This window comes from Heteronotia binoei, chromosome 2 (genome assembly GCF_032191835.1).
Source record: "Heteronotia binoei isolate CCM8104 ecotype False Entrance Well chromosome 2, APGP_CSIRO_Hbin_v1, whole genome shotgun sequence".
In the NCBI taxonomy this organism is placed as follows: Eukaryota; Metazoa; Chordata; class Lepidosauria; order Squamata; family Gekkonidae; genus Heteronotia; species Heteronotia binoei.
This window is the reverse complement of record NC_083224.1, coordinates 192,622,784-192,693,260: the sequence shown is the minus strand read 5'-3', so window position 1 is coordinate 192,693,260 and position 70,477 is coordinate 192,622,784. Positions and strand designations below refer to the sequence as shown.

The 70,477-nt window shown below is 50.4% G+C and overlaps 1 protein-coding gene across 1 annotated transcript; it reads left to right on the top strand.

Moving 5' to 3' along the window:
* Positions 1-25,460: 25,460 nt before the first annotated feature.
* ISYNA1 (inositol-3-phosphate synthase 1) lies at positions 25,461-49,220 on the top strand. Its single transcript, XM_060232763.1, has 10 exons — positions 25,461-25,582; positions 29,932-30,093; positions 33,637-33,766; positions 35,428-35,621; positions 38,146-38,295; positions 41,279-41,494; positions 43,811-43,975; positions 46,130-46,243; positions 47,135-47,352; positions 48,821-49,220. The coding sequence occupies exons 1-10, from the start codon at positions 25,469-25,471 to the stop codon at positions 49,029-49,031; spliced, it is 1,674 nt and encodes a 557-aa protein (XP_060088746.1). The 5' UTR covers positions 25,461-25,468; the 3' UTR covers positions 49,032-49,220.
* Positions 49,221-70,477: the final 21,257 nt, after the last annotated feature.

Sequence of the window (70,477 nt, the reverse complement as noted above, 5' to 3'; positions counted from 1 at the left end):
ATACAGAGCATCACTGCCCCAGACAGAAGAACTTAAGAGAAGCCATGTTGGATCAGGCCAATGGCCCATCCAGTCAAACACTCTGTGTCACACAGTGGCCAAAAAAACCAGGGGCCATCAGGAGGTCCATCAGTGGGGTCAGGACACTAGAAGCCCTTCCACTGTTGCCCCCCCCCATCACTGCCCCAGACAGAGTTCCAACAATACGCTGTGGCTAATAGTCACTGATGGACCTCTGCTCCATATGCTTATTCATTCCCCTCTTGAAGGTAGAGTTGTCAAGTCCAATTCAAGAAACTGGGGGATCCCCTGCCCCCTCCTGGGGATCATCAAAACACCCTCCAAATTTCAAAAAAGATTGGACCAGGGGGTCCAATTCTATGAGCCCCCAAAGAAGGTGCCCCTATCCATTATTTCCAGTGGAGGGAAGGCATTTCAAAGGTGCGCGGTCCCTTTCAATGTGATGGCCAGAACTCCCTTCGGAGTTCAACGATGCTTGTCACACCCTTGCTCCTGGCTCCGCCTCCAAAGTCCCCAGATACTTCTTGAATTGGAACTGGCAACCCTATGCGAAAGCTCATAATATCCTGCTCAAAGCAGCAGCTGCTCTCTAGTTATTACACAATCTTAAAGGCGCCACTGGACTGCTGCTTTGTTCAGCTGCTTCAGACCAACACAGCTGCCCACTTGGATCTATCTATACAATACAGTGCATGTGTGTGTGTGTGGGGGGCAACTCCTGCTGTTAGTCTTTCAAATAAATTCCGGGCCAGCCAAAAACCGGTTGTTGTTTTAAGGCAAAGTGACTGGCAGTTTGGGTTGAAGGGCTGAGGCGTGTTTGTGGAGTAGGGTTGCCAATCCCCAGGTGGGGGCAGGGGATTGGCAACCCGGTTTGGAGACCCTCCCCCCCCCCGCTTCAGGGTCGTCAGAAAGCAGGGGGAGGGGAGGGAAATGCCTGCTGGGAACTCTGTTCTTCCCTATGGAGATTTATTTCCATAGAAAAACATGGAGAATTGATCCATTTATTTTATTTATTATTTATTTTTATTTTATTCGATTTATATCCCGCCCTACCCCACCGAGGTGGGCTCAGGGCGGCTTACAACACAAAAAGCTAACAAAGTCAATTTAAAATACATTAATAATACATTAATCATTATAATTATGCAATGAAATACATAAAATACATATAAAATACATAAAAGCCCATGTATCTGGGGCTCTGGGGGGGCCCCCCGTTTTTTGGGGTAGAGGCACCAAATTTTCATTACAGCATCTAGTGCCTCTCCCCAAAATATCCCCCAAGTTTCAAAACGATTGGACCAGGGGGTCCAATTCTATGAGCCCCAAAAGAAGGTGCCCCTATCCTTCATTATTTCCTACGGAAGGAAGGAATTGAAAAGGTGTGCCGTCCCTTTAAATGTGAGGGCCATATATCATAGCATAACATCAAAGCTCTCCAGTGTCTGACAAGAACTCCCTTTGGAGTTCAATTCTGCTTGTCACAGCCTTGATCTTGGCTCCACCCCCAAAGTCCCCAGATATTTCTTGAATTAGACTTGGCAACCCTAGTGTGGAGGTCTGTCGAGCTATGCAAATTCAACAGAACTTCCACATCCAGAGTTAGAACAAAGTCGGTCAGGGCCCTTTTAAGACCGACAAAGTTTAATTCAAGGCGTGAGCTTCCATGTGCCAACGCACTCTATCAGACAATGGGAATAGCCAGGCCTTGAATCCAGCAGGAGCTCACAGGAACGCAGCTCCTGAACCTTCTGAGGGCTCCCCCTTTTCCTTCCCCACCTCCCTTGTCCATTGAATAGGAGGTGCAGCTGCAGAACAATCCCTGGATTAGGAGAGCGGGCGGCCAGCCAGCCCCCAGGGCCTTTGCCACACCCCCAGCTGCCCTCATTAACATCTGGAGAAGCCCACACCACCCTTTCGCCAATTCTTATGTGATTTTGTGGGTGGCTTGCTGTGGGTGGCTTGCTGGCCTTTTGCCTGGGAGGGCAGCAGCGGCCAAGGAGAGCCCCGGTTGAGCGAGGCCTGCTTGGACTGGCTGAATTTCTAACCAACCCAAGCAGGCCTGGCTCGCCCGGGGCTCTCCTTTCTTGAGCTGGGTTGCCTTTGGCTGGTGGGGGGGGGGCAGCATATGCTAATGAGTTATGCTAATAAGCTCTACCACCTATTTTTCTACCAAACGACCCCTGGGAATGGCTTGGAATTATATAGAGCGAGGGTGGGCAGTGAATTCACATACAAAACAGTTAAGATGGGTTTTTTTAACAGATTAAAGGAATCACAAGCTTTGTTTCAGGTTACCCGTTTGGGCTCAAGTGGAAGGGGGGAATACCAAAGGTAATGAATATGTCCGAATTAGAGACTGATGTACCCTAAATGAGACCCCAGAGATAGCTGTATATCGGAGGCTGGAGAGAAGCAGTGTGGGAGGAGAGACCTCGGCCTCCATGCACTGCTGGTGAGCAACTGGCTGGCCACTGTGGAGAACCAGATGCTGGGTGAGATGGCCAAGCTGCTTTGCTCCAGTCTGGGCCTGCAATGGCATTCCGGAAGCTTCCTTCTCCTGAACTCACGGTGTGCCTGAGGCTTGGTTATAGCAGCAACTGCCATTCAAAAAGAAAATATGTCGCCATCTTGGTGTCAGGATGGGGAAAGACGTCTTGTCTCCACAGGCCTTCTGTGGCCTCTTTGCCCATCACTGTAGCAAGAGTTTATCTTTGTTTGTTGTTGTTGTTGTAGTACAATCGCACAGTCGAGTCCAACTCTTTGCGACACCCTGGACCAAGTCACACCAGGCCCTCCTGTCTTCCACCCTCCTCCGAAGTCTGCTCAAATTCGTGTTAGTTACATCAGTAACGCTGTCCAGCCATCTCCTCTTTTGCCGTCCCTTTCTCCTTTTGCCTTCTGTCTTTCCCAGCATCAGGGTCTTCTCCAGGGAGTGCTCCCTTCTCATTTAGTGGCCAAAGGATGAGCTTTGCGACCCCCTGGACCAAGTCACGCCAGGCCCTCCTGCCTTCCACCATCCTTCAAAGTCTGCTCAAATTCATGTTCGTCCCATCAGTAACACTGTCCAGCCATCTCCTCTTTTGCCGTCCCCTTCTTCTTTGGCCTTCTGTCTTTCCCAGCATCGGGGTCTTCTCCAGGGAGTGCTCCCTTCTCATTGGGTGGCCAAAGTATCTGAGCTTCAGCTTCAGCATCTGACCTTCCAGGGGACACATCAGACATATTGCAGTGCAAACTCACTCGGCAGCCAGCCGGGATGGTGGGTGACAACTAAGCAACTCTCTTAGTTCCTTTTGTGTATGCTGGTTAGAATCATAGAGTTGGTGGTGGCAGGAGAATCATAGAGGTTTGGAGGCCCTCCCCCCGCTTCAGGGTCATCAGAAAGGGGGTGGGGAGGGAAATGTCCGCTGGGAACTCATGATTCCCTAAGGAGGCTCATTCCCATAGAAAATAATGGAGAATTGATCTGCGGGTATTTGGGGCTCTGGGGGCCCTGCTTTTTGAGGAGGAGGCACCAGATTTTTAGTATAGCATCCAGTGGCTCTCCCCAATATACTTCCTAAGTTTCAAAAAGATTGGACCAGGGGGTCCAATTCTATGAGCCCCCAAAGAAGGTGCCCCTATCCTTCATTATTTCCTGTGGAAGGAAGGTATTTAAAAGGTGTGCGGTCCCTTGAAATGTGAGGGCTAGAACTCCCTTGGAGTTCAATTATGCTTGTCACACCCTTGCTCCTGGCTCCACCCCAATGTCTCCTGGCCCCACCCCCAGATATTTCATGAATTGGACTTGGCAACCCTAGTTGGAAGGGATCTCCAGGGTCATCTAGTCCAACCCCTTGCACAATGCAGGAAACTCACGAATACCTCCCCCTAAATTCACAAGATCTTCATTGCTGCCAGATGGCCATCTAGCCTCTGCTTAAAAACCTCCAAGGAAGGAGAGCCCATCACCTCCCAAGGAGGAAGCCTGTTCCACTGAGGAACCGCTCTAACGGTCAGGAAGTTCTTCCTAATGTTGAGCCGGAAACTCTTTTGATTTAATTTCATCCCGTTGGTTTTGGTCCTACTTTCTGGGGCCACAGAAAACAATTCCACACCATCCTCTTGAAGGTGGTGATCCTATCACCTCTCAGCCGCCTCCTCTCCAGGCTAAACATGCCCAGCTCCTTCAACCTTTCCTCATAGGGCTTGGTCTCCAGACCCCTCACCATCTTCGTTGCCCTCCTCTGGACCCCTTCCAGCTTGTCTATATCCTTCTTAAAATGTGGTGCCCAAAACTGAACACAAGACTCCAGGTGAGGTCTTACCAGAACACAGTAAAGCGATATCACCACTTCACGTGATCAGTACACTAGACTTCTGTTGATACAGCCCATGGATGGTTGTTCCATCCGTTCTGGCTGTGTGTCTTGAGGAGGAGGAGCAGCTAAGCTCTAAGTCCCAACGGAGGTTGCCAGCTTCCAGGTGGGGTCTGGAGACCTCCCAGAATTACAAGTGGTCTCCAGACTGCAGAGTTCAATTCCCCAGGAGGAATCTCCAGGAATTTCCCAAGCTGGAGCTGGCATCCCTGCATCTCAGTCTTCACCTGTCTTTGCTCCCACAATTTTCAGGGGACTTTGCGGGCCCTGTTGCCAAGCATGCAAGGCATAGCCTTGAGGGTGAGAGGTGGACAGGGTGTCTTAAAAAAAAATTAGCCTGCCTTGTAACTCGGCATCTTCTTTGGGCATTTGGCACAATTTTCTGCCTCCTGCTCCATCTCTCTCTCTCTCTCTCTCTCTCTCTCTCTCTCTCTCTCGGCTTGGCTTCACGAACGAAGATTTAAGAAGGGTGCAATAGTCCACGTCTGCTGCAGGCTCGCTGGTGGCTGACAAGACCAATGCGGGACAGGCAGGTCCGGCCACAGTGGCTGCAGGGAAAAGTCTGATTTAGGGTTGGTGCTGTAGCAAGCAGTGCTGTCCCTAGATAAGGCTGCTTGGTCGTTCTCCGGGTTAGCATCAGGCGACCAATACCCTGAACCGCCTACCGCCTGCTCCATCAAGCACCCATTAAAGCACTATCCAGGGCCTTGCAGTTCACTTTGGGCTGCTCAATAATAATAATAATAATAATACTTTTTATTTATATCCTGCCCTCCCCGCACAAGCAGGCTCAGGGCGGCTCACAACACATAAATGCAATACAATAAAATCATACATAGCAATAAAATTATCATAAATCAATTTACAAGTATATTAAAATTAACATTAAGGTGCTATAATAGGTCTTTCATAAATTCAGTGGCAAAAGAAAACACATACAGCGGCACTATCTTAGCTCAGTATGGGTGAAGGCTATTTTGAAGAGGTAGGTCTTACAGGCCCTGCGGAATTGGTCTAAACATCGCAGGGCCCGTACCTCCTCCGGGAGTTGATTCCACAGCAGTGGAGCCGTAATGGAGAAGGCCCGATCCCGGGTGGTCTTCAATCTGGCCTCCCTTGGCCCAGGGATATTCAGCTGGTTCTTTCCAGCTGACCTCAGTGCTCTCTGGGGCTCATATGGGGAGAGACGGTCCCTCAGGTAGGCGGGCCCTCGGCCATATAGGGCTTTGAAGGTCATGACCAGCACCTTGTAATGGACTCGGTACACCACTGGCAGCCAGTGCAGTCCGCGCAGCCCTGGCTGTATGTGCTCCCATCTTGGGAGCCCCAATAGCAACCTAGCCGCCGCGTTCTGCACCAGCTGCAACCGCCGAGTTCGGCACAAGGGCAGCCCCATGTAGAGGGCGTTGCAGTAATCCAGTCTCGAGGTGACCGATGAACTCCAGTGCACCTGGAGGGATGCCTTGAAGAGTACGGTGTGATACGGAAGAAGGTGCACAATGGGGATATTGAAAGGAGGTAAAGATGTCACTAACAGGTGTCTCCTGCCCATATACCATCTTATAATGATGTAACCAGGCATCTGGCAAAATAGGGCTATTAAATATATTTGGTGAACCTACGTCAAGGGTGGCCAGTGGTAGCTCTCCAGATGTTTTTTGCCTAAAACTCCCATCAGCCCCAGCCATTGGCCATGCTGACTGGGGCTGATGGGAGTTGTAGGCAAAAAACATCTGGAGAGCTACCATTGGCCACCCCTGACCTACGTGATGGATCAGAGACTAGTTTCCAGGATAATACTGAGGGGTTTTTTTTCTTTAACTGCCTTCCAAAGTTCCCCCTAAGAAGCCATAATGTCTTCCTGTTTCTTTGTTCTAATGAGGGCCTTATATTGGGCTTATGCAGTGAATAAATAATTTATTTATTAAGGGAAGAAACAAAGAGGTCTAGACAGGGTTTTTAGTTCATCCTTGGTTTTAGCGCTAATTTTACATCTTCAGTGTCTTAAAGTCTGTATTCGTATCTTATGTATATTTTAGGTGGTATCATGTTTTAGTGTATAATAATTATTGTATATTTCCAACCCTCCCAGCAATTAACACAGAACAATGGTCACATTCCACAGCCAGTTTCCTTATCACTACCCTTCCAGGAAGCCCCACCAAACAATGGGCACATCCACAAACCAATTGCCCTTTCATCACACCCCCTCCAGCCTAGAAATAGCAGCTCTCCAGCAGCCCTGGCCCCACTCAATGCACAGCAGCCAAGAAGGTCTGAGCGCCTGCTCCGGCTGCAACGCCACTGAGGATGTTCTCCGCAGCTGAGAACGAAACGTCTGGAAGGAAAACTTTCTCCAGTAGAACACGGCACTTGATCCCGAAAGACTCTACAAACCCTAATATTGTATATTTATATTACCTTTTATTGGTTATGAATTGGACTTTTATGAATTGTTTGCTGGTCTATGACCGTTATAAATAAATGAAATTACTCTCCAGGTGTCTCCTGACAGACCAATTGAAGACCGACAAAGTGTGTGCACACGAAAGCTTGCACCCAGAATTAAACTTTGTTGAATAGAAGGGGAAGACATGACAGACGTCACAATCCTGGGATCCAAGATCACTGCAGATGGTGACTGTAGTCATGACATTAAAAGATGTTTGCTTCTTAGGAGGACAGCTATGGCGAACCTGGGCAGTATAATAAAAAGTAGAGACATCACCCTGCCAACAAAAGTCCATATAGTCAAAGTGATGGTATTCCCTGTAGTAATGTATGGCTGTGAGAGCTGGACCATAAGGAAGGCCGAGCGCAGAAGAAGAGATGCTTTTGAGCTGTGGTGCTGGAGAAGACTCTTGAGAGTCCCTTGGACTGCAAGAAGATCCAGTCAGTTAGCCGAAAGGGAACTCAACCCAGACTGTTCCCTGGAAGGTCAGATGCTGAAGCTGAAGCTCAAATACTTTGGCCATCAAATGAGAAGACTGGAGAAGACCCTGATGCTGGGAAAGACAGAAGGCCAAAGAAGAAGGGGACGGCAAAAGAGGAGATGGCTGGACAGCGTTACTGATGTGACTAACACAAATTTGAGCAGACTTCGGAGGATGGTGGAAGACAGGAGGGCTTGGCGGGACTTGGTCCAGGGGGTCGCAAAAAGTCGGACTCGACCTTGCAACTGAACAACAAGGCCTTAAAGGCACCGTTGGACTCAAAACTTTGTTCTGTTGCTGCACCACCTGAAAACATATGCTAAGCAAAGCTTATAAAAATTGCGAACAGGAGGCTGTCAGTATCAAAAAAACTCTAGTAGTGCCCTCGTCCCTGAAGCAAGGAATCCCACCCACCCCCTCATTCATTCCAGGTGCTTCTTATGACACTAACAGCCCCTCCCAGCCAGGGACCCATGTCTCTAAAGAAACACCGCCTCCCATACTGACAGTTCCACTTGAGGAAGTCCACCCTACACCCGCCTGATCAACCAGGGCCTTTTCAGTGGCAGCTCCAGCTCCGGGAACAGCCTCCTTGTTTGCTGGGGCTTTTAATGGTGTGAGTAAGGTATATATCCTAGAACACTCTGTGAGAGCTTTAACTAATACATATATTGAAAACAAAGTTTCAAGCCACAGCATTTTTCACATATTAATTTGGAATTATTCTACAGAACAGTTTACAATATGCAATGTTTTTTCTTCCTTTGTAGGACTTCCTGAAGTCCAATGCAGGTGTGACGGCAGTTCCCAAACTTTTAATGGAGCATAAACTTCAGGCGCCCTTTTGAAGGAAGGGATTGTATGTTGTTGGTTTTAAATTGCAATGTTTTCAGCTGTGACTCGTGAGCTACCTCGAGCCACAAAGAAAGGCTGATTTTACATGTCTAAATGAAGACAATTAACCTGCTGGAAGTTGTGGCCAGAGCGTCTAAAGGGAAGTCTTGATGCAAAACACTGACCTGAAAGTTCCAGTGGAAGCAAGTCTTCCTGCGTAATCCCTGAGGGCTAGAAGCCGGCTTTCAAACACGGGGAAGCGAGATTCTTGACATTTTTGAAGGAAGGGTCTCTTTCTTCAAGCAGGTCAGTAAAAACAACCAGCATCAACTTTGGCTGTTCATATTTCACCCTAACTAACTTCTCTAGAAACAAAATTAAATTTGAAAATCCTAAGCATAAATGCCTGAAAACTAGAGGGGAGTTGTGAGCGAAGGAGAAAGAATCCAGTGTGAGGATATGTATATGTTAAGAACACAAGAGAAAGCCCTGTTGGATCAGGCCAGTGGCCCATTCAGTCCAACACTCTGCATCATGCAGCGGCCAAAAAACCCAGGTGCCATCAGGAGGTCCACCAGTGGGGCTAGAAGCCCTCCCACTGTGCCCCCCCAAAAAAAACACCTACAGAGCATCACTGGCCCAGACATAAGAACATAAGAGAAGCCATGTTGGATCAGGCCAACGGCCCATCCAGTCCATGTCACACAGTGGCCAAAAAGCCCAGGTGCCATCAGGAGGTCCATCAGTGGGGCCAGGACTCCAGAAGCCCTTCCACTGTGCCCCCTCACAAGCACCAAGAATACAGAGCATCACTGCCCCAGACAGAAGAACTTAAGAGAAGCCATGTTGGATCAGGCCAATGACCCATCCAGTCCATCACTCTGTGTCACACAGTGCCCAAGGAACCAGATGCCATCAGGAGGTCCAGCAGTGGGGCCAAGACACTAGAAACCCTTCCACGGTGCCCCCCCCCCCCCACAAGCACCAAGAATACAGAGCATCATTTGCCCCAGACAGAGAGTTCCGTCTATACCTTGTGGCTAATAGCCACTGATGGACTTCTGCTCCGTATGTTTCTTCAGTCCCCTCTTTAAGCTGGCTATGCTTGTAGCCACCACCACCTCCTGTGGCAGTGAATTCCACGTGTTTATCACCCTTTGGGTGAAGAAGTACTTCCTTTTATCTGTTCTAACCCAACTGCTCAGCAATTTCATTGAATGCCCACGAGTTCTTGTATTGTGAGAAAGGGAGAAAAGGACTTCTTTCTCTACTTTCTCCATCCCATGCATAATCTTGTCACCTCTATCATGTCACCTTTCAGTTGACGTTCCTCCAAGCTAAAGAGCCCCAAGTGTTTTGACCTTTCTTCATAGGTAGGGTTGCCAATCCCCAGGAGAGGGCAGGGGATCCCCCGGTTTGGAGACCCTCCCCGTGCTTCAGGGTCATCAGAAAGGGGTGGTGGTGGTGGAAATATCTGCTGGGCACTTCATTATTCCCTATGGAGACCAATTCCCATAGGGTATAATGAAGAATTGATGCACGGGTATCTGGGGCTCTGCAGGGGGGCTGTTTTTTTAAGTAGAGGCGCCAAACTTTCAGCATAACATCTGGTGCCTCTCCCCAGAATACCTTCCAAGTTTCAAAAAGATTGGACCGGGGGGGCCCCATTCTATGAGCCTCCAAAGTTGATGCCCCTATCCTTCATTATTTCCAGTGGAGGGAAGGCATTTAAAAGGAGTGCAGTCCCTATAAATGTGATGGCCAGAGCTCCCTTTGGAGTTCAGTTATGCTTGTCACAACGTTGCTCCTGGCTCCACCCCCAAAGTCTCCTGGCTCCACCCAAAGTCTCCTGGCTCCACCCCCAAAGTCTCCGGGATCCACCCCCAAAGACCCCAGAGAGTTCTTGAACTGGACTTGGCAACGCTATTCATAGGGAAAGTGTTCCAACCTTTGAATCATTCTAGTTGTTAAGTGCTTCCCACTTATGATGAATGAATAACATACCGTTTGAGTCCAGTGGCACTTTTGAGACCGACAATGTTTTATTGTCAGTTCGGAGAGCCAGTTTGGTGTAGTGGTTAAGTGTGCAGGCTCTTATCTGGGAGAACCGGGTTTGATTCCCCACTCCTCCACTTGCAGCTGTTGGAATGGCCTTGGGTCAGCCAGAGCTCTGGCAGAGGTTGTCCTTGAAAGGGCAGCTGCTGTGAGAGCCCTCTCCAGCCCCACCCACCTCACAGGGTGTCTGTTGTGGGGGAGGAAGGTAAAGGAGATTGTGAGCCGCTCTGAGACTCTTCGGAGTGGAGGGCGGGATATAAATCCAATATCTTCATCTACCTCACAGGGTGTCTGTTGTGGGGGAGGAAGGGAAAGGAGATTGTGAGCCGCTCTGAGACTCTTCGGAGTGGAGGGCGGGATATAAATCCAATATCTTCATCCACCTCACAGGGTGTCTGTTGTGGGGGAGGAAGGGAAAGGAGATTGTGAGCCGCTCTGAGACTCTTTGGAGTGGAGGGCAGGATATAAATCCAATATCTTCATCTACCTCACAGGGTGTCTGTTGTGGGGGAGGAAGGGAAAGGAGATTGTGAGCCACTCTGAGACTCTTCGGAGTGGAGGCGGGATATAAATCCAATATCTTCATCTACCTCACAGGGTGTCTGTTGTGGGGGAGGAAGGTAAAGGAGATTGTGAGCTGCTCTGAGACTCTTCGGAGTGGAGGGCGGGATATAAATCCAATATCTTCATCTACCTCACAGGGTGTCTGTTGTGGGGGAGGAAGGGAAAGGAGATTGTGAGCCGCTCTGAGACTCTTCGGAGTGGAGGGCGGGATATAAATCCAATATCTTCTTCGTCTTCTTCTTCCTTGTGGTTCTCGAACATCTGATGTCCATATCTTGCGGCTCTCAAACATCTGACACTTATTCTAATAATATTTAATATTTTCAACTGTGACGTGAGCTACCTTGAGCCACAAAGAAAGGCAGATTCTGCATGCTTAAATGAAGACAATTAACTTGCTAGAAGTTGTGGCCAGAGTGTCTAAAGGAAAGCCTTGATGCAAAACATTGACTTGAAAGTGCCAGTGGAAGCAAGCAAGTCTTCTTGTGCGACCCTAGAAGCTGGCTGGAGAATGCATTTAAAGTTAAAGTTGCTTTCTTTCTCCCGCCCCTCCTCCCATCTATTTGCCACCCTTCATATATGAACATATGAAGCTGCCTTATACTGAATCAGACCCTTGGTCCATCAAAGTCAGTATTGTCTTCTCAGACTGGCAGCGGCTCTCCAGGGTCTCAAACTGAGGTTTTTCACACCATTTTGCCTGGACCCATTTTGGAGATGCCGGGGATTGAACCTGGACCTTATGCTTCCCAAGCAGATGCTCTACCACTGAGCCACCGTCCCTCCCTTCCTTCCTTGCGGCTCTCAAACATCTGACACTTATTCTATGTGGCTCTTAGGTTAAGCAAGTTTGGCCACCCCTGCTCTAGACAGTGCCGGATTAAACCCTGCGGAGGCCCCTAGGCGGTCAAAATCTCGGGGAGGGGCCTTGCAAATTATCTCAGAGCACCCACCGGCCACCCACGGCCCCGCTGCAGCCTGCAGCCCCTTCTCAAAAGCCCCTTTGACTAAGCTGCGGGGGAGAGGCAGAGAGAGGCAAACTTGGCGACGACACCAGCAGCAGCCGCACCAGCAGGGTTGGCAAGTCCAATTCAAGAAATATCTGGGGACTTTGGGGGTGGAGCCAGGAGTAAGGGTGTGACAAGCTTAATTGAACTCCAAAGGGAGTTCTGGCCGTCACACCTTTTTAAATAACTTCCCTCCAGGAAACAGGGTTGCCAAGTCCAATTCAAGAAATATCTGGGGACTTTGGGGTGGAGCCTGAAGACTTTGAGGGTGGAGCCTGGGGACTTTGGGGGTGGAGCCAGGGGATTTTGGGGCGGAGCCAGGAGCAAGGGTGTGACAAGCATCATTGAACTCCAAAGGGAGTTCTGGCCATCACATTTAAAGGGATCACATATCTTTTCAATGTTTTCCTTCCTAAGGAAATTATGAAGGATAGGGGCACCTTCTTTTGGGGCTCACAGAACTGGACCCCTTGGTCCAATCTTTCTGAAACTTGGGAGGTATTTTGGGAGAAGGCAGTGGATGTTATACTGAATATCTGGTGCCTCTACCTCAAAGAACAGCCTTCCCAGAGCCCCAGATACCCACGGATCAATTCTCCATTATTTTCTATGGGAACAAGTCTCTATATGGAACTTCAGAGTTCCCAGCAAGCATGTCCCTCCCCTCCCCCCGGTTTCTGATGACCCTCAAGCGGGGGGGGGGAGGGCCTCCAAACCGGGGGATCCCCTGCCCCTACCTGAGGATTGGCAACCCTACGCACCAAGCAAGTCTGGCAAAGAGCAGCTCAGTTGCTGGCTGCGCGTGCAGGCTGGGGGGGCTGCAAGCGGGGGGGAAAACTAGGGGGAAAGCCAGCATGCGGCCCCTCAAGTCTTGGGAGCCCATAGGCCAGTACCTACTTGGCCTAATTGTTAGAACCCCACTGATTGGTCTTTTTGTCACTCTCCTCTGACATTAGATTGCCACTTTCTTCAGGCCCTGGGAAGACAGGGCCCCTTTGAATTAAGTTCCCTTGTTGTCACCTCAGAAGCAAGGAAAAGTGTTTGGAAATATTTGTATCCCTCCCTCTATTGCCTGCCCACTTGCTCTGAGCCCACAAGTCCGGTCAAGGCTATTGTTGGTGCTTCCAGTGGAAATGTACCACTTGGCACTGTCTGGCATGGCCCAGCAATGCCCAAATAAGCCAGACAAAGAGTCGCTACTTTTGTAGCTCTGACTTGCTGAGGTTTGGGGATTCTAGCGGGAAAGCTCGTCCTGTTCTCGATCCAAACTGTATGAATGGCTTTGTTGCCGATTTGGGGGGAGGAGGGCCCCCAAGAAGAAGTTGTTCCCAGCCCCCTGAAGAGTGAAAAATTGCATTCAGTTGCTGAGGTTTTCTTTCTTTTCCGAAAGCTGGAACTTGTGACGGAGAAGCCAAAATGCTGATACAGTTATGCTTCAGACTACCAATGTATTTCTCTTTAGCTGTATTGACATACTCACATAGGGATATTGGCTGTTTATCTCATTCCATATACTAAACCCACCTTCCACTATAATTGAAGAAGAAGATAGAAGATATTGGATTTATATCCCACCTCCACTCCGAAGAGTCTCAGAGTGGCTCACAATCTCCTTTCCCTTCCTCCCCCACAACAGACACCCTGTGAGGTGGATGGGTCTGAGAGAGCTCTCCCAGAAGCTGCCTTTCAAGGACAGAGCTCAGAGCGACCTACAATCTCCTTTCCCTTCCTCCCCAAAACAGACACCCTGTGAAGCGGGTGGGGCTGGAGAGAGCTCTCACAGCAGCTGCCCTTTCAAGAAAACCTCTGCCAGAGCTCTGGCTGACCCAAGGCCATTCCAGCAGCTGCAAGTGGAGGAGTGGGGAATCAAACCCGGTTCTCCCAGATAAGAGTCTGCATACTTAACCACTACACCAAAACTATTTTTCTCCAAATGGCAAACTATATTGTATGTTACAAGTTAAAAGGTAAATTAGTTGGATGGGAAAAACTTCTGAGATAGAAATGCCCACAATTTGGCCCAGGCCTGCTTATAACAATAAAACAAAGCAGGAGTCAAGGTTTGCCCTTTAAGACCAAACAATTTTTATTTAGAACGTCAGCTTTCGTGTGCTCTTAAGCACACTTCCTCAGACAAGGGATCCAGCACAGTGAGCAAAGCCATACAGAGCTGAGCAGAGTCATACATAGCTGGTAGGCAGTGGCCCAGAACAATTCAGAGCTATTCTGGGCCACTGCCTACCAGCTCTGTATGCAAAAGAACAGTGGCAGCACAATATATGAAATACAAAAATACAAAAATACAAAATATTGTGCACAAATACTCTTAACTGGTGTAAATAAAGTTCTATTATAATGAAATGAACAGCCTACAACAGTGGGCATACATTCATACAGTATAAATAGAAATAGAAAACAACAGTCTCAAAACAATATTCCAAGGAGGACCCCACACAGTCACAGAGTTTTCAAAATGAGTACAATGACTCAAAAATAAAGTTCCACAGGAGTCCCTCCGTTGTTTGTTGACTTCTAGCCTTTGTTTGTTGACTTCTGAAGGACAAATTCTAGCCTTCACGCAAACCCCGGATTTGATTGCGTTCCGCTGCTCCTGCAGCTTCCTCGTAAGTCAACTGAAAAATCCAGCCAAGTTCTTTCTCAAACGCCCATTTTGATATCTTAATTTGCAGAAGTCAACAAACAACGGAGGGACTCCTGTGGAACTTTATTTTTGAGTCATTGTACTCATTTTGAAAACTCTGTGACTGTGTGGGTCCTCCTTGGAATATTGTTTTGAGACTGTTGTTTTCTATTTCTATTTATACTGTATGAATGTATGCCCACTGTTGTAGGCTGTTCATTTCATTATAATAGAACTTTATTTACACCAGTTAAGAGTATTTGTGCACAATATTTTGTATTTTTGTATTTTTGTACCAGCTCTGTATGGCTCTGCTCACTGTGCTGGATCCCTCGTCTGAGGAAGTGTGCTTAAGAGCACACGAAAGCTTACATTCTAAATAAAAATTGTTTGGTCTTAAAGGTGCTCCTTGACTCCTGCTTTGTTCTACTACTTCAGACCAACACGGCTGCCCATCTGGATCTATACACAGTTATGAGCAGCTGTGGAAGGGGGAGGCGGGAGAAATCCATGCCTTTCGAATACTCTTTTCCAGCTGCTGGGGAAGCAAAGGGAGAGGTGATATTAAGCAGGGATGTCAAACTCATCTGTTAGGTGGGCCGGAACTGACATAAATGAGACCTTGCTGGGCCAGGCCATGTGTGTACCTATTTCAGGTTAGGTGTCAGAGATAGAAACTTTATAAAGGACAGACAAAAACAATTAAAGATTTTTTTTTTTTTTTTAATCTTAACATAAAACATGCTTAAAACATTAGCGCTCAGTCTTAAAGGTGCTTTCGTTGTATCTCTCCTGTGCCACAGCTTTCTTTGCCCAGTTTGAGGAGACGCACCGGATGCTATGCTGCAAATTTGGTGCCTCTACCTCAAAACACAGCCCCCCCACCGCCTCCCAGAGCCCCAGATACCTGCAGATCAGTTCTGCATTATACCCTAGGGCAGAGGTGGCCAACGGTAGCTCTCCAGATGTTTTTGCCAACAACTCCCGTCAGTCCCAGCCACTGGCTATGCTGGCTGGGGCTGATGGGAGTTGTAGGCAAAAACATCTGGAGAGCTACCATTGGTCGCACCTGCCCTATGGGAACTGGTCTCCATAGGGAAGAATGGAGTCCCAACCAGGGGATCCCCTGCCCCCAACTGGAGATTGGCAACCCTAGCTAACTCTTATTAGTCTTATTAACTAATAGTCTTATTAGCCTTAGAATATTAGCCTTATTAGCCTTAGAAAGTCTAAGCAAAGTGGATGTGAGTGGTTGTCTTAGCACGGGTTCCTGATTTAAGAATACACGACCAGTGGAAGTGGCAAATGAAACGCGAATTAAACCTGGGACGCATGTAGCCGCACCTGTTTGAATAGAGGACTGAGACTTAGTGGACACTTTCCCTATGAAGAAAGGTTAAAACGCTTGAGGCTCTTTAGCTTGGAGAAACATCGACTGAGGGGTCACATGATAGAGGTTTACAGGATTATGCATGGGATGGAGAAAGTAGAGAAAGAAGTCCTTTTCTCCCTTTCTCACAGTACAAGAACTCGTGGGCATTCAATGAAATTGCTGAGCAGTCGGGTTAGAACGGATAAAAGGAAGTCCTTCTTCACCTAAAGGGTGATTAACATGTGGAATTCACTGCCACAGGAGGTGGTGGCGGCTACAGGCATAGCCAGCTTCAAGAGAGGGTTAGATAAAAATCTGGAGCAGAGGTCTATCACTGGCTAATAGCCACAGTATATATATAAAATTTTGGCCACTGTGTGATACAGAGCGTTGGACTGGATGGGCCATTGGCCTGATCCAGCATGGCTTCTCTTATGTCCTTATGTTATGTTCTTATGACTTCAGGATTGATTCTAAAATTTGCTACTGTCTGTGTCTGCCAACAATAGGGATGTAAAGAAAGCAGGACTTGGTGCCTATTATTTGCAGCATCTAGAGCTGGATCTTATTTGGAATGCTGCTTCTGTTTATAGACTTTGAGCTAACGTTATGTAAAAATTTTGTTAAGAGTGACTGTTGTCAATTATAGATCCAAGCGGGCAGCTGTGTTGGTCTGAAGCAATAGAACAAAGCAGTAGACAAGTTGGACCTTTAAGACCAACGAAGTTTCATTCAGAATGTAAGCTTTCGTACGCTCTAAGCTCTAACCCAAAACTAACCAAGCCAGAACGTTACCCAGATTTATGGCGCTTCACACCTACGACATCAATCTGCTTTTTTATCACCTTCCAATGTTTTTTTCAGCCCAGTTAACAACGTTAACTAAGAAACCCAGACCCCAATTTGTGATTCTTTTAATCTGCTAAAAACATTCCCATGATTCTACATACCAACTCACTCCCCACTTATATTAAGAACTGCTGCTTGCCGTTCCAATTTTGTCTGATGAGGTCTGCCTAGAGCATACGAAAGCTGACATTCTGAATAAAACTTCTTGTTTTTCAGTCGCACAGTCGAGTCCGACTCTTTGCGACCCCATGGACAAAGTCACGCCAGGCCCTCCTGTCTTCCACCATCCTCCAAAGTCTGCTCAAATTCGTGTTTGTTACATCAGTAACGCTGTCCAGCCATCTCCTCTTTTGCCGTCCCCTTCTTCTTTGGCCTTCTGTCTTTCCCAGCATCAGGGTCTTCTCCAGGGAGTGCTCCCTTCTCATTGGGTGGCCAAAGGATTTGAGCTTCAGCATCTGACCTTCCAGGGAACAGTCTGGGTTAATTTCCCTTAGGACTGTCTGATTGGATCTTCTTGCAGTCCAAGGGACTCTCAAGAGTCTTCTCCAGCACCACAGCTCAAAAGCATCTATTCTTCTGCACTCGGCCTTCCTTATGATCCAGCTCTCACAGCCACACATTACTACTGGGAATACCTTTGACTATACGGACTTTTGTTGGCAGGGTGATGTCTCTCCTTTTTATTATACTGTCCAGGTTCACCATAGCTGTCCTCCCAAGGAGCAAACATCTTTTAATTTCATAGCTACAGTCACCATCTGCAGTGATCTTGGATCCCAGAAATGTGAAGTCTGTCACTACTTCCATGTCTTCCCCTTCTATTTGCCATGGTGTGATGGGGCCAGATGGCATGATCTTAGGGGGTTTTTTGATGTTGAGTTTCAAGCCTACTTTTGTGCTCTCCTCTTTCACCCTCAACAAGAGGTTCTTTAGGTTCTCCTCACTTTCTGCCATTTGACTGGTGTCATCTGCTTATCTGAGGTTTTTGATGTTTTCCCCGGCAATCTTAATTCCAGCTTGTGCTTCATCCAGGCCAGCATTCCACATGATGTACTCTGCATATAAATTAAATAAGCAGGGTGACAATATACATCCTTGTCGAACTCCTTTTCCTATTCTAAAACCAATCAGTTGTTCCATATCCCATTCTAACCGTTGCTTCTTGACCCTTATGCAGATTTCTCAGCAACCCTAGCTAGCTCTTATTAGCCTCTGAGATCAGATGACTTAGAGTGAGGCTGAAGCTGCAGAATTCCACCTTTTCCCCACCTTTGGCTTCTTCCACAGGGCCCCAGGCATGCTGTGGGGAGATGGGGGGAGGTGGCAGCATGAGGGGGGGAGGAGAGAGGCTGCGTTGGCGGGCGGGGGCTGAACTCTGAAGACACAAAGGCAAACCGGGCCCCACTGAAGCAGGGTCTTCTGAGGACAAGGACACTCTGTGAAGAACAGTGTGTCAGTGACGCTGCAATGCATGGGGGGGGGGGCGGGGGGAGCCATCTGGGAGACAGTTCTCGGCCGGATCTGGGGGCTCTGATGGAGACATATTGCTTGTCTAGCGTTGCCAGGTCTCTGTTGGAAATAGTATTGATCTGCGGGTATCTGGGGCTCCGAAGTCTGCTCAGATTCATGTCCGTTACATCAGTAACACTGCCAGCCATCTCCTCTTTTGCCGTCCCCTTCTTCTTTTGCCTTCTGTCTTTCCCAGCATCAGGGTCTTCTCCAGTGAGGGCTCCCTTCTCATTGGGTGGCCAAAGTATTTGAGCTTCAGCATCTGACCTTCCAGGGAACAGTCTGGTTGATTTCCCTTAGGACTGACTGGTTGGATCTTCTTGCAGTCCGAGGGGCTCTCAAGAGTCTTCTCCAGCACCACACCTTGAAAGCATCTCTTCTTCTGTGCTCGGCCTTCCTCATGATCCAGCTCTCACAGCCATATATGACTACTGGGAATACCATCGCTTTGACTATACGGACTTTTGTTGGCAGGGTGATGTCTCTCCTTTTTATTATACTGCCCAGGTTCGCCTCTGGTATCTCTGTTATCTCTGCTACCTAATCCTAAATAGGTATACACATGGCCCTAACCTGACATGGCCCGGCCAAACAAGGTCTCATTTTTGTCAGATCCGGCCCTCATAACAAATGAGTTTGACACCCCCGCCCTATGTGGCGAGAAGTCTCACCATCTGGACATTTCTCCAGATGTGTTGGGTCTTTAAGAGTGTCAATAATTTGGTTCGTTCGTCCTGCTTTTGTACGTTCTGTTTCTGTGTGGATTTATGTTCTATACGAATATTTTTTTAACAACCATTTGATATGCAGTTCAAGTCTTCAGAGGGTTCTGAAGTTTATGGGACATTTTACACGGTGGCTTGCCTCCTTGTTTCTCCCCCTTCTGTGTATTTCACTTGGTTGCCAATCCCCAGGTGGGAGCAGGGGATTCCCTGGTTTGGAGGCCCTCTCCCTGTTTCAGTGTTATCAGAAAGCATGGGGGGGATTTGAATGTCCACTGGGTACTCCATTATACCCTATGAGCTGTGCTGGCTGGGTGCCGTAAAAAACTATCTAGATCTACTCTATAGAGACTGGTCCCCATAGGGTATAATGGAGAATGGATCTGTGGGTATCTGGGGCTGGAGGGGGGGGAGGCTGTTTTTTGAGGTAGAAGCAGCAGATTTTCAGCATAGCATCTGATGATCTGAGATTGAGTTTCTTGATGCTCTCAATTACTGTGCTATGGAGCAGATGGTCTCAGAACCTACCAGGGGTGGGGCGATCCTGGATTTGGTCCTAAGCAATGCCCAAGACTTGGTGAGAGATGTAAAAGTGATTGCGCCGCTTGGGAGCAGTGACCATAATGTTATTGATTTCGCCGTTTGTATAAATAGGGAATTGCCCCAAAAGACTGCCACAACCACGTTTAACTTTAAAAGGGGTAAATTCTCTGAGATGAGGAGGCATGTGAGGAGGAAACTGAAAGGAAAGGTAAATACGGTCAAAACCCTTGGGGAAGCTTGGAGACTATTTAAAACTATAATCCTAGAAGCTCAGATAAGATACAAACCACAAGTTAGGAAAGGCACAAACAGGTATAAGAAAAGGCCTGCATGGTTAACAAACAAAGTAATGGAAGCTGTAAAAGGTAAGAAGGACTCCTTTAAGCGGTGGAAAACCAGTCCAAGTGAGATTAATAAAAGGGAACACAGGCTGTGGCAAATCAAATGCAAGACTGTGATCAGGCAGGCAAAAAGGGACTATGAGGAGCATATTGCAAAAAACATAAAGACCAACAATAAAAATTTATTCAAATATATTACAAGCAGGAAACAGCCAGGGAGGCAGCGGGGCCCTTGGATGACCATGGGGTAAAAGGATTACTGAAGGAGGATAGGGAAATGGTTGAGAAGCTGAATGCATTTTTTGCCTCCGTCTTCACTGTGGAAGATGAGAACTTTTTACCCGACCCAGAACCACTAATTTTGGAAGGGGTGTTGAAAGACCTGAGTCAGATTGAGGTGACAAAAGAGGAGGTCCTACAACTGATAGACAAATTAAAAACTAATAAGTCACCGGGTCCGGATGGCATACATCTGAGAGTTCTGAAAGAACTCAAAGTTGAACTTGTGGATCTTCTAACAAAAATCTCTAATCTTTCATTGAAATCTGCTCCGTTCCTGAGGACTGGAAGGTAGCAAATGTCACCCCCCATCTTTAAAAAGGGTTCCAGAGGGGATCCGGGAAATTACAGGCCAGTCAGTCTGACTTCAATACCGGGAAAGTTGGTAGAAACCATTATCAAAGACAGAATGAGTAGGCACATTGATGAACACGGGTTATTGAGGAAGACTCAGCATGGGTTATGTAAGGGAAGATCTTGCCTCACTAACCTGTTACATTTCTTTGAGGGGGTGAACAAACATGTGGACAAAGGAGACCCGATAGATGTTGTTTACCTTGACTTCCAGAAAGCTTTTGGTAAAGTTCCTCATCAAAGGCTCCTTAGAAAGCTTGAGAGTCATGGAGTAAAAGGACAGGTCCTCTTGTGGATCAAAAACTGGCTGAGTAATAGGAAGCAGAGAGTGAGTATAAATGGGCAGTCTTCGCAGTGGAGGACGGTAAGCAGCGGGGTGCCGCAGGGCTCGGTACTGGGTCACATGCTCTTTAACTTGTTCATAAATGATTTAGAGTTGGGAGTGAGCAGTGAAGTGGCCAAGTTTGCGGATGACACTAAATTGTTCAGGGTGGTGAGAACCAGAGAGGATTGTGAGGAACTCCAAAGGGATCTGTTGAGGCTGGGTGAGTGGGCGTCAACATGGCAGATGCGGTTCAATGTGGCCAAGTGCAAAGTAATGCACATTGGGGCCAAGAATCCCAGCTACAAATACAAGTTGATGGGGTGTGAACTGGCAGAGACTGACCAAGAGAGAGATCTTGGGGTCATGGTAGATAACTCACTGAAAATGTCAAGACAGTGTGCATTTGCAATATAAAAGGCCAACGCCATGCTGGGAATTATTAGGAAGGGAATTGAAAACAAATCAGCCAGTATCATAATGTCCCTGTATAAATCGATGGTGCGGTCTCATTTGGAGTACTGTGTGCAGTTCTGGTTGCCGCACCTCAAAAAGGATATTATAGCATTGGAGAAAGTCCAGAAAAGGGCAACTAGAATGATTAAAGGGCTGGAACACTTTCCCTATGAAGAAAGGTTGAAATGCTTGGGGCTCTTTAGCTTGGAGAAACGTCAACTGCGGGGTGACATGATAGAGGTTTACAAGATAATGCATGGGATGGAGAAAGTAGAGAAAGAAGTACTTTCTTCTTTCTCACAATACAAGAACTCGTGGGCATTCGATTGCTGAGCAGACAGGTTAAAACGGATAAAAGGTAGTACTTCTTCACCCAAAGGGTGATTAACATGTGGAATTCACTGCCACAGGAGGTGGTGGCGGCCACAAGCATATTCACCTTCAAGAGGGCGTTAGATAAAAATATGGAGCAGAGGTCCATCAGTGGCTATTAGCCACAGTGTGTGTGTGTGTGTGTGTGTGTATAATTTTTTTTGGCCACTGTGAGACACAGAGTGTTGGACTGGATGGGCCACTGGCCTGATCCAACATGGCTTCTCTTATGTTCTTATGTGACACAGAGTGTTGGACTGGATGGGCCACTGGCCTGATCCAACATGGCTTCTCTTATGTTCTTATGTGACACAGAGTGTTGGACTGGATGGGCCATTGGCCTGATCCAACAGGGCTTCTCTTATGTTCTTATGTGACACAGAGTGTTGGACTGGATGGGCCACTGGCCTGATCCAACATGGCTTCTCTTATGTTCTTATGTGACACAGAGTGTTGGACTGGATGGGCCACTGGCCTGATCCAACATGGCTTCTCTTATGTTCTTATGTGACACAGAGTGTTGGACTGGAGGGGCCATTGGCCTGATCCAACATGGCTTCTCTTATGTTCTTATGTGACACAGAGTGTTGGACTGGAGGGGCCATTGGCCTGATCCAACATGGCTTCTCTTATGTTCTTATGTGACACAGAGTGTTGGACTGGAGGGGCCATTGGCCTGATCCAACATGGCTTCTCTTATGTTCTTATGTGACACAGAGTGTTGGACTGGAGGGGCCATTGGCCTGATCCAACATGGCTTCTCTTATGTTCTTATGTGACACAGAGTGTTGGACTGGAGGGGCCACTGGCCTGATCCAACATGGCTTCTCTTATGTTCTTATGTGACACAGAGTGTTGGACTGGAGGGGCCACTTGTCTGATCCAACATGGCTTCTCTTATGTTCTTATGTGACACAGAGTGTTGGACTGGAGGGGCCATTGGCCTGATCCAACATGGCTTCTCTTATGTTCTTATGTGACACAGAGTGTTGGACTGGAGGGGCCATTGGCCTGATCCAACATGGCTTCTCTTATGTTCTTATGTGACACAGAGTGTTGGACTGGAGGGGCCACTGGCCTGATCCAACATGGCTTCTCTTATGTGACACAGAGTGTTGGACTGGAGGGGCCATTGGCCTGATCCAACAGGGCTTCTCTTATGTGACACAGAGTGTTGGACTGGAGGGGCCATTGGCCTGATCTAACATGGCTTCTCTTATGTTCTTATGGTGCCTCTCCTCAAAAAGCCCCCCAAGTTTCAAAAAGATTGGACCAGGGGGTCCAATTGTAGGAGCCTCATAAGAAGGAGCCCCCATCTGCCATTATTTCCAGTGTAGGGAAAGCATTTGAAAGGAACGTATGGCCAGAAGTGGAACAGGCTTCCTCCTTGGGAGGTGGTGGACTCTCCTTCCTTCGAGGTTTTTCAACAGAGACTAGATTGCCATCTGGCAGCAATGAGGATCCTGTGAATGTAGAGGAAGGTGTTTCCTGCATTGTCCTGGGGGTTGGACTAGATGACCCTGGAGGTTCCTTCCAGCTCTAGGATTCTATGATTCTAATTTGTTGCTGTTGATGATGATGATGATATTTGTGAATCACTTTATTCTGCCAGGCTTTAGGTGATGTACATCAACACAAAATACATATAAAATCCGTAAATCCCATTCATTAAAACCAAGCAGGAGTCAAGTGGCACCTTTAAGACCAACCAATTTTTATTTAGAACGTAAGCTTTCGTGTGCTCTTAAGCACGCTTCCTCAGACGAGGGATCTGGCACAGTGAGCAAAGCCATACAGAGCTGAGCAGAGCCATTGTAAGCTTTCGTGTGCTCTTAAGCACGCTTCCTCAGACGAGGAATCTGGCACAGTGAGCAAAGCCATACAGAGCTGAGCAGAGCCATTGTAAGCTTTCGTGTGCTCTTAAGCACGTTTCCTCAGATGAGGAATCCGGCACAGTGAGCAAAGCCATACAGAGCTGAGCAGAGCCATACAGAGCTGGTAGGCAGTGGCCCAGAATGCAACATGGGACAGATTTAGGAACCAATGACAGTGAAGTCAAATTATCTGGTAGGCAGGGGTTTAGAATGTAAGATGGTACAACGACAGAATAGTAAAATTAACAAATTGAGCAAACCTTTAATCTGAGCAGCATGAGCATGGGAAAGCAACAAAACAGCGATATGGAATGACATATATTGAACCCATCTCCCATTGTCATTGACAGACAATCTCCCATTTTGACATACTGCTGTTTTGTTGCTTTCGCATGCTCATGCTACTCTGATCAAAGGTTTGCTCAATTGGTTAATTGTACTATTCTGTCATTGTACCCTTTCACATTCTCAACCACCGCCTACCAGATAATTTTACTTCACCGTCGTTGGTTCTTAAATCTGTCCCATGTTGCAGTCTGGGCCACTGCCTACCAGCTCTGTGCGGCTCTGCTCAGCTCTGTCTGGCTTCGCTCACTGTGCCGGATTCCTCGTCTGAGGAAGTGTGCTTAGAGAGCACACGAAAGCTTCCGTTCTCAATAAAAATGGGTTGGTCTTAAAGGTACCACTTGACTCCTGCTTGGTTCAACTGCTTCAGACCAACACGGCTGCCCGCGTGGATCTATCATTAAAAACAGTTCACAGCCTGATGACACCCTTTGTAGCAGGCAACAATCCAGCTTTGGAGGCCTGGGGAGCAGAGAATCCCCCCTTTGGGGGGGAGGCGAGGAGGGAAGTTCAGTCGTGCTTGCCACACCCTCGCTCCCGGCTCCACCCCCAAAGTCTCCCGGCCCCACCCCCAAATCCCCCAGACATTTCCTGCCTTAGATTTGTTTCCCTCCCCATCCCACTGGCCAGGTACGTCCAACTCCTCTCTTCTTGGCTTGGGGGGGAAGGAAGGCTTCCATCTTCGCGGAAGGAAGGGGAGGGGGGCTGCTGCAGGCCGGCCCACCCAGCGGAGGGCGCCCCCTGCCCCCCCTCCCCCCGTCCTCGGGCGCGCTCTCCCACCGGGGGGTTGGCACCGCCAGGCCGGGGGAAATCACCCGCGGGGGGCGGGGCGTGAGGGGGCGGGGCCAGAGGGGTGGGCGTGGCCGGAGAGCCCTTTAAGCCCGGCAGCACCGGCGGCGGCCCCCAGCGGAGCGCAGCGACCGAGCCAGGCCAGCCGGGAAGGAAGGTGCGCGCCCCCTCCGCCCCTGGCCCTTTGTCTCTGTCTCCCTCGGGGAGGAGCGGTTGCCAACAGGCCGGGAGGACAAAACGGGCTCGACGATCCTTCCAGTCTTCTTCCCCCCTCTATTTTCCTTCCCCCTTCCTGCCTTCCTTGGGGGGCTCGGGAAGAAAGGCGGGCGTGGCCGGGGCGAGCTGGCTTGGGGGGGGGGGCGTCTGGGGCTGCCCTTGGACCACCCCACCCCCGGCCCTGCAGAAAAAGCTGCTCCGGCTTTTAAAGCCCCGCGAAACAGCGGCTTCCTGCAGGCAGAAGAGGCTGCCCGCTGTGTCTCTGTGGGAGTTTATGGCCTCCTTCCGTTTTCCCTTCGGAATGCATTTGGCCTCTGCTCCGTTTGTTCACTCTGCAGGGGCTGGGCTGCACGATCGCGGGGGAGGGGGGCTGGCTCCTCCCTGCGGGAGTGAATGAACTGGCCCTGATGGCTTCCAGTTCACCTCCTAAGGGGCTAACTGTTGCTTCCCTGCTGCACCTGGCGCTCCTGACGCAGAGCCTCCCCTCCCCCCCTTCCAGAGATGCTGGGCTCCTTACCTGTTGCTTTAACTGGGGCATTGATTCATACAGAGGGGCGGCAGGGAGTGAGCAGGGGGAAGAGGTGCAACAGGCCTTCTCCTGTAATCCAGGGGGGAGAGCATCTTCTTGCCTCTTGGGAGAATCTGGGGCAAGAGGGGGGCTTTGCCTAATTTTCATACTTCTCCCCGTCCCACCCCATCCAGCATAGACACCATGGCGACATCGTTTGTGGTGGACAGCCCCAATGTCACCTACACCCCCGATTTCATCGAGGCCCGCTACACCTACGACACGGCTCTGGTGTGCCAGGAGGAAGGCACCACAAAGGTAAGGGGGTAGGGTGGCCAAGTCCAATTCAAGAAATATCTGGGGGCTTTGGGGGTGGAGCCAGGAGTCTTTGGGGGTGGGGCCAGGAGACTTTGGGGGCAGGGCCAGGAGAAAGGTTGTGACAAGCGCGACTGAACTCCAAAGGCAGTTCTGATCATTGCATTTCAAGGGACCGCACTCCTTTTAAATGCTTTCCCTCCGTTGGAAATAATGAAGGGTAGGGGCACCTTATTTCATGGCTCATAAAATTGGAACCCCCTTGTCCAGTCCTTTTGAAACACGGAGGGTGTTTTGAGGAGAGTCATCAGATGCTATGCTGCAAATTTGGTGCCTCTGTCTCAAAAAACAGCCGCCCCAGATACCAGAAGTTCAATTCTCCATTATTCCCTATGGGAATTGGTCTCCGTAGGGAATAATGGAGTGCCCAGCAGACATTTCCCTCCCCCCTCCCTGCTTTCTGATGACCCTGAAGTGGGGGGAGGCCTTCCAAACCGGGGGATCCCCTGCCCTCACTTGGGGATCGGCAATGTTATAAGGGGGGGACATGGCAGAAAGCGGTAGTCAAGCTGCAGAAAGCGGGGCTCAGGAGGTGAGACTGGCTGCTAAACGATGGGGGGGGGGGAGGGAGAATCTTGGCCAAAGGTGCAGGGGGGAGGGGCAGGGGGAATTTGCTGTCTCAAGGAGCTGATGAGACTGATTGGCCGCAGGGCAGCGTCAGCCTGATGTGGAATGTTTACAGACATTCCACTGTTCCAGTTGCTCAAGAAGCAGAACTGTCAAAATGTCCGCAGTCCAACTGCTGTAAGGGCAAGTGGTCTTTTGGCTGCTGGTAAAAGCCCCTTGGCACAGAGTGGTAAAGCTGCAATACTGCACTCCGAGCTCTCTGCTCTCAACCTGAGTTCGATCCCGGTAGAAATTGGGTTCAGGTAGCCGGCTCCAGGTTGACTCAGCCTTCCATCCTTCCGAGGTCGGTCAAAGGAGTCCCCAGCTTGCTGGGGGGAAAGTGTAGAGGACTGGGGAAGGCAATGGCAAACCACCCCGTAAAAAGTCTGCAGTGAAAACGTTGTGAAAGCAACGTCACCCCAGAGTCAGAAACGACTGGTGCTTGCGCAGGGCACTACCTTTGCCTTTTTAAAAGCCTCACGTTGGCCTTGGGGAGATGGCTGAGTTCTCATAAAGAGAAGGAGGGGAGCAAATAGAAAATGGAGGCCGGTGGTGGGAGGCATTGAGGGCCTGTTTCTCCAGGACGCTGAGGATAGTATTCATTTCATTCATGTAATATTTTATTTAAAACACTTTTATGCTTCCTTTGCACTTGACCGAGGCACACCAGGCTGCAGTTGTTTAAAACATTTGATCCGTCAAGGTACAGTTAAAATTATACAGGTAGATCCAGGGGGGCAGCCGTGGGGCTCTGAAGCAGCACAACAAAGTTTTGAGTTCAGTCGGGCGTCTTGAAGACCAACGAGGTTTAATTTGGGGTAGAAACTTCGGCCTGCTTCTGCAGGAACACGAGAGCTGATCCCCAGAATTAAACTCTGTTGGTCTTCCGGGTGCCCCTGCTGGACTCAAGCTTTGTTTAAAATTATACTTTCCATTAAAGACACAAAAAAACAACAACTGTGAGAGCCAGTTTGGTGTAGTGGTGAAGTGCACGGATTCTGATCTGGGAGAACCGGGTTTGATTCCCCACTCCTCCACTTGCAGCTGCTGGAATGGCCTTGGGTCAGCCGTAGCTCTGGCAGAGGTTGTCCTTGAAAGGGCAGCTTCTGGGAGAGCTCTCTCAGCCCCACCTGCCTCACAGGGTGTCTGTTGTGGGGAAGGAAGGGAATGGAGATTGTAGGCCGCTCTGAGACTCTGTCCTTGAAAAGGCAGCTGCTGTGAAAGCCCTCTCAGCCCCACCCGCCTCAAAGGGTGTCTGTTGTGGGGGAGGAGGGGAAAGAAGATTGTAGGCCGCTCTGAGACTCTGTCCTTGAAAGGGCAGCTTCTGGGAGAGCTCTCTGAGCCCCACCCACCTCACAGGGTGTCTGTTGTGAGGGAGGAAGGGAAAAGAGATTATGAGCCGCTCTGAAACTCTGTCCTTGAAAGGGCAGCTTCTGAGAGAGCTCTCTGAGCCCCACCCACCTCACAGGGTGTCTGTTGTGGGGGAGGTGGGGAAAGAAGATTGTAGGCCGCTCTGAGACTCTGTCCTTGAAAGGGCAGCTTCTGGGAGAGCTCTCTCAGCCCCACCCGCCTCACAGGGTGTCTGTTGCGGGGGAGGAAGGGAAAGGAGATTGCAGGACGCTCTGAGACTCTGTCCTTGAAAGGGTAGCTGCTGTATGAGCTCCCTCAGCCTCACCCACTTCACAGGGTATCTGTTGTGGCGAGGGAACATAAAGGAGATTGTGACCGCTCTGAGTGAGATTCAGAGTATAGGGCAGGATATAAATCCAATATCTCCTCCTTCTTTACTAGAAGAAGAGCCATTCACTGTTAATGGGGCATGCCAGAAGAAACAGAAAGACAGACACATCTCCCTGGGGGAAAATCCAAAGTTTTGGTGCTGTGACCAAGAAAGCCCCTTCTTGGGGTCACGATCCCCTTAGCCTCAGGTGGAATGGGGGGGCTTCTGAAGATGACTGTGACGGATGGGAAGGAAAAGGAAAGATCCCCTGTGCAAGCACCAGTCGTTTTTACGGGGTGGTTTGCCATCGCCTTCCCCAGTCACTTTCCCTGCAGCGAGCTGGGTGCTCATTTGACCGACCTCGGAAGGATGGAAGGCTGAGTCAACCTCGAGCCGGCTACCTGAAAACCCAGCTTCCGCCGGGGATCGAACTCAGGTCATGAGCAGAGCTTAGGACTGCAGTACTGCAGGTTTAACACTCTGCGCCACAGGGCACTTTCGAGGGTGGGAGGGCTCCAATAATACTGGAGGAGGCTTAAGCAATTTCTCCCCATGAATTGGGCACCACACACATCTGGGTAATGAACATATATATATGACCATATGAAGCTGCCTTATACTGAATCGGACCCTTGGTCCATCAAAGTCAGTCTTGTCTTCTCAGACTGGCAGCAGCTCTCCAGGGCCTCAAGCTGAGGCTTTTCACGCCTACTTGCCTGGACCCTTTTTGGAGATGCCGGGAATTGAACCTGGGACTTTCTGCTTACCAAGCAGATGCTCTACCACTGAGCCACCGTCCCTCCCCGTAATCCAGGCACTGGAGTCTGCTCTATGTGGGCTTCGTAATGCCTAGAGATTTCAGCAGATGTTGCACTTACCCATTCAGTCTCCTGTCACAAGGACTTGCGTGAGGAGGGCTAGAAAGGTGGGGGGGGGATTGTTGAATTCTCTCTGTATGTTTTCTGCTCCGCCCAGAATAGCCCTGTGCTGTGCAAGCTCTTGTCTTGTGGCAGAGAAATAGGCTTGGCAGAAGGCAGCTGCTGTGCCCAAGATGGTACAGAAGCAGCCCCCTTGGCTGGAGTTCTGCTAACATCCCCTTAACTCTGCCCTTTTGTATTGGTGAGCCAGAGGAGAGGCTGCCAGTGTACACCAGGGTGTGTTTGTGTGTGTGTGTGTGTGTGTGGTGCTGTTGCTGTCTCTAAGCCCTTCAGCTAGGGTTGCCAAGTCCAATTCAAGAAATATCTGGGGACTTTGGGGGTGGAGCCAGGAGACTTTGGGAGTGGAGCCAGGAGACATCAGGGCGGAGCCAGGAACAAAGGTGTGACAAGCATCATGGAACTCCAAGGGAGTTCTGGCCGTCACATTTAAAGGGACCGCACACCTTTTTAAATGTCTTCCTTCCATAGGAAATAATGAAGGATAAGGGCACCTTCTTTTGGGACTCATAGAATTGGACCCCCTGGTCCAATAGTTTTGAAACTTGGGGGGGGGGTACTTTGGGGAGAGGCACTAGATACTATACTAAAAATGTGGTGCCTCTACCTTAAAAAACAACTCTCCCAGATCCCCTGAAACCTCCAGATCAATTCCCCATTATACCCTATGAGAATCAATCTCCACATAGGGAATAACGAAGTGCTCAACAGACACCCCCCCGCCCCGTTTCTGGCAACTCTGAAGTGAGGGATTGGCCTCTCTACTCACGAGTTGCTGCTAACTTCTTCCAAGTAACAGACACCCCATCCCAAGAGGAAGCCTTTCAATTGGAGACTTCAGCCTTTGGAGGAGGAAAGTCACATAGTGGTTTTGGGGGCGGGGCTTCCCCCCTTCGGCCAGCTGACTGGGGGCGGGAAGGAGCCTGGGAAAGCGGAAGAACCCCCGCTGGGACCTGAGGATTGGCAAGCCTACCTTCAGCTCTCCTCAGCTAATAGTGTCCAATGGGGGGTGGGGGGGTTGTTCCTCACAGGTGAAGCCCTGCTCCACGAAGCTCACCTTCCGCACGGAGAGGCACGTTCCAAAGCTGGGGGTCATGCTGGTTGGCTGGGGTGGGAACAACGGCACCACGGTGACGGCGGCCGTCTTGGCCAATCGGCTGGGTCTCTCCTGGACGACCAAGACAGGCACTAAGGTAAGTCTATGCCGTTCGCTTTCTCCTTCCCTCTCTGCGCCCCTGGAACCATAGAAGCAGGGCTTTTTTTGTAGCAGGAACTCCTTTGGCCACACCCCCCCCCCCGATGTAGCCAATCCTCCAAGAGCTTACAGGGCTCTTAGTACAGGCGGCATCAAGGGGGTGTGGCCTAATAGGCAAAGGAGTTCCTGCTACAAAAAAGCCCTGTATATAAGCACGTTCTGGCTCTTAAAAGCAAGATTGGCTGGTGCTCTCTTGAGCTCTCCACAGTTGCCAGGAACAGAGGCTGGAGTGGCAGGACTTCTTCAGGAGTGGCCCCTTCTGTTGGGGAACTACCTCCTTGCGGGCTTCTCTCCTGCAGTGCACTTTGGGAAGAGGCCAAGGGCAAAGTCTTCCAGTGATGGGTGGCTGGATTGGCTTGAGATGGCTTGTCTTCTTGTGGGCTGCCTGGGAAATTTAATTTCAGAATGAAACAGCGGCATCCCACCTGCCAAGAGGCCAGGGTGATGGGTGTAAGGCAGGGACAGCCAACGGTAGCTCTCCAGATGGTTTTTTTGCCTCCAACTCCCATCAGCCCCAGCTATTGGCCATGCTGGCTGGGGTTGATGGGAGTTGTAGGCAAAAAAACATCTGGAGAGCTACCATTGGCCACCCCTGGTATAAGGGATAAAATGAAATTAACTTTCAGCCCTCCCAGTTTGGTGTAGTGGTTAAGTGTGCGGACTCTTATCTGGGAGAACCGGGTTTGATTCCCCACTCCTCCTCTTGCACCTGCTGGAATGGCCTTGGGTCAGCCATAGCTCTGGCAGAGGTTGTCCTTGAAAGGGCAGCTGCTGTGAGAGCCCTCTCAGCCCCACCCCCCTCACAGGGTGTTTGTTGTGGGGAGGGGAAGGGAAAGGAGATTGTAGGCCGCTCTGAGACTCTGCCCTTGAAAGGGCAGCTTCTGGGAGAGCTCTCTCAGCCCCACCCCCCTCACAGGGTGTCTGTTGTGGGGAAGGAAGGGAAAGGAGATTGTAGGCCGCTCTGAGACTCTGTCCTTGAAAGGGCAGCTTCTGGGAGAGCTCTCTCAGCCCCACCCACCTCACAAGGTGACTGTTGTGCGGGAGGAAGGGAAAGGAGATTGTGAGCCGCTCTGAGACTCTTGAGTGGAGGGTGGAATATAAATCCAATGTCATCTTCTTCTTCTTCCCGTCCCCGAGTACTTTCTTTAAAAAAAGTCTGTTTGACTGCTTCAGAATCCCTTGCTGTAGACATAGTTTATCTTAATTTCTGTCAGGGCTTTTAATAATATTCTTGTTGATAAGTTGGTAAAATGTGGTTTGAATCCTCTTACTGTTAGGTGGCTCTGTAACTGGTTGACAGGTGGCAGCTAAAGAGTGCTCATGAATGGTTCCTCATCCTCTTGGAGAGCAGTGGCCAGTGGAGTGCCTCACGGATCTGTCCTGGGACCTGTTTTGTTTAATATCTTTATCAGGGATTTGAATGAAGGGAGAGAGGAAATGCTTATTACATTTGCAGATGATACTAAATTGAGAGGGTTCACAAATACAGTAGAAGACAGAAACAGGATACAGGGTGATTTTGGCAGGCTGGAAAACTGAGCTAAAACAAAATGAATTTTAACTGGGGTAAATGACAAGTTCTGCATTTAGGTAGGAAAGTCTGATGCATAATAATAGGCTGGGGGAGACTTGTCATGGCGGTAGTTTGTGAGAAAAGGATTTAGGGGCAGGGGTGTCAAACATGCCACCCAGGGGCCAGATCAGGCCCCCGGAGGGCTCCTATCAGGCCTGAGCAAATCTGCTGCCTTCTCCCTCTCTCTTGCTTCTTTCTGCGTCACAGCTTGCTTTGTCAGGCCCGCTCAATCGCACAGGAGCTACAGAGCAAAGCCTCTATTTTCTCCATTGGCTGAGGTTCCTCCCTTGGGGAGGAAGGATGGAGAGGGAGAGCTTGCTTTGCCAGGCTCTCTCAATTACACAGCAGAACTACTAAGCCAAGCCTCTCTTCCTTCTATTGGCTGAGGCTCTTCCCCCTCCTGTTCCCCTGGGGAGGAAGGGAAAGAGCCAGAGCTTCCTTTTCCCAGTTCTCTCAATCCCACGGGAGAGATAACAAGAAAACACCTTTAAAAAAAAAAACCCTCTGTGTTCAACCAATGGGTTGAAATTTAATCAAAGACCGATAGATTTTATTTACAGCAAGAGCCAGCCTCTTAAACAAAAGGGATAGCTATACATATCCATAAGAACAATCTGTAAAACATGATAAAAGTATTATAACTTTATAGTTTTCAAGTATAATTTTCAATTTTGCAATTTTCAGTTATAAAATTGAAAAATATACAGAAATGGCCATTAAAGCAAACATACTCCGGCATTTTAGGCTACTAGTAATTGTCTCATCCTAAAGGCGAACCAACCAAATTTAGCTATTTTAAGTGTAACTGCAGGATATTTGCCCTCCAGGAGTTCTTTAAGTTGGCATATTTTATGACTGCTAGTAGGAGGAGTAACCATGGAAGGTAGGACAGATTCCCTATGCTTATTGTACACCTTGCAATCATAAAAGACATGAACTAATGACTCTATAGAGCCCCGTGGCGCAGAGTGGTAAAGCTGCAGTACTGCAGTCTGAACTCTCCGCTCACGACCTGAGTTCGATCCCAGTGGAAGCTGGTTTCAGGTAGCCGGCTCGAGGTTGACTCAGCCTTCCATCCTTCCGAGGTCGGTCCAAGGAGTCCCCAGCTTGCTAGGGGGAAAGCGTAGAGGACTGGAGAAGGCAGTGGCAAACCACCCCGTAAAAAGTCTGCCGTGAAAACGTTGTGAAAGCAACGTCACCCCAGAGTCGAAAAAGACTGGTGCTTGCACAGGGGACTACCTTTTATTTAATGACTCTATGCCATCATTACAGCAAGAGCGTATATGAGGTTCATAGGGGATTTCCCTGTAACTGCAGAAGGGAGGGCGTCGCACCTCATAAGGGAGACTATTCCTCTGTATTCATGGTTTTCTAGGTGAAACAAATATGGCATGGGAGATAACCTATGAACATATGAAGCTGCCTTGTACTGAATCAGACCCTTGGTCCATCAAAGTCAGTATTGTCTATTCAGACTGGCAGCGGCTCTCCAGGGTCTCAAGCTGAGGTTTTTCACACCTATTTGCCTGGACCCTTTTTTGGAGATGCCAGGGATTGAACCTGGGACCTTCTGCTTCCCAAGCAGATGCTCTACCACTGAGCCACCGTCCCTCCCCAAACGGCTCTATAAAGGTGCGTCAAAAGAGTTTCCAGCAAAACATTAGGAAGACCTTCCTGACAGTGTACACCATTTTTAGAGTAACAAATATTCTTGTAGAAGTCTTAACAACATTACACTGATCTGAACCCAGGTTTCCTGAGTGCTAGTCAGACACTATAGCAGATAGGCTCAAAGCTCTCTGAAATGGGGAGGCTATCTGTTGTTGGGGAACGTTCTCCAGGCGATGCGGCTAGTGGATCCTCCCTGCCTCTCCCCTGATATCAGCTCTCTCTCCTTCTGGCCCTCAGAAAGCCAACTATTACGGGTCCCTCTTGCAAGCCTCCACCGTGTCCCTGGGCACTGGCCGCTCTGGAGAAGTTTTCATTCCCTTCCGGGAACTCCTTCCTATGGTACATCCAGATGACATCGTCTTTGATGGTAGGTAGATCCACTCCCTGTGGACTGACTGGGAGAAGGCATTTTCTTTCTTTAAATCGCTTCTCCAAGCCAAGCGAGCCGGCAGCTTGGAGAATGCATTTAAAGTTAAAGTAGCTTTCTTTCCACCTCTCTCCATCTCTTTGCGGCTCTCAAACATCTGATGTTTATGTCTTGCGGCTCTCAAACATCTGATGTTGATTGAGTGTGGCTCTTACGTTAAGCAAGTTTGCCCTCCTCCCCCCATTGAAGACCGACCAAAGTTTTACTCCAGATATTAATTTTAGTTATTTATTTTATCAAATTTATATCCTGCCCTCTCCTGACGGGCTCAGGGTGGCTGACAACGGTTAAAAACAACGTCGAACGTTAAAAAAACAGAAATATGCAATAAAATCATTTCCATACATTTTACAATGTATGGGGGGGCTGTTTTTTGGGGTAGAGGCACCAAATTTTCAGTATAGCATCTAGTGCCTCTCCCCAAAATACCCCCCAAGTTTCAAAAAGATTGGACCAGGGGGTCCAATTCTATGAGCCCCCAAAGAAGGTGCCCCTATCCTTCATTATTTCCTATGGAAGGAAGGCATTGAAAAGGTGTGCCGTCCCTTTAAATGTGAGGGCCAGAACTCCCTTTGGAGTTCAATGATGCTTGTCACAGCCTTGATCTTGGCTCCGCCCCAAGTTTGCCTCTCTCTGCCTCTTCCCCACAGCTTTGTTAAAGGGGCTTTTGAGAAGGGGCCTGCAGGCTGCAGGGGGGCTTTGGGCGGAGGGGCGGGCGAGAAGGCCCCCAAGATTGGCTGCCTCGGGGCCTTCACGGGGTTTAATCCGGCACTGCCTAGGGCTGGGGAATAGGGTTGCCAATTCCCAGGTGGGGACAGGGGATCCCCCGGTTTGGAGGCCCTCCCCCCGTTTCAGGGTCATCAGAAAGCGGGGGGAGGGGAGGGAAATGTCTGCTGGGAACTCTGTTATTCCCTATGGAGATTTATTCCCATAGAAAATAATGGAGAATTGATCCGCGGGTATCTGGGGCTCTGAGGGATAGTTGTTTTTTGAGGTAGAGGCACCAAAATTTCAGTACAGCATCTAGTGTCTCTCCCCAAAATATCCCCCAAGTTTCAAAAGGATTGGGCCAGGGGGTCCAATTCTATGAGCTCCCAAAGAAGGTGCCCCTATTCTTCATTATTTCCTATGGAAGGAAGGCATTGAAAAGGTGTGCCGTCCCTTTAAATGTGGTGGCCAGAACTCCCTTTGGAGTTCAATGATGCTTGTCACAGCCTTGATCTTGGCTCCACCCCTAATGTCTCCTGGCTCCACCCCCAAAGTCTCCTGGCTCCACCCCCAAAGCCCACAGATATTTCTTAAATTGGACTTGGCGACCCTACTGGGGAATGAAGCAGAGAGGCAGCAGCTGAGAGCAGCCCTGTGTCCACACACTGACTTCTGTACTTTTGAAAATTTGAGCTTGGTTCAGGTGCCTTCTTTCCCTGGTGGGTTTTGCAGGGAGATAGCTTGGCCAGCTGTGGAACAGAACCACCTCCCCCCCACCAATGCCTTTCTGCTGGAGGGCGGTTTGGCCAAATGGCTGATCCGGGCATCCCAGGCGTGGCAGGTGGCCGTTCCCAGGGGCGGCTTGCTTGGAGGGCCTCTCTTCTCCCCACCAGGGTGGGACATCTCCGGGATGAACCTGGCGGATGCCATGCAAAGGGCCGAAGTCTTGGACTGGTCGCTTCAGCAGCAACTCCGGCCGTTCCTGCAGGGCCTGAAGCCTCGGCCGGGCATCTACAGCCCGGAGTTTATCGCTGCCAACCAGGAGGAGAGAGCAGACAACGTCCTGGGGGGGACCATGGCTGAGCAGGTAGGTGCTGCCAAGGGGCCTTGGGTGAGCCGGTTTGGTGTAGTGGTTAAGAGTGCGGACTCTTATCTGGGAGAACTGGGTTTGATTCCCCACTCCTCCACCTGCACCTACTGTAATGGCCTTGGGTCAGCCACAGCTCTCTTATCTGGGAGAACCCTGTTTGATTCCCCCACTCCTCCACTTGCACCTGCTGGAATGGCCTTGGCTCAGCCATAGCTCTCTTATCTGGGAGAACCAGGTTTGATTCCCCACTCCTTCACTTGCACCTGCTAGCATGGCCTTGGGTCAGCCATAGCTTTTGCAGAATTGTCCTTGAAAGGGCAGCTTCTGGGAGAGCCCTCTCAGCCCCACCTGCCTCACAGGGTGTCTCTTGTGGGAGAGGAAGGGAAAGGAGATTGTAGGCCACTCCGAGACTCTGTCCTTGAAAGGGCAGCTTCTGGGAGAGCTCTCTCAGCCCCACCTGCCTCACAGGGTGTCTTTTGTAGGGAGGAAGGGAAAGAAGATTGTAGGCCGCTCTGAGACTCTGTCCTTGAAAGGTCAGCTTCTGGGAGAGCTCTCTCAGCCCCACCCGCCTCACAGGGTGTCTGTTGTGGGAGAGGAAGGGAAAGGAGATTGTGAGCCGCTCTGAGACTCTTCGGAGTGGAGGGCAGGATATAAATCCAATATCTTCTTCTTTTTTCTTTCACCGAGTGGCAACTCAGTCTGTGGGTTTCTGCCTGCAAGGGGTGGAGCACTTCTGGGCCTGTTTTTGAGGGATTTCCTGGGGTGGTGGTGGTCTTTGGGGGCAGGTCTTGGAATGAGCTTAGAGAAGGCGGCTCCTGGAGATTCCCCAGAACTACAAATGTTATCCAGACTCCAGATTAGCTCCCCCAGAGAAAACGGCTGCTTTGGAGTACAGAATCCCTGGCATTATATGCGAATGAGGTCTGTCCCCAAACTCCGCCTTCCTCAGCCTCCACTCACAAATCCCCAGAAATTTTTAACGTGGAGTTGGCAACCCCTAGCAAAAAAAGGGCAACCTTCTACGGCAGGAGAGCCAGTCCCTTTCTGAGGCTCCCCTTGGATGCTTTGTGGCGGGACAGAGGGTCTGAGTCTCTCCAGTTAGCTAACCCCCAAACTTTTATGAAGGAATGTTTCTTCGTAGCTCGGCTTTCCCCCCAAAGTGTTCAAAATGTTTAGTGTACACCCCTGTAAGGTAGGCCTGGTCTTATGCTCCTGGGAGGGACGGTGGCTCAGTGGTAGAGTAGCTGCTTGGTAAGCAGAAGGTCCCAGGTTCACTTCCCGGCATCTCCAACTAAAAAAGGGTCCAGGCAAGTAGGTGAGAAGAACCTCCGCTTCAGACCCTGGAGAGCTGCTGCCAGTCTGAGTAGACGAGACTGACTTTGAGGGACCCAGGGGGGGTCTGACTCAGTAGGCAGCTTCAGATGTTTCATAAGTGGAAACTGAGGCTTGCTGCAGCTGCGGAGGAGGTTTTCAACAAGCTTTATTTTGGGGGGGGGGGGGGTTATAATGAAAAGTTGCATTATGTAGGTTTAAGGCAATCCAAAAAAGCTCTCTGATTTGTGTCTTGTTCTTGGAGAGCCAGTTTGGTGTAGTAGTTAAGTGTGCGGACTCTTATCTGGGAGAACCAGGTTTGATTCCCCACTCCTCCACTTGCAGCTGCTGGAATGGCCTTGGGTCAGCCAGAGCTCTGGCAGAGGTTGTCCTTGAAGGGCAGCTGCTGTGAGAGCCCTCTCAGCCCCACCCACCTCACAGGGTGTCTGTTGTGGGGGAGGAAGGGAAAGGAGATTGTAGGCCGCTCTGAGACTCTGTCCTTGAAAGGGCAGCTTCTGGGAGAGCTCTCTCAGCCCCACCAGCCTCACAGGTTGTCTGTTGTGGGGGAAGAAGGGAAAGGAGATTGTAGGCCGCTCTGAGACTCTGTCCTTGAAAGGGCAGCTTCTGGGAGAGCTCTCTCAGCCCCACCAGCCTCACAGGTTGTCTGTTGTGGGGGAGGAAGGGAAAGGAGATTGTAGGCCGCTCTGAGACTCTGTCCTTGAAAGGGCAGCTTCTGGGAGAGCTCTCTCAGCCCCACCAGCCTCACAGGTTGTCTGTTGTGGGGGAGGAAGGGAAAGGAGATTGTAGGCCGCTCTGAGACTCTGTCCTTGAAAGGGCAGCTTCTGGGAGAGCTCTCTCAGCCCCACCCACCTCACAAGGTGTCTGTTGTGGGGGAGGAAGGGAAAAGAGATTGTGAGCCGCTCTGAGACTCTTCGGAGTGGAGGGCGGGATATAAATCCAATATCTTCTTCTTCTTCCACTGCTGCTCTGTCAGGAATGAACGAATCCCAAAAGTTCAGTTGCTGACGGCGAGCAGTGCTTCGAAATACGCCCAAGGAAGGCTGAGCCGCTTTTGCTGAGCAGCTGGGAGTTCCAGGGGTTTCTGTTGCAGTGTCTTCTTTCTGGCCAGCAGCTGGTCCCAACCTGTCCAAAGACGTCCACTCTGTAGCCAGAGCCTAACACTCTGAAATCCCCCCTCCCGCCCCTGCAGGTGGCTCAGATCCGCCACGACCTCCGGGACTTCAAGAACTCTAGTGGGGTGGACAAGGTGATTGTCCTCTGGACAGCCAACACGGAGCGGTTTTGCGAGGTGCAGCCCGGCATCAATGACACGGCCGCCCACCTGCTGCAAGCCATTGAGGTGAGGCCGCCCCCCCCCGGTCTCTTCTGCTCTCCGTTGGGCTCTTGTGTTGGCTTTTGCCCAAGGGGCCGGATACCCGCTGCAGGTTTAAATGCATTCTTCTGACCCAAAATGGTGTGGTTTCTGGCTGAGACGCTCTTCTTGGAGAGCAGCGCTTCACAAAATATGGGTCTCCATCGTCAGCTACAACCACCTGGGCAACTAAATGTGAAGACAGATTGAAGGAGCTGGGGATGTTTAGCCTGGAGAAGAGGAAGCTGAGAGGTGATAGGATCACCATCTCCAAGGACTTGAAGCGCTGTCCTATAGAGGATGGTGTGGAATTGTTTTCTGTGGCCCCAGAAGGCAGGACCAGAACCAATGGGTTAAAATTAAATCAGAAGAGCTTCTGGCTCAACATTAGGAAGTACGTCCTGACCGTTAGAGCGGTTCCTCAGTGGAACAGGCTTCCTCCTTGGGAGGTGGTGGACTCTCCTTCCTTGGAGGTTTTTCAACAGAGGCTAGATGGCCATCTGACAGCAATGAGGAAGGATCCTGTGAATGTAGGGGGAGGGGTTGTCAGACCCAGAGTCAAGGAAAAGACAATTGAAGTTCAAGATCTTTATTCCAGCTTCATGGGCATACACATGCGTTGTCAGAACTGACCTCCCTGTCAGTTCCCCCATCTTATAAACCTTTGCACTGACTGTTATAATTCAAGCCAAAGCACGCCAAGCAAAAGCGGGGGTTTTGTGCGGGGTTTTTGCTAAGCTCTCATCAGTGCAGGTGCCCGCTATCAGTTCATGGTTCTCATCTCCTCCAACTCTTCGACCTTGGTTACCTAGCAACTAGCCACTTCCCAGACATGCCATCCTCCCTCCAGTTAAGCAACAAGTTACAGTTATATCAAAGGCATAGCAAGCGTAGCATAGCATTGAAGCACAGCATAGCATTGTACAATTGAATACACATGACAAGAGGAAGAAGATGGAGTGACTCTTGACAGGTGTTTGTGGGTTTCCTGCATTGTGCAGGGGGTTGGACTAGATGACCCTGGAGGTCCCTTCCAACTCTAGGGTTCTTTGATTCTCCTTCCTTGGAGGTTTTCCAACAGAGGCTGGATGGCCCTCTGACAGCGATGAAGATCCTGTGAATTGAGGGGGAGATGTTTGTGAGTTTCCTGCATTGTGCAGGCGGTTGGACTAGATGACCCTGGAGGTCCCTTCCAACTCTAGGGTTCTATGATTCTCCTTCCTTGGAGGTTTTCCAACAGAGGCTGGATGGGCCATCTGACAGCGATGAAGATCCTGTGAATTGAGGGGGAGGTGTTTGTGAGTTTCCTGCATTGTGCAGGCGGTTGGACTAGATGACCCTGGAGGTCCCTTCCAATTCTAGGGTTCTATGATTCTCCTTCCTTGGAGGTTTTCCAACAGAGGCTGGATGGCCATCTGACAGCGATGAAGATCCTGTGAATTGAGGGGGAGGTGTTTGTGAGTTTCCTGCATTGTGCAGGGGGTTGGACTAGATGACCCTGGAGGTCCCTTCCAACTCTAGGATTCTACGATTCTGGTCGGCCTGTCCTTGGTTAGAAACCACCTGGTGCTGCACCCCAGGACTACCGAGGCTTCTTGCCTAAGACAACGGGGTGAGAAGTGGTGTACTTCCCTGGGATTGCCTGGGATTGGGTGGTGAGAACCAGAGAGGATTGTGAGGCACTCCAAAGGGATCTGTTGAGGCTGGGTGAGTGGGCGTCAACGTGGCAGATGAGGTTCAGAGTGGCCAAGTGCAAAGTAATGCACATTGGGGCCAAGAATCGCAGCTACAAATACAAGTTGATGGGGTGTGAACTGGCAGAGACTGACCAAGAGAGAGATCTTGGGGTCGTGGTAGATAACTCAGTGAAAATGTCAAGACAGTATGCGATTGCAATAAAGAAGGCCAACGCCATGCTGGGAATTATTAGGAAGGGAACTGAAAACAAATCAGCCAGTATCATAATGCCCCTGTATAAATCGATGGTGCGGTCTCATTTGGAATACTGTGTGCAATTCTGGTCACCGCACCTCAAAAAGGATATTATAGCCTTGGAAAAATTCCAGAAAAGGGCAACTAGAATGATTAAAGGTTTGGAACACTTTCCCTATAAAGAAAGGTTAAAACGCTTGACGTGACATGATAGATGTTGACAAGATTCTGCATGGATTGGAGAAAGTAGAGAAAGAAGTACTTTCTCCCTTTCTCACAATACAAGAACTCGTGGGCATTCAATGAAATTGCTGAGCAGTCAGGCTAAAATTGATAAAAGGAAGTACTTCTTCACCCAAAGGGTGATTAACATGTGGAACTCACTGCCACAGGAGGTGGTGGCGGCTACAAGCATAGCCAGCTTCAAGAGGGGATTGGACAAAAATATGGAGCAGAGGTCCATCAGCAGCTATTAGCCACAGTGTGTGTGTGTGTGTGTATATATATGAGTGTGTGTGTGTGTGTATAATTTTTTTTGGCCACTGTGTGACACAGAGTGTTGGACTGGTTGGGCCATTGGCCTGATCCAACATGGCTTCTCTTATGTGACACAGAGTGTTGGACTGGATGGGCCATTGGCATGATCCAACAGGGCTTCTCTTCTGTTCTTATGTGACACAGAGAGTTGGACTGGAGGGGCCACTGGCCTGATCCAACATGGCTTCTCTTCTGTTCTTATGAGACACAGTGTTGGGCTGGATGGGCCATTGGCCTGATCCAACATGGCTTCTCTTATGTTCTTATGTGACACAGAGTGTTGGACTGGATGGGCCATTGGCCTGATCCAACATGGCTTCTCTTATGTTCTTATGTGACACAGAGTGTTGGACTGGATGGGCCATTGGCCTGATCCAACATGGCTTCTCTTATGTTCTTATGTGACACAGAGTGTTGGACTGGATGGGCCATTGGCCTGATCCAACATGGCTTCTCTTATGTTCTTATGCTGTCCCCTGAAGCTTTTTCGTCTTCCCCGCAGTGTGACCGAGAGGTGTCGCCTTCCACTCTCTACGCGGTGGCCAGCATCCTGGAGGGGTGTGCTTACATCAACGGCTCCCCACAGAACACCTTTGTGCCAGGGGCTGTGGAGCTGGCAGTCCAGAGAGGGGTCTTCATTGCAGGAGACGACTTCAAGTCCGGCCAGACGAAGCTCAAGTCCGTCCTGGTGGATTTCCTGGTCAGCTCAGGGCTTAAGGTTAGTGTGGAGGAAGGTGGGGTCACGGGGGGGTGTGTGTGTGTGTAGGTGGATGATGCCCACCTCTAGGTACTCTGAACAGGTTGCAAGAGCCCTGACGTTGTCTCCCAGCATTGGGATTCAGAGCCTGGCTGCCTGTAGTCACCCTGGCTCAGGGGTGGCCAAACTGTGGTTCGGGAGCCACATGTGGCTTTTTCACACATGTGGCTATTGAAGCCCCCACCGCCCCATCAGCTGGCTTGAAGAAGGCATTTGTCTCCTTAAATCACTTCTCCAAGCCAACCAGTGGCTTAGAGAATGCATTTAAAGTTGCTCTCTTTCCACCTCTTTCCCCAGTTTGGTGTAGTGGTTAAGTGTGCGGACTCTTATCTGGGAGAACCGGGTTTGGTTCCCCACTCCTCCACTTGCAGCTGCTGGAGTGGCCTTGGGTCAACTATAGCTCTCGCGCGAGTTGTCCTTGAAAGGGCAGCTGCTGTGAGAGCTCTGTCAGCCCCACCCACCTCACAGGGTGTCTGTTGTGGGGGGAAAAGGGAAAGGAGATTGTAGGCCGCTCTGATTCTCTGTCCTTAAAAGGGCAGCTTCTGGGAGAGCTCTCTCAGCCCCACCCACCTCACAGGGTGTCTGTTGTGGGGAAGGAAGGGAAAGGAGATTGTTGGCCGCTCTGAGACTCTGTCCTTGAAAGGTCAGCTTCTAGGAGAGCTCTCTCAGCCCCACACACCTCACAGGGTGTCTGTTGTGAGGGAGGAAGGGAAAGGAAATTGTAAACCGCTCTGAGACTCTGTCCTTGAAAGGGCAGCTTCTGGGAGAGCCCTCTCAGCCCCACCCGCCTCACAGGGTGTCTGCTGTGGGGGAGGAAGGGAAAGGAGATTGTAGGCCACTCTGAGCCTCTGTCCTTGAAAGGGCAGCTTCTGGGAGAGCTTTCTCAGCCCCAACCGCCTCACAGGGTGTCTGTTGTGGAGGAGGAAGGGAAAGGAGATTGTAGGCCGCTCTGAGACTCTGTCCTTGAAAGGGCAGCTGCTATGAAAGGCCTCTCAGGCCCACCCACCTCGCAGGGTGTCTGTTGTGGGGGGAGAAGATATAGGAGATTATCAGCTGCTCTGAGTCTCTGATTCAGAGAGAAGGGTGGGGTATAAATCTACAATTCTTCTTCTTCTTCTCCCTCCCACATCTATCTTCCTTCCGTCTTGTGGCTCTCGAATATCTGATGTTCACGTCTTGTCACTCTCAAACATTTGACGTTTATTCTATGTGGCTCTTACATTAAGTAAATTTGGCCACTCCTGCCCTGGCTGGTAGCTTTCTCGCTCTCTTTTTAAAAAACATTTTAAATGGTCTTATTGAAATTGAACACAATATTTGCAAAATACAACACATATCTTTCATGTTACATCTTAAACTGTCGGAGCTTCATTTTTTTCTTTTAACATAAATAGTTACTACATTGACGAAATAATATATTCGCATGATATAATAAAATAATATACAATAATATACAATATATAAAATATACAATATATAAAATATGCAATATATAAAATATACAATATATAAAATAATATACAATAATATACAATAGCTGTGTGGCGTTTTCGACTGTTTAAAAAGAGAAAAGAACACTTTATGTTGCTCAATATTGCTTATTCCTACTCCAATAAATATTTTCAATACAAATACGATTTATTAATTGGGATTTCACCTTGAGAAATTAAGAAATCTATTATTGGAAACCTTGCTTCAAAATTTGTCATGGAAGTATTATTTGTTAAATTTTTTGTATTCGCTGTTATTTTGCTCATAGTGTACGTGCGCCACAATTTTTCTTTTATCCTTCCAAAGTGAAGCTATTGTTGCTTTCACAGCATAAAGTAACAACCCTGGCTAGTAGCTCCGTCAATCTGTCCAGTCCCCTGTATAAGATGGCCGAGGCAAGTGAAGAAGATTGAAGATATTGGATTTATATCCCGCTCTCAACTCCGAAGAGTCTCAGAGCGGCTCACAATCTCCTTTACCTTCCTCCCCCACAACAGACACCCTGTGAGGTGGGTGGGGCTGGAGAGGGCCTTTCAAGGACAACCTCTGCCAGAGCTATGGCTGACCCAAGGCCATTCCAGCAGGTGCAAGAGGAGGAGTGGGGAATCAAACCCGGTTCTCCCAGATAAGAGTCCGCGCACTTAACCACTACACCAAGTGGATAGATCAGGTACAGTTCTGTCCTGTATCACAGGGCTTCCACCAGCTTTCTTGAGGTCTAGAAACTTGGCTTGGGTGTACCTTTTCTTTCACTGACAAGGGCCGGCTTCCCTCCTTTCCCCGCAGCCCGTCTCCATCGTCAGCTACAACCACCTGGGCAACAACGACGGCTGCAACCTCTCCGCGCCTGCCCAGTTCCGCTCGAAGGAGGTCTCTAAGAGCAGCGTGGTCGACGACATGGTCCAGTCCAATCCCCTCCTCTACGGGCCAGGGGAGCGGCCGGATCACTGTGTGCGTGGGGGGCCGCCAGGCAGAGTCTGGCATGAAGTCAGGGCAGGGAGGGGGGGATGGCTTGAGTGGGGAAGCCGCAGGGTCCCCCCCCCTCCCATTTTTATGTAGGATTCTCTAGCTGCCAGGACCGCGGAGGAAATACTGCGCCCATTGTCACCAAGCCCCTCTCCTTAAAAGCACAATAATCAAAATTTAACTATTAGACAAATATAAGTATTTACTCTCATAGTCATATTTGTTACAGTCATTAGACCATCCGTGTAGAGAAGAAGAAAAAATACAAAAATACAAAGCAGAAGTTAAACAATTAACAGTATGCATTCTTACATACAAGCAGAGAGATATGAAGTATACCAAGTGTTCAAATCCAGTATTCAAACCTGGTTAATGTAAAAGGTAAAGGTAGTCCCCTGTGCAAGCACCAGTAGTTTCCGACTCTGGGGTGATGTTGTTTTCACGGCAAACTTTTTATGGGGTGGTTTGCCATTGCCTTCCCCAGTCGTCTACGCTTTCCCCCCAGCAAGCTGGGGACTCATTTGACCAACCTCGGAAGGATAGAAGGCTGAGTCGACCTGGAGCCAGCTACCTGAACCAGCTTCTGCTGGGATCAAACTCAGATCGTGAGCAGAGGGCTCCGACTGCAGCACTGCAGCTTTACCACTCTGCGCCATGGGGCTCTGGTTACTGTATTTACTCTCAAATTCAAACAGTACTAAATTTTAATATAATAGACAAGAAATTATATAGGAAAAGATCCATCCACAACGCGCGCCACTCCTACTGTACTTTCTGTGACTAACGTCCAAATGTAATAAAGTTTATTATGGAAAGTCTGACTGGAGAATTGGTCCAAAAATTGTTTCAGGCCCAATACCCCTTCTCCCAGGGACTGTCTTCTCAAATAATGATTGCTGTAGGTAAGTAGTGTTGAAATTCAATTGTTACTCTTCCATTATGTACCATTTCCCCTGCCTTACTATGTTGTTGGTTTTTTTTATAAATATTTTTATGTTTTATTGACTCTTATACAATTGGCCATTACAACATATGAATGTTGGAATTACAAATAACCCTTCCCCCCCCCCAACCCTCCCCGTCTTCTCTTAGTCTTTTCCCCTCAGCCAAGGGCACAGAGTCCTGATCTTCCACTGAATGTCCTTCCTTGTTTCTCCTGAGATCCACTCTAAATAAGGGTTCCATCTGGTCTCGATTTCCTTGACTTTATCTTCCCACGTGGAATCCTTGTTGATTGTTGCCACGATGTCAGACTGTATGTAATCAAACAAATAGCTGTGCCAGATTTCTATTGACCATTTACTTTTATCTTTCCACCCCAAAGCGATGACCGCCTTCCCCGCTAGTATCATTCTGCCTTACTATGTTGTATTTATAATTCGTTATGGAACGTATCTGCAAATTCCCTTCATGTCGCTTTCTGAGTACGTTTTGGTTATCATGTAATAGAACTGGGCTAAAAAAGTAAAGGTAGTCAGTCCCCTGTGCAAGCACCAGTTGTTTTCGACACTGGGGTGACGTTGCTTTCACAATGTTTTCACAGCAGACTTTTTACGGGGTGGTTTGCCATTGTCTTCCCCAGTCATCTACACTTTCCCCCCAGCAATCTGGGTACTCCTTTGACCGACCTCGGAAGGATGGAAGGCTGAGTCAACCTGGAGCCAGCTACCTGAACCAGCTTCCGCCGGGATCGAACTCAGGTCATGAGCAGAGAGCTCCGACTGCAGCACTGCAGCTTTCCCACTCTGCGCCACGGGGCTCTACTTTTTTGGAACTGGGCTCAAAGCCTGCAAACTAATCTCGCTCCCCTGCTTTTCAAAACCACAGGCTGAGATTTCTTGTATATGCTATTGGAATTTAGGACGGTTTGGATTTGATAGTAAATGCTGACATTTGTTTAAGAGTTAATTCTTGATTATTGTGCTTTTACGGAAAGGGGTTTGGTGACAACCTGTCCAAGTGCGGCCTGAGAGTCTCCTGGAAGTAGACCCCGCCCCCCCATCCAGAGGACAGAGACGAGGGGTCCTCCAGAGAAAAAGGCTGCTTTGAAGGGAGGGCTTTGTGGGTGTACCGAAGTCCCTCCCCGGGGTCCATCCCCAAATCTCCAGGAATATTCCACCCTGCCTCTTCCCTCTCCAGGTGGTCATCAAGTACGTCCCCTACGTGGGGGACAGCAAGCGGGCCTTGGATGAGTACACGTCAGAGATTGCCTTGGGGGGCACCAACACCGTCGTGATCCACAACACTTGCGAGGTGGGTGAGGAACCACGTGGCAGCCGGGGGGGTGGGCAGGGAGGGAGAGGAAGGAGGGGGGCTTGGGGGAGGCCACAGAGCTGTCCAACACCCCCCCCCCTCCCAACTTGTACTGAACCGGGACAGGGTGGAGGGAATGATTAGGGCGGAGGTCCCTTCTGATTCTGAACCAGGCGAGCCAGTTTGGTGTAGTGGTGAAGTGTGTGGACTCTTATCTGGGAGAACTGGGTTTGATTCCCCTCTTCTCCACTTGCAGCTGCTGGAATGGCCTTAGCTCTGGCAGAGGTTGTCCTTGAAAGGGAAGCTGCTGTGAAAGCCCTTTCAGCCCCACCTGCCTCACAGGGTGTCTGTTGTGGGGGAGGAAGGGAAAGGAGATTGTAGGCCGCTCTGAGCCTCTGTCCTTGAAAGGGCAGCTTCTGGGAGAGCTCTCTCAGCCCCACCTGCCTCACAGGGTGACTGTTGTGGGGGAGGAAAGGAAAGGAGATTGTAGGCCTCTCTGAGACGCTATCCTTGAAAGGGCAGCTTCTGGGAGAGCTCTCTCAGCCCCTCCGGCCTCATTAGGTTGTCTGTTGTGGGGGAGGAAGGGAAAGGAGATTGTAGGCCGCTCTGAGACTCTGTCCTTGAAAGGGCAGCTTCTGGGAGAGCCCTCTCAGCCCAACCTGCCTCACAGGGCATCTGTTGTGGGGGAGGAAGAGAAGGGAGATCGTAGGCTCCTCTGAGACTCTGTCCTTGAAAGGGCAGCTTCTGGAAGAGTTCTCTCAGCCCCACCTGCCTCAGTGGGTGTCTGTTGTGGGGGAGAAAGCGGAAGGAGATTGTGAGCCACTCTGGGTCACTTCAGAGAGAAGGGCAGGGTATAAATCTGCAATTCTTCTTCTCCCCCCCCCCCTCCAGGACTCCCTCCTGGCCGCCCCCATCATCTTGGACCTGGTGATCCTCACTGAGCTCTGTCAGCGGATCCGCGTGGGGGTGGAGGGCGAGACGGAGCCGCAGCCCCTCCATAGCATCCTGTCGCTGCTCGGTTTCCTCTGCAAAGCCCCCTTGGTCCCTCAAGGCACCCCGGTGGTGAACGCCCTCTTCCGCCAACGGGCCGCCCTGGAGAACTTCTTCAGGTATGTGCGGCAGTCGCCGTGGTTGCTGGGTTGGAGCCCCGGGCCAGGAGAAGATAGGTAGCCCCCCTTGCTGCTGGAACCCATTTCCGCACAGTAGAAGGAGATGGGCAGCAAAGAGAACCCGTCCCCCCCATCCCAGCAGTCAGTATCACAGTCCCAGTTCTTGCTTCTGTGCATCACGGAGGGCTGAGTCTTTGCAAAATGCCCACTTCTTAAGTTAGTTTATGAACATATGAAGCTGCCCCTCCTCCTCAGACTGGCAGGGTCTCAAGCGGAGGTTTTTCACGCCTACTTGCCTGGACCCTTTTGAGTTGGAGATGCCGGGGATTGAACCTGGGACCTTCTGCTCACCAAGCAGATGCTCTACCACTGAGCCACCGTCCCTCCATCTCTATCACCTACTGCCTGGACCTTTTTGAGTTGGCGATGCCGGGGATTGAACCTGGGACCTCCTGCTTACCAAGCAGATGCTCTACCACTGAGCCACTGTCCCTCCCCTAAAGGTTGACTCCGTAGTGCTGAACATATGAAGCTGCCTTATACTAAATCAGACCCTCGGCCCATCGAAGTCAGTCTTGTCTACTCAGATTGGCAGCCGCTCTCCAGGGTCTCAAGCAGAGGTTTTTCACGCCTACTTGCCTGGACCCTTTTGAGTTGGAGATGCCGGGGATTGAACCTGGGACCTCCTGCTTACCAAGCAGATGCTCTACCACTGAGCCACCGTCCCTCCCCATATATATGAACATATGAAGCTGCTTTCTACTGAATCAGACTCCCCTGGATCCATTAAAGTCAGCCTTGTCTCCTCAGACTGGCAGCAGCTCTCCAGGGTCTCCAGCGGAGGTTTTTCACACCTACTTGCCTGGACCCTGTTTAGTTGGAGATGCCGGGGATTGAACCTGGGACCTTCTGCTTACCAAGCAGAGGCTCTACCACTGAAGACCTTCAGTAGAGTCCTGAGACCTTGGGGAGCTGATGCCAAGTTCTGAGTAGAAAAGACTGCCTCAATGTTTGGTGTAGTGGTTAAGTGCATGGACTCTTATCTGGGAGAACCGGCTTTGATTCCCCACTCCTCCACTTGCTGCTGCTGGAAGGGCCTTGGATCAGCCATAGCTCTGGCAAAGGTTGTCCTTGAAACAGCAGCTGCTATAAAAGCTTTCTCAGCCCCACCCATCTCACAGGGTGTCTGTTGTGGAGGAGGAAGGGAAAGGAGATTGTGAGCCACACTGATACTCTGTCCTTGAAAGGGCAGCTTCTGGGAGAGCTCTCTCAGCCCCACCTGCCTCACAGGGTGTCTGTTGTGGGGGAGGAAGGGAAAGGAGATTGTAGGCCGCTCTGAGACTCTGTCCTTGAAAGGGCAGCTTCTGAGAGAGCTCTCCCAGAAGCTGCCCTTTCAAGGACAGAGTCTTAGAGCGACTCAAGGACAGAGTCTCACTGATTCCCCCCTCCCCTTTCTGTCTTGCATCAGGGCCTGCGTGGGCCTTCCACCCCAGAACCACATGCTCTTGGAGTACAAGACCCAACAGCCGTGGGGCTGCACCAGGCGCCCCTCCTCCGCGTCCACCCCACCTTGGCCTGCCTCTCTCCCAAAGAAAGCCCCACATGTCAACGGCTTCCTGTGCCCCCAAGAAAGCGATGGGCCTATGCCCCCCGGCCTGGCTGCAGGACACGCTCGCTGATGGGACTCTTCCGTTTCTCTTGGTCTGTCTTTGCTGTCTTGTCTTTTTTGTACTGAGTAGGTTTAGGAAAGGAAGGAGGAACAGTGCATCACTAAAGGTGGGCAGAATAACTCCCCCCCTCTCCTTTTGAAAGGCATTTATTCAAAATGAATGTTCAACTCTGAAATAATAAAGTTTTGGAGAGAAAAATAAGGGTGGGGGGGTTGTGTCATTCAATGAAATTGCTGAGCAGTCGGGTTAGAACGAATAAACGGAAGTCCTTCTTCACCCAAAGGGTGATTAACACGTGGAATTCACTGCCACTGGAGGTGGCGGCTACAAGCATAGCCAGCTTCAAGAGGGGATTGGATACAAATATGGAGCAGAGGTCCATCAGTGGCTGTTAGCCACAGCATATTGTTGGAACTCTCTGTCTGGGGCAGTGATGCTCTGTATTCTTGGTGCTTGGGGGGTATAACAGTGGGAGGGCTTCTAGTATCCTGGCTCCACTGGTGGACCTCCTGATGGCACCTGGGGGTTTTGGCCACTGTGTGATACAGAGTGTTGGACTGGATGGGCCATTGGCTTGATCCAACATGGCTTCTCTTATGTTCTTATGTCTTGGGCAGTGATGCTTTGTATTTTTGGTGCTTGGGGGGGGGGGTAACAGTGGGAGGGATTCTGCAGTTCTAGCCCCCCTGATGGACCTCCTGATGGCACCTGGTTTTTTGGCCACTGTATGACACAGAATGTTGGACTGGATGGGCCATTGGCCTGATTCAACATGGCCTTCTCTTATGCTCTCATGTGTGGGGCAGTGATGCTCTGTATTCTTGGTGCTTGGGGGGCACAGGGGGAGGGCTTCTAGTGTCCTGGGCCCACTGATGGACCTCCTGATGGCACCTGGGTTTTTTGGCCACTGTGTGGACTGGATGGGCCATTGGCCTGATCCAGCATGGCTTCTCTTATGTTCTTATGTGACACAGAGTGTTGGACTGGATGGGCCATTGGCCTGATCCAGCATGGCTTCTCTTATGTTCTTATTCGGGGGGGGGGGGGGGGCGCAGGGAATTTGCAGTTTTACATTCACAAACAGGAGGGAGGCGGGTCTCTGCCCCACTGATGGACTTATAGGATTTCAATTCCTCAGTGGGAACCCTCTCAAAGACTTCTGTACTGCAGCTTGATAGCCAGCATCCCAACAGGTGAAGCTGTGAGGCTTGCAGTGTCCTATGCCCCGGGGTGGGGGTGGGGGTTTGCCCTTCAATAGGGGAGGAGACAACAGTGGTAACTGCTGTTAGCTCATCATGTAGCCAGAAGGGAAGGATTCTGATGGAGCTTCAGGCCCTAAAACCAAGGCCATGGGAGTGCTTGGGTGGGTCGCTATAGGGCTGGTGCGGTCCCAAAGTTCTCACAGCTTTTCCACACTTCAGGTATTCTGGATTCCATCCCCCCCCCCCTCACAAAAGCCTTGTGCCAAGAGACTCAGGCCAGCTTCCCCCAGCGCCAATTGAGGGGGCCATCCTCTCCTTCTGTGCATCTTTCATCTCAGCCTGCGGCTGCCAGGAATACACAGGTGGGGGGTGAGAGGATGGTTTGGTTCTGCCCAGGTGCTTCATAGCACTGGAACCCAGTGCCACTGCTTCAAAGTCAGGAAGAGAGGTAGTGGGGAGTGGAGGAGAGAAACCACTTCCTTCCTTCCTTCCTTCCCTCCCTTTCTCCTTCCTTCCTTCCTTCCTTCCTTCCTTCCTTCCTTCCTTCCTTCCTTCCTTCCTTCCTTCTTTCCTTCCTTCTTTCCTTCCTTCTTTCCTTCCTTCTTTCCCTCCTTCCTTCCCTCCTTCCTTCCCTCCTTCCTTCCCTCCTTCCTTCCCTCCTTCCTTCCCTCCTTCCCTCCTTCCTTCCCTCCCTCCTTCCCTCCCTCTTTCCTTCCTTCCCTTCCTCCCTCCTTCCCTCCCTCTTTCCTTCCTTCCCTTCCTCCCTCCTTTCTTCCCTCCTTCCCTCCCTCTGTCCCTCCCTCCCTCCCTCTTTTCTTCCCTTCCTCCCTCCTTTCTTCCCTTCTTTCTTCCCTCCTTCCTTCCCTCCTTCCATTCCTCCCTCCTTCCTTCCCTCCCTCTCTCCTTCCTTCCCTCCTTCTTTCCCTCCCTCCCCCTTCCCTCCCTCTCTCCTCCCTCCCTCCTTCCCTCCCTCTCTCCTTCCCTCCCTCTCTCCTTCCCTCCCTCTCTCCTTCCCTCTCTCCCTCCTTCCTTCCCTCTTTCTTCCTTCCTTTCTTCTCTCCCTCCTTCCTTCCTTCCCTCCCTCTCTCTCTCCTTCCTTCCTTCCCTCCCTCTCTCTCTCCTTCCTTCCTTCCCTCCCTCTCTCCTTCCTTCCTTCCCTCCTTCCCTCCCTCCTTCCTTCCCTCTCTCCCTCCTTCCCTCTCTCCCTCCTTCCCTCCCTCCTTCCTTCCTTCCCTCCTTCCTTTCTTCTCTCCCTCCCTCCTTCCTTTCTTCTCTCCCCTTTTTTGTTTTTGTGCAACTAGTTGGAGGCCAGCAGAGTCGTGGGTGAGGTCAGGTGCTGCGTGGCCAGGGAGAGGCGTGTTCCAGGCAGTTCAGAAAGTAAAAAGAGTACAATAAAAATCTTTCAAACTTCGCTGAGGAAAGGGCCAGGGGCATAGCAGCCAGTGGCTCTTTAAGGCGTAATGGGGCCCTGACCCTGTGTTTCAGTATTTAAGGACCAGTTTCCCCCCCCACCCAACCCCAGGCCTGCCATTTAAAAACAAGGGAACTGTCTTACATTTGCACACAAGTGACAATTTTGGGGGGGTGTAAGAATGCTTAGGGGTTCATCTTATATCTAAGGTCATCGTCCCGTCCAGTAAGCACATGACTTCATCGCATACACAAAGTGGATAAATGGAATTCATGGCCACCACGCGGGAAGACTTGGCAAACTTTTACATGGGTTTATGGTTGACAGAGTCTCTTATCTGCCAAAATGGCTAAATGAAACTCCATGTTCAGTGGCAGACTACCTCTGGTTGTTGAAGGGAGGGAGGGGCGCTGGGAGGCCTTCCTGCTCTGTTTGTGGCTTCCCTTGAGGCAGGGGTGGCCGAACTGGGGCTCTTTCACACATCTTGTGTGTCTCTCAAATCCCCCCGCCCCCCAAATCAGCCAGCTTGGAAAAGGCATTTGTCTCTTTAAAACACTTCTCCAAGCCAACTGGTGGCTTGGAAAAGGCATTTATAAAGTTAAAGTTGTTTTATTTCCACCTCTCTCTCCCCCATGTATTTGCTTCCCCTCCCTCCCTCCTTCTTTTCCTCCCTTCCGCCCATCTGATGTTCATATCTTGTGGCTCTCAGACATCTGAGATTTTTTTTCCCAATTAAAAATTTTGTTGTCTCATATAAAGGAAAAGGGAAAGGAAAGAACAATGAAGGGGGATATGGGGAAATTAGGGTTGGAGGGGTTGAGCCAATAGCTCTTATATTTACATGTCCTTTCTTTTTACAAAATATCCAATTCTATTCATTCACAATCTATATATCAGTTACAATTTGTAGCTTCCGTTGTATCTCTTATTATATCATTCCATCACTTTATAGTTTTGTTTTGTTTTGCTTTTGGCTTGCAAGTACACATCTCTTATAATCGCACCTCTCAAAACTTTTATCGCAATCGATACAATATGCGGTATTAACCCCTTTTCCTAAATTCTTATATACAAACACCTTGCCGCGTAATTACTTCAAATTCCAAACTCATGCTACACCCAACCAATCTTTCAAGCATGCATATTTCCGTAACTTAATGGTTCCTTAAATAGGGAACAGGTCAGCCGTGGTTTACTTCTCCCCCTTGCTTTACAACCTTTGGGCAAGTAATAAATCCATCTGGTCCAAGGATGTTTATGCTACAGCCTTCCTGTGAGAACTCTCATACTGCCTCTGCCGCGGGTTCACACAGACACTCTTATCAGAGCTGAAAGAAGTGCGAGAAAGGGAGATGTTTTTAATAACCTAAATTCCTTAGTAATAATATAGTATGTAGTAACCTTTGAACCCATGACTCGAGCTGCATCTGTACGGAAAAAGTGCAGAAAAGGGCCACTAGAATGATTAAAGGTTTGGAACACTTCCCCTATGAAGAAAGGTTAAAACGCTTGGGGCTCTTTAGCTTGGAGAAACGTCGACTGCGGGGTGACATGAGAGAGGTTGACAAGGTTATGCATGGGATGGAGAAAGTAGAGCAAGAAGTACTTTTCTCCCTTTCTCACAATACAAGAACTCGTGGGCATTCGATGAAATTGCTGAGCAGTCAGGTTAAAATGGATAGAAGGAAGCACTTCTTCACCCAAAGGGTGATTACCTGTGGAACTCACTGCCACAGGAGGTGGTGGCGGGTACAAGCATAGCCAGCTTTAAGAGGGGATTGGATAAAAATATGGAGCAGTGGTCCATCAGTGGCTATTAGCCACAGTGTGTGTGTGTGTGTGTATTTGGCCACTGTGTGACACAGAGTGTTGGACTGAATGGGCCATTGGCCTGATCCAACATGGCTTCTCTTATGTTCTTATGTACCCTTTTGAAGTTATCCTATATAGCAACTGTGAAACGCTGCGTATGTCATTACTTCCAAGGCTTGTGTCCTTGGCAAAGCTTCTGAGTTTCTTAAATAAAGCAACTTTTGATTCAGCAACAAAAGACTGATTATTGGGAAATATCGATGCTTGATGTTTTGGAAGTAATGACATACCCAGTGTTACACAGTTGCTATATAGGATAACTGGATAACAATCGTACAGTGGCTGCTAGGTCATCTTAATTATCTTGTGCATTTCCTTCTCTTAGTTTTATAGGAAGTATGTCCATTTCTGCCATCTCTTCTGGTTTGAAATTTATTCTATGTGGCTCCTGCAATAAGCAAATTTGGCCACACCTGCCTTGAGAGAACAGGCTTGTGGTTCCGGGGCTTGCCTGCAGATGGCAGTCCAAAACCATTGAGAGGTGGGGAAGGCGGGTTTGAGACCCAGGAACGCTGCGCTCATGCCTGGAAACCGCCTTAGGGCTGCCAATCCTAGGGTTGCCAAGTCCAATTCAAGAAATATCTGGGGACTTTGGGGGTGGAGCCAGGAGACTTTGGGGGTGGAGCCAGGAGCAAGGGTGTGACAAGCATAATTGAACTCCAAGGGAGTTCCGGCCATCACATTTAAAGGGACCGTGCCCCTTTTAAATGCCTTCCTTCCATAGGAAATAATGAAGGATAGGTGCACCTTCTTTGGGAGCTCATAGAATTGGACCCCCTGGTCCAATCGTTTTGAAACTTAGGGAGTATATTGGGGAGAGCCACTGGATGCTATACTGAAAATCTGGTGCCTCTACCTCAAAAAATACGGCCCGCAGAGCCTCAAATACCCGCAGATCAATTCCCCATTATTTTCTATGGGAATAAGCTTCCTTAGGGAATCATGAGTTCCCAGCAGACATTTCCCTCCCCTTCCCCTGCTTTCTGATTATCCTGAAGCAGGGGGAGGGCCTCCAAACCGGGGGATCCCCTGCCCCCACCTGGGGATTGGCTAGGGTTGCAATCCCCAGGTGGGGGCAGGGGATCCCCCTGTTTGGAGGCTTTCCCCCCCGCTTCAGGGTCATCAGAAAGTGGGGGTAGGGGGGGGAGAGAAATGACTGTTGGGAACTTCATTATTCCCTATGGAGACATTCCCATAGAAAATAATGGAGAACTGATCCACCGGTATCTGGGGTTTTGCGGGGGGGGGCTGTTTTTTGAGGTAGAGGCACTGAATTTTCAGTATAGCATCCAGCACCTCACCCCAAAATCCCCTCCAAGTTTCAAAAAGTTTGGACCAGGGAGGCAAACTCTATGACCCCCCAAAGAAGGTGCCCCTATCCTTCATTATTTCCTATGGAAGGAAGACATTTAAAAGGCGTGCGGTCCCTTTCAATGCGATGGCCAGAACTCCAAATCAATGCGATTTGGAGTTCAATTATGCCTGTCACTCCCTTGTGCCTGGCTCCACCCCCAATGTCTCCTGGCTCCACCCCCAAAGTCTCCTGGCTCCACCCCCAACGTCTCCTGGCTCCACCCCCAACATCTCCTGGCTCCACCCCCCAACGTCTCCTGGCTCCACCCCCAACGTCTCCTGGCTCCACCTCCAATGTCTCCTGGCTCCACCCCCAAAGTCCCCAGATATTTCTTGAATTGAACTTGGCGACCCTTCTTGTGCGGAGGTGGTGGTGGTGTTGCTCCTGTCGGACTTGAGTCAAGCCTTCTCTTCCGGCTTCCTGAGAAGAAGATGCCAATGTTGGGGGCGGGGTGGAGGAGGAGCAGGAGGAAGAAGATGACGATTGTAAATTTATACCATGCCCAAATCTCAGTTTCATAGCGGCCTACAATCTCCTTCACCTACCTCCCCCACAACAGACACCCTGTGAGGTGGGTGGGGCTGAGAGAGCTCTCCCAGAAGCTGCCCTTTCAAGGACTGAGGCTCAGAGCGGCCTACAATCTCCTTTTCCTCCCTCCCCCCCCCCCACAACAGACACCCTGTGAGGAGGGTGGGGCTGAGAGAGCTCTCCCAGCAGCTGCCCTTTCAAGGACGGAGTCTCAGAGCGGCCTACTATCTCCTTTCCCTTCCTCCCCCACAACAGACACCCTATGAGGTGGGTAGGGCTGAGAGAGCTCTCCCAGAAGCTGCCCTTTCAAGGACAGAGTCTCAGAGTGACCTATTTTGGATTTATATCCTGCCCTATACTCTGAGTCTCAGAGCAGTCACAATCTCCTTTCCCTTCCTCTCCCACAACAGACACCCTGTGAGGTGGGTGGGGCTGAGAGAGCTCTCTCAGAAGCTGCCCTTTCAAGGACAGAGTCTCAGAGCGGCCTACAATCTCCTTTCCCTTCCTCCCCCACAACAGACACCCTGTGAGGCAGGTGGGGCTGAGAGAGCTCTCCCAGAAGCTGCTCTTTCAAGGACAGAGGCTGTGGCCTACAATCTCCTTTCCCTTCCTCCCCCACAACAGACACCCTGTGAGGCGGGTGGGCTGAAAGAGCTCTCCCAGAAGCTGCCCTTTCAAGGACAACTCCTGCAATAGCTTTCAAGGACAACAACTGCGAGAGCTCCGGCTGACCCAAGGCCATTCTAGCAGCTGCAATTAGAGGAGTGGGGAATCAAGGCTGGTTCTCTCAGATAAGAGTCTGCACACTTCACCAAAGTGGCTCTCAAAAATACGAATTAACTGGAACAAGAATAAACTTCCAATCTTCCCCCCGCCCCGCCAAAAAAATTCTATCTTTACTTGCCTCCCTCCCTGATACCAAAGCACCATCCTTAATAAGATGGCATTTGCAAGAGCTGAGTTGCCGAACGAACACCATGCTCACTGCCGGGATTTAATTTAGTTTTAATGTTTCAATTTATACCCCGCTCTATCCCGCGAGGGGGGCTTACAGCATTAAAGCAACATTAAAACGACTCTCTTCAAAAATGTCACCACCACAGACACGTCGATCAGGTTTGAGACCAGGAGTCAGTACAACAAACCATGCAACACCGCGTAGCCTTGACGCTTCCTTCCAACACGGCTCGAGCATCTTGATGCTAGGGTGGTGTTCCCACCGAGCATCAGGAAAGGCCAGCAACCGAGCGGCCGGCCAAATCTTCTGACAGGTGGTCAACAGCCTGTTCACTCCCACACTGCCTGTAGTGCTCCTCTCCAACTTGTGCAGGCTGGGGAGGGTGTGGGAAGGGCGTGCTCCAGTCTCCTGGTTTGCTGCCATTGAATGGTTCAGGAGAGCACCTCTATAAAGGGCGGGAAGGCAGCAGGGTGAGCCCGTTCTCACCAATCTCAGAAGCTCGTAGGGTTGCCAAGTCCAATTGAAGAAATCTCTGGGGACTTTGGGGGTGGAGCCAGGAGACTTTGGGGTGGAACCAGGAGACTTTGGGGGTGGAGCCAGGAGCAAGGCGGTGACCAGGGCTTTTTTTGTAGCAGGAACTCCTTTGCATATTACATCACACCCCCTTAATACAGCCAGTCCTCCTGGAGCTTACAGTAGGCCCTGGACGAAGAGCCCTGCAAGCTCCTGGAGGATTGGCTACATCAGAGAGGTGTGGCCCAATATGCAAAGGAGCTCCTGCTTCAAAAGAAAGCCCTGATTGTGACAAGCATCACTGAACTCCAAAGGGAGTTCTGGCCATTGCATTTAAAGGGACCGCACTGCTTTTAAATGCCTTCCCTCCATTGGAAATAATGAAGGATAGGGGCACCTTCTTTGGGGGCTCATAGAATTGGACCCCCTGGTCCATTCTTTTTGAAACTTGGAGGGTATTTTGGGGAGAGGCACTGGATGCTATGCCAAAGGTTTGGTGCCTCTATCTCAAAAAACAGGCCCCCCCAGAGCCCCAGATACCCACAGATCAATTTTCCATTATACCTCATCGGAATGGGTCTCCCTAGGGAATAATGGAGTGCCCAGCAGACATTTCCTCCCCCACCCTTACTTTCTGATGACCCTGAAGCCAGGAGAGGCTTTGAACCGGGGGATCTCCTGCCCTCAACTGGGGATTGGCAACCCTAGAAGCCCAGCAGGGTTGTCAGCACTTGGACGGGAGACCACCAAGGAAGACTCTGCAGAGAAAGGCCACGGCGACCCCCTCTGCTTCTCACTCACCTTGGAGGCCTCTCGCTGGGGTCGCCAGAGGTCGGAGGCGACTTAACAGGACGTCACTGGAACACGTCACCATGGAACGGTTCAGCCAGGTCGGGAATCAGCCTAGACCAAGCTCAGCTTGCTCTAAACTACTCTAAGGGAACGAGGTTGGGTTGCAGAAGTGTAAATGTCTGCTAAGGAACAGGGGGTCATTTTGTAGAAAAAATAGGTGGTGGAGCTCATTAGCATATGCTGCCCCTCGCAGCCAAAAGCAACTCGATGGAAGAAAGGAGAGCCCCAGGCGAACGAGGCCTGCTTGGTCTGGTGAGAGATCCAGCCAGCCCAAGCAGACCTCGCTCGCCTGGGGCTCTCTTGGGCTGCCCCTCCCAATCAAAAAGCTAGCAAAACACCCACCATCCAAAATCACATAAGAAAAGGTGGCGTGGGCTTCTCCAGGGGTTCGTGAGGGCTGCTGGGCACGTGGCAAAGCCCCTGGTGGCTGGCGGGCTGCCCGCTCTCCTAATCCAGGGATTGTTATGCAGGTGCCCCTTCTATTCAATGGACAAGGGAGGTGGTGTCAAGAGTCTACCCCCACACTGTATCCAAGTCCAATTCAAGACATATCTGGGGACTTTGGGGTGGAGCCAGGAGACATTGGGGGCGGAGCCAGGAACAAGGGTGTGACAAGCGTAATTGAACTCCAAGGGAGTTCTGGCCATCACGTTTAAAGGGACAGCACACCTTTTTAAATGTCTTCCTTCCATAGGAAATAATGGATAGAGGCACCTTCTTTTGGGGCTCATAGAATTGGACCCCCTGGTCCAATCGTTTTGAAACTTGGGGGGAACTTTGGGAAGAGGCACTAGATACTATAATGAAAATGTGGTGCCTCTACCTCAAAAAAACAGCTCCCCCAGAGCCCCTGAAACCTCCAGATCAATTCCCCATTATACCCTATGAGAATCGATCTCCACATAGGGAATAATGACGTGCTCAGCAGACGTTTCCCTCCCTCTCCCCCCCCCCCCCGTTTCTGGTGACTCTGAAGTGAGGGATTGGCCTCTCTACTCATGAGTTGCTGCCAGCTTCTTCATAGCAACACAGACACCCCATCCCAAGAGGAAGCCTTTCAATCAGAGACCGAAGTCTCCGGAGGGGGAAAGGCACGTGGTCCTCTGGGGGCGGGGCTTCCCCCCTTCAGCCAGCTGACTGGGGGCGGGAAGGAGCCTGGGAAAGCGGAAGAACCCCCGCTGGGACCTGGGGATTGGCGAGCCTACTGTATCCTCGTAACATAAACTGCCCAGACAATGTGTATCCGTAGCCCTGAACACTTTTGTAACCGATGAGTGAAACTGTTTGCGTTCCAATCTGAAATATCTGTTTGCTGCTTCGCTTTGCTTTCCAAACAGTTATCGTAGAAGCTTATTAGCACGGCAACCAAGGTCGCGCTGGAGGAGACTGAGAGACTAGTCCAGGGGTGGGGAACAGTGGCTCTCCAGATGTTTTTTTTGCCTACAACTCCCCTCAGCCCCAGCCAACGTGGCCAATGGCTGGGGCTGATGGGAGTTATAGGCAAAAAACATCTGGAGAGCCAACGTTCCCTACCCCTGGACTAGTAGATAGAACACCTGGACTAAGAGGGGAGTAGAAAGCCCACCAAATGTACCTGCTATTATTTGCCGCGCTTTGCTTGAATTGGTAACGGCCCACCGAGGGTATATAGACTGCAGACTGGGACCTCAGTTTCAGCAACTTCTTGTACTGCCTTATAGATGCATGGAATAAACGTCTGAAGTGACCCTCTGCATGTCCCTTGACTCTGGGGTCCGACAGGTGGGGGAGAGGAGGAGAGGGGAACCCTCAGAAAGGTCCAGGAGCTGTGCTCCTGTGAGTTTCGCTGAATCTGAGGCCTGCTAAGGAACAACTCCTGAGGAAACTCATCTGTGAAACACTATCCTGAGCTGGCGGAAGTGTTGAGTGAGCAATCCTTCGGTTGTGGAAATGATAATTCCTGGAGTCGGTTTGATTAGTTCAAGTTGGAATTTCACTCCCATCTAAATTGGAAACTTTTAGCTGCAGCACTGCAGTCCTAAGCTCTGCTCACGACTTGAGTTCGATCCCCGGCGGAAGCTGGGTTTTCAGGTAGCCCGCTCGAGGTTGACTCAGCCTTCCATCCTTCTGAGGTCGGTCAAATGAATCCCCAACTTGCTGGGGGGAAAGCTTAGATGACTGGGGAAGGCAATGGCAAACCACCCCGTAAAAAAAAGTCTGCCGTGAAAACGTTGTGAAAGCAACGTCACCCCAGAGTTGGAAACTACTGGTGCTTGCACAGGGGACCTTTCCTTTCCTTTGAGACTTGCGATGAATAGAAAAATGAAATGACCAAGCTTGTGATCAAACAGCATTTTTAAACTGTTTCCTTTGTACCTGGGAGTGTATTCATGAATTGCTGAGACTATTGATGTAATTTTTATGGTTCTATGAAAAAAAATGAAACAGACATTTATAAATCTGCAAGCAAGTTTGTTTTCTTTGGAGTTTGTGTGCACAGTTGTTTTGTCCTCCTCTGTAAGCACTGTGCATTTCTGTTGGCTCTGTGTGTATTATCCTGTATGTATGAAGGTGAAGAAGATATTGGATTTATATCCTGCCCTCCAAATCTCAGAGTCTCAGAGTGGCTCATAATCTCCTTTATCTTCCTCCCCCACAACAGTCACCCTGTGAGGTGGGTGGGACTGAGAGAGCTCTGACAGAAGCTGCCCTTTCAAGGACAACTCTGAGAGAGCTACGGCTGACCCAAGGCCATTCCAGCAGCTGCAAAGTGGGAGAATGGGAAATCAAACCCGGTTCTCCCAGATGAAAGTCTGCTCCGTATAAGGCAGCTTCCCATGTGTTCATGTGTGTGCTCATTAAAGGTTTGAAGCCTCATTTCCCCTCATTTTTTTGAGGGAAACAGCAATGCCTCTTCTGTTTGGAGAGCAATTTCTGTTCTGCTTCCTGTGGTTTGCTTCTTCTTTCTCATTTGCATGAATGCTCCGTTGGGGGTGGGGGACAGGAAAGGGAAGAAGGAACCTTGGCCTGGGCCGAAGCTGGAATGAAATGTGTGCCAAGGCTTTGCACGTCCAGTTTCCCCGCGTTGCACTCGGGTTGCAAAATTCCAAATCGACCCCGATGCTCACTTTATAGGCAAGACTTTGACATCAGACTTCAAGGCTTGCAGCTAGGGTTGCCAACTTGTGGGTCTGGAATCTGGGGAGGGCAAGAGGAGGGGAGGGTTGCCAAGTCCAATTCAAGAAATATCTGGGGACTTTGGGGGTGGAGCCAGGAGACATTGGGAGCAAAGGCAAGAGCAAGGGTGCGACAACCATAAATGAACTCCAAAGGGAGTTCTGGCCATCACATTTAAAGGGACCGCACACCTTTTCAATGCCTTCCTTCCATAGGAAATAATGAAGGATAGGGGCGCCTTCTTTCGGGGCTCACAGAATTAGACCCCCTGGTCCAATCTTTTTGAAACTTGGGGGATATTTTGGGGAGAGGCACTGGATGCTATACGAAAACATTGGTGTCTCTACCTCAAAAAGCAACCCCCCCCCAGAGCCCCAGATACCCGCAGATCAATTCTCCATTATTTCCTATGGGAATAAGTCTCCATATTGAATAACAGAGTTCCCAGTAGACATTTCCCCCCCCCCTGCCTTTCTGAAGACTCTGAAGTGGGAGGAGGGCCTCCAATCCGGGGGATCCCCCTGCCCCCTCCTGGGAATTATAGCAGCACAACAGAGAAACACGGATATGTGGAGCAGGGTAAAGGTGCAAAAACCTCCGCGAAAACCAGCTTCAACTGTAAAAAAATGTAAGTGTAATTTACAAAATACTTATAACACAACTAAACCTGTCAAAAGTGAAATAAATCCCAGTTTAAAGGGACAGAGCACTGACCACACCCGTATCCATGGTACTTAAGTCTCTAAGCATGACATTTCTTGAACTGAAGATCCGGGCTGTGGTGAAAAAAGGTCGACATTCAAACGGAGTGTGTGACGGAACCGGCCCGATTCTGCCTTCAGACCCGGTCCCGTCAGCTCCCTACGGAGTCGCCAACTCCTGGAGGGAGCTATGTCTCCTCCTGCCCCTTGGGCTCACTGCCACCACCTGCTCAGTCCCGGGGTTCAGATTGAGAGGAACAGGACTCCCAATCCCCCTCTCCAGCTGTGAGGCTAGGCCTCCAGGTCCTCTGCCACCCTGCACTTGGGTTTCACAGAGACCTCAGCGCGTCTTTGGGGCACCCCTGGAGGATTGGCACCTTATCCAACTGCATGCCTTCCCCCTTCCCCGGGGCCCCCTTCTCAAAAACAGCGTGGTCTAAAGCAGTTTGGGGATCTATGTGGTACAGAGTTTGACTGCCAGCATTTTAAACAGAAAAAACATTTATTTAAAAGGGAAAAGGATAGGGGAAGAAAAACAAAACAAAAACAGTTGCATTTAAAAAGTTAGCACAGCACAGCAAAGCACAGCAAACAGCATAACAAAATAAAGGTGGTTTTTAAACGCATCGTATTGTCCCTGGTCTATACTTGATCTGCCTAAGAAAATGACTTACTTTGTCTGCCTGCCTGGGGGCCCCCAGGCAGGAGCCTCCATTGCTCACCACATGCTTGCTCGAGCGCTGGCTCAAATCTCCCTCTCTTCCTGCCTAACACATGGCAAGAACAACAGCCCTTCCTGCCTCTCTAGGAGACTTTCCCCCTAGCGTTGTTGATTTGGCTCTGGAAGGGAGGGGGGGAGTGAGGGGAAGGCTACAAAGCCGGCTGAATGGATTTACTGATCCCTGCCTTTTTGGATGAAGCACCAACACTCTCAGATGGCGTTTCTCCACACGTCCCCCTCCTTAAATTCTGAGCCGGAGGGGTTGCCTCCTACAGAGGTGACCCCGTAGCAGAATCCACACAAACAAGGAGAAACCCGTTAACCAAAACATTACACAAACATTCAGGTATTTCTCCAATAATACACAAAGTCCAGCACCCTAGGTGCCCATGTCCCTTCTGGCCAACAAGTCGCATTGCTGCATTCAGAAGGAATGTCCCGTCTTTAAGATGTACTCCTCCGTCTCCCAGGACCACCTCTGGAGTTTGGTGCTCTCCCTCCGTTGCTGCTGTGGCTGGGGTGAGTGGCCCATCAAAGGAGCAAATTCCTGGCCCCACATCTGAAGTTGGAAACTGCCCAGTTCCCACAAAGTTGCTTCTTTATCCCTCATTGGTGGAATGTTCCCTCTGTACACTCTGACCTCCCAGAAAACCACCTCTGGAGCTCCAAACAATTGCTGTCCCAGCTTCTTTTTGTCTCCTTCCTTCCTACCTATATGCACCACCATGGACCTCGCAGAGAATGGCTGTGGTACATTCACCTGCACCACTTTAACTGCCTTTCCTGTCCTCTCCATAGCCACCACACAGTTAGCATCGTCTAGATCATCCACAATCATATGGGGTCCCTCCCATTCCACTTTCCATTCACCAGTATGAAGTGGCAGGACATCCATCACCCTAGCCCCTGTCTCAGCTTCTGCGAACTCCACCTTCTGGTCCCTTGCCACATCACACAGTGTTTCCAGCCTAGGGTCACTTTGAACCTCAGACAGGAACATTTCTGGCTCCCCCAGACTTCCCATCATCTGTTCCTTCAAGCCACCCCTAGTCCCACTGTTTCCAGAACACTCAGCCAAAGTGGGATCTGGGTTCTCCGCCCCCTCAGTTGGTTTTTCAGTGTCAGCCAACTGAGCTCCTTCCTGCCTGGAAGGCTCCACAGCATGCTGCTGCCCTTGCGGAAATTGGCACCCCTCTTCCCATTGGGCACACCCTCCTGCAGGGTTTGAGACAGACTGGTCCTCCCCCTTCCTGGTTGGTGGTGAGGTGGCTTCCCTAAAGTTGCCTTCCTCCCCCCACCTTCCCCTGAGGGTTTGGCTTGGGTTCTCAGTCCCCTCGGTTGGTTTTTCAGCACTACCAAACTGACCCCCTTCCTGCCTGGAAGGTCCCACAGCTTCCCAGGATTCCTGTCTGCCCTGCTTCAAGACGACCTGTTTTGAGAGCGTCTTGGACGATCCCACTTCCTGATCCACAGCTACTTGGTGAACCGGTTCCAACCTAAGGCCGCTCCGGACCCCCTTCTGGAACCGCTCCCGTTCCCCCAAGCCTTCAGCTAGGTGCTCCTCTGAGCCCACATTAGCCTTGCTGCTCTCAGAACCTCCTGTGAAATCTCCACTCTCCACCTCGGTCTCTTCAGCTTGCACATCCTTTACGCTACACAGGTTCCCTTCCTCGCTAGGAACATCCACAGCCTCTTGCTGCACTTGGGGAAAGCTACACCCCTCTTCCCCTTGGGAACACCCTACTCCAGGGCTTGAGACAGGCTGGTCCTCCCCCTCCTGGGTGACTGCCCTCTCTTCGTCCTCAGTAACCTGGGCTACCTCCCCCTCCCTGGTTGGTGGTGAGGTGGCTTTCTTAAAGTTGCCTTCCTCCTCCCACTTCCCCCTGGGGGTTTGGCTGCGGGGTACAGCCTTGATAGAGTACTGGCCAACCACCAAATCCCGGCCCAATAACACTGGAACTGTCTGTTCCTTCATTACCCCACATTCAGCATAGGATTTACCTTCTTGTGGAGCCCAACCCCTGAACTGCTTTCGGGAGTGGGCTGGCCCCAGTTTAAACCTTTTAAATACAGTGGCTTTATAGGCCGCAAAAGTTATCCCCCCATCTTCCACAGGCATGCTGTAATAGATGGCTGAAAGCTCTCCAGTCAGGTTGCTACAGAGGTAAGACATATAGTCCTCCTCTGCAATCCCCCACTGTTTGGCTGCCCTCTCAAAGTTGGAGAGGTATGTGGAGGGGTCTTCTCCCTCCTTGTACACTGCAAAGTCTTTGGGCGTGACTTGGATCTCTTTGCTTAGTTCAGCTTCCAGACGTAGCACCTCAAGCTCATGGCGACGTTGCTCTTCTTGTTCCCGTCTGCGGATCTCTGCTTCTTCCTGTCTGCGGATCGCATCCCTCTCTGCTTGTCGTTCCTCTCTCTCTCGTTCCTCCCGTCTGCGGACTGCATCCCTCTCTGCTTGTCGTTCCTCTCTCTCTCGTTCCTCCCGTCTGCGGACTGCATCCCTCTCTGCTTGTCGTTCCTCTCTCTCTCGTTCCGCCTCGATACGCATTCTTGCCAGTTCCAACTGTAGCCGCAAGGTTGCTTCTGACTGGGTGGGGGCCACTTTTGCAGGTGCCCCTGCATGCTCAAGATGCTCCAACAGGAGGGCTTGCATATCTACTACAGTCAGGTTGTCACACTCCAGCTCTTGCTTTGCGCACTCTTCCTGGAGCTGTGGCTTTGTCATCTTCAGGATTTCCAGTTTCTTAGCATGCTCCATCCTAACTAGCTAAACTTTCCCTACTCCAGTTGACCCGAAAAGAAAACAAAACCGCTGTTGCTTCCTCTGGGTGCTTGCACGCATCAAAAACCAAAAATGCCTGGCCAATCAAGTTCTCTGTTTGTTCTTATCCCACCGCTGCCGCCAAGTGTGGCGGAACCGGCCCGATTCTGCCTTCAGACCCGGTCCCGTCAGCTCCCTACGGAGTCGCCAACTCCTGGAGGGAGCTATGTCTCCTCCTGCCCCTTGGGCTCGCTGCCACCACCTGCTCAGTCCCGGGGTTCAGATTGAGAGGAACAGGACTCCCAATCCCCCTCTCCAGCTGTGAGGCTAGGCCTCCAGGTCCTCTGCCACCCTGCACTTGGGTTTCACAGAGACCTCAGCGCGTCTTTGGGGCACCCCTGGAGGATTGGCACCTTATCCAACTGCATGCCTTCCCCCTTCCCCGGGGCCCCCTTCTCAAAAACAGCGTGGTCTAAAGCGGTTTGGGGATCTATGTGGTACAGAGTTTGACTGCCAGCATTTTAAACAGAAAAAACATTTATTTAAAAGGGAAAAGGATAGGGGAAGAAAAACAAAACAAAAACAGTTGCATTTAAAAAGTTAGCACAGCACAGCAAAGCACAGCAAACAGCATAACAAAATAAAGGTGGTTTTTAAACGCATCGTATTGTCCCTGGTCTATACTTGATCTGCCTAAGAAAATGACTTACTTTGTCTGCCTGCCTGGGGGCCCCCAGGCAGGAGCCTCCATTGCTCACCACATGCTTGCTCGAGCGCTGGCTCAAATCTCCCTCTCTTCCTGCCTAACACATGGCAAGAACAACAGCCCTTCCTGCCTCTCTAGGAGACTTTCCCCCTAGCGTTGTTGATTTGGCTCTGGAAGGGAGGGGGGGAGTGAGGGGAAGGCTACAAAGCCGGCTGAATGGATTTACTGATCCCTGCCTTTTTGGATGAAGCACCAACACTCTCAGATGGCGTTTCTCCACAGAGTGCAACCCTCCAATCTTTCTGGTGAACAGATGAGCAGAACGATGTCACGCAGCAAGGCATCAGAACGGGACAAGAGTTGCGCTATTCTCTCTGTTTCACATAGTGCTTCAACAAGCATCAAGAGTACATTACTAAAATTCTTTCCTAGGAGAGCAAAGCTTCAATATTCTTAGAGCTGTAATCGACCCAACCCACCTCACAGGGTGTCTGTTGTGGGGGAGGAAGGGAAAGGAGATTGTAGGCCGCTGAGACTCTGTCCTTGAAAGGGCAGCTTCTGGGAGAGCTCTCTCAGCCCCACTCGACTCACAGGGTGTCTGTTGTGGGGAAGGAAAGGAAAGGAGACTGTAGGCCGCTCTGAGACTCTGTCCTTGAAAGGGCAGCTGCTGTGAGAGCCCTCTCAGCCCCACCTACCTCACAAGGTGTCTGTTGTGGGGGAGGAAGGGAAAGGAGATTGTAGGCCACTCTGGAACTCTATCCTTGAAAGGGCAGCTTCTGGGAGAGCTCTCTCAGCCCCACCCACCTCACAGGGTGTCTGTTGTGGGGGAGGAAGATAAAGGAGATTGTAGCCTGCTCTGAGACTCTATCCTTGAAAGGGCAGCTGCTGTGAGAGCCCTCTCAGCCCCACCCACCTCACAGGGTGTCTCTTGTGCAGAAGGAAGGGAAAGGAGATTGTAGGACGCTCTGAGACTCTGTCCTTGAAAGGGCAGCTTCTGGGAGAGCTCTCTCAGCCCCACCTACCTCACAGGGTGTCTGTTGTGGGGGAGGAAGGGAAAGGAGATTGTAGGCCGTTCTGAGACTATGTCCTTGAAAGGGCAGCTTCTGGGAGAGCCCTCTTAGCCCCACCCACCTCACAGGGTGTCTGTTGTGGGGAAGAAAGGGAAGGGAGATTGTAGGCCGCTCTGAGACTCTGTCCTTGAAAGGGCAGCTTCTGGGAGAGCTCTCTCAGCCTCACCCACCTCACAGAGTGTCTGTAGTCGGGGGAGAAGATACAGGAGATTGTAAGCCGCTCTGAGTCTCTGATTCAGAGAGAAGGGTGGGATATAAATCTACAATTCTTCTTCTTCTTCAGGCACCCCCTTGCAGGTTGGCAACCCTGCCTTCAACCATACTGGGGGTGTCTGTTTTTTTTTTAAACCGGGGTGGGTGGGTTGAGTAAGGATTCCAGTCCACAGTGAGTTCAAATAGGTCACTAGGAGCCTCCAGCGCTTGAGGAAAGGTCTGGTCTTGTTTTGGCAAGCGCTGCGCAGAATTGTTCCAGACGTTTTGCCCTTGTGCAGTATTTTATACCGCCTGCCTTCTCACGTCCCTCCTCAGGCCCAGCGCTAGGGGTCCTGCTGCTCCCAGCAGAGCCCCGTGCCACGCCCCCCCCCCCAAGCTCCCTTTAACAATTTAACATCATAGTGCAGAGCGGTTAGGCTTCCCAATCCCCAGGTCCCAGCGGGGGATCCCCCGGTTTTACAGGCTTCCCCCCTCCCCCAGCCAGCTGGCCCCACCCCCACAGCCATTATGCACCTCCATGAACAATTCCCATAAGGAATGATGGGAAATTGATCCGCGGGTATCGGGGGCTCTGGGGGGGCTGTTTTTTGAGGTAGATGTGCCAAATTTTCAGTATAGCATCTAGTGCCTCTTCCCAAAATACCCTCCAAGTTTCAAAAGTATTGGACCAGGGGGTCCAATTCTGTGAGCCCCCAAAGAAGGTGCCCCCATCCTTCGTTATTTCTAAAGGAGGGAAGGCATTTAAAAGGTGTGCGGTCCCTTTAAATGTGATGGCCAGAAGGTCACTGAGTGGGGGGCCCTGGGTCAGAGCCATGGTGGCCAGGGGAGGGGAGCTGTTAAATGCCCCCTGACTTTTTAAATCCTGGCTACGGGCCTAGGGAACAGTCTGGGTTGATTTCCCTTAGGACTGACTGATTTGATCTTCTTGGGAGTCCAAATAGGGTTGCCAAGTCCAATTCAAGAAATATCTGGGGACTTTGGGGGTGGAGCCAGGAGACATTGGGGTGGAGCCAAGATCAAGGCTGTGACAAGCATAACTGAACTCCAAAGTGAGTTCCGGCCCTCACATTTAAAGGGACGGCACACCTTTTCAATGCCTTCCTTCCATACGAAATAATGGATAGGGGCACCTTCTTTTGGGGCCCACAGAATTGGACCCCCTGGTCCAATATTTTGAAACTTGGGGGGGTATTTTGGGGAGAGGCACTAGATGCTATACTGAAAATTCGGTGCCTCTACCCCCAAAAACAGCCCCCCCAGAGCCCCAGATACCTGCGGATCAATTCTCCATGATTTTCTATGGGAATAAATCTCCATAGGGAATAATAGAGTTCCCATAAGACATTTCCCTCCCCTCCCCCTGCTTTCTGACAACCCTGAAGCGGGGGGGAAGGCGTCCAAACCGGGGGATCCCCTGCCCCCACCTGGGGATTGGCAACCCTAAGTCCAAATGTCTTTTAATTTCATGGCTACAGTCACCATCTGCAGTGATCTTGGATCCTAGAAATGTGAAGTCTGCAGAGTGTTAAATGCTGAGTTCAATGTGTTGGAATTCAAACACGAACATGCTTTATTGGCATCTACATACTAAGGCAACATGGCGGGGCCACACGACTGTGCTTATATACATGCAAAAGAAACACGCACCCCCCCCCCCCAATTCCCGTACGAAATCACAGCAGTCAAGTTCCGTGCCATGACCGTTCATTGCTTACTGCTTCGAGTTCAAATCAATCAAGAGGCTCTAGCTTTCCTGCGGCTGCCCAGGTGCACGCGAAAGAAAGGAAAGGTCCCCTGTGCAAGCACCAGTCGTTTCCGACTCTGGGGTGACGTTGCTTTCACCACGTTTTCACGGCAGACTTTTTACGGGGTGGTTTGCAGTAGTGTGATCTGAACTCTCTGCTCACGACCTGAGTTCTATCCCAGAGAAAGCTGGTTCAGGTCGCTGGCCCAAGGTTGACTCAGCCTTCCATCCTTCCGAGGTCGGTCAAATGAGTCCCCAGCTTGCTGGGGGGAAAGTGGAGAGGACTGGGGAAGGCAATGGCAAACCACCCCGTAAAAAGTCTGCTGTGAAAACGTTGCGAAAGCAACATCACCCTAGAGTCAGAAACGACTGGTGCTTGCACGGGGGACCTTTCCCTTTTGCTTTGTGAGTTAGGGGCCTTGTGGTGCAGAGTGGTAAAGCAGCAGTACTGCAGTACTGTGGTCTGAACTCGCCGCTCACGACCTGAGTTCAATTCCGGTGGGAAGCTGGATTCAGGTCGCTGGCCCAAGGTTGACTCAGCCTTCCATCCTTCCGAGGTCAGTCAAATGAGTACCCAGCTTGCTGGAGGGGGGCGGGGAGTGTAAAAGACTGGGGAAGGCAATGGCAAACCACCCCATAAAAAGTCTGCTGTGAAAATGTTGTGAAAGCGACGTCACCCCACAGTCGGAAATGACTGGTGCTTGCACAGGGGACCTTTCCCTTTCCTTGCCATTGCCTTCCCCAGTCTTTTAAGCTTTCCTCAAAACATTAAATTCAGTACATAACACAGAGAATGAAAACGGACTGTAGAGATGACTTGGGGGAGAGGAGACCCTGTTTCGTAGGGTCAAAAGAAGCAGCAGGGTTGTTTGGGTGGGCTGGAGGCAGTCTGGTTGGGCATGCTCCCCACCCCCCCACCCAAGCGGTGCAGGCCTTCAAGGCGTCCAAAAGCTCTCCGCCAGCTGCCCAAAGATTGAGAAACTGGTTTCTTCCCTGTAGCAGTTTCTCCCTTCCTCCCCCCAGCCTCTGTCTTTTGAGAGAAAGAAGGAACTTCTGGGTTGTCTTCCCCTTTCCCCCAAATGCCCCAACTCTGAAGCCGCCTCACAGCAGTCAAGACCAGCGGAAGGTTCTGGATGTCAGGTAGGGCTGTTGGAGGGGTGGGGGGTGGATCATAGGTGTGGGAGCCCTCGGAAATATTCAGAGCCTCATTGGGACGTCTGCATTTGGGTTCTGTTTCTTTTGGAACTGCAGGACGAAGTGAATCTGGGACACATAGGGGACGGTGGCTCAGCTGTAGAGCATCTGCTTGGGAAGCAGAAGGTCCCAGGTTCAATCCCCGGCATCTCCAGCTAAAAAGGGTCCAGGCAAGCAGGCGTGAAAAACCTCAGCTTGAGACCCTGGAGAGCCATGAATGGGGCTGTGGCTCAGTGGTAGAGCATCTGCCTGGTAAGCAGAAGGTCCCAGGTTCAATCCCCGGCATCTCCAACTAAAAAGGGTCCAGGCAAATAGGCGTGAAAAACCTCAGCTGGAGACCCTGGAGAGCCGCTGCCAGTCTGAGTAGACAAGACTGACTTTGAGTGACCCAGGGGGGTTTGATTCAGTAGAAAGGTGCTTCATACGGTCATATGTTCACATCTTCCGGGGCTCTTGCTTGCAGCCAAAATAATCCCAAGTCAAAATGCAGCAACAT

Coding starts and splice junctions, on each gene's coding strand:
- ISYNA1 (XM_060232763.1), top strand. CDS start 25,469: ATGGCGACATCGTTTGTGGTGGACAGCCCCAATGTCACCTACACCCCC. Junction 38,296..41,278: donor ACCTGCTGCAAGCCATTGAG/GTGAGGCCGCCC, acceptor TCTTCCCCGCAG/TGTGACCGAGAGGTGTCGCC. Junction 41,495..43,810: donor TGGTCAGCTCAGGGCTTAAG/GTTAGTGTGGAG, acceptor CTTTCCCCGCAG/CCCGTCTCCATCGTCAGCTA.